The 72,089-nt window shown below is 45.0% G+C and overlaps 1 protein-coding gene across 1 annotated transcript; it reads right to left on the reverse strand.

The window, feature by feature from the left end:
- Positions 1-8,043: 8,043 nt before the first annotated feature.
- On the reverse strand, positions 8,044-22,613 carry LOC143817627 (uncharacterized). The gene is made up of 4 exons (XM_077299119.1): positions 21,947-22,613; positions 21,694-21,853; positions 20,770-21,582; positions 8,044-8,050 (listed from the first exon to the last, which is right to left on the reverse strand). Exons 1-4 carry the CDS (start codon positions 22,059-22,061, stop codon positions 8,044-8,046), a joined length of 1,095 nt encoding a protein of 364 aa, XP_077155234.1. The 5' UTR covers positions 22,062-22,613.
- Positions 22,614-72,089: the final 49,476 nt, after the last annotated feature.

A 72,089-nucleotide genomic window follows, 5' to 3' on the forward strand; every position in this document is an offset into this window, starting at 1 on the left:
CTAACTTTAGCCCCAACCGTAATCCTAATTTTATTCCCAACCCTAATCCTAACCCCAACCCTAGCCCCAACCCTAACCCTAATCCCAACCCTAACTTTAGCCTCAACCCTAACCCTAACTTTACCCCCAACCCTAACCCTAACTTTAGCCCCAACCCTAACCCTAATGGGAAAATGGAAATAAATACATTTTTAAAAATTTTATTATTTTTCCTTAACTAAGGGGGTGATAAAGGGGGGTTGATTTACTTTTATAGCTTTTTTTGGCGGATTTTTATGATTGGCAGCCGTCAAACACTAAAAGACTTTTTTTATTGCAATAAATAGTTTTTGCATCACCATATTTTGAGAGCTATAATTTATCCATATTTTGGCCCACAGAGTCATTTGAGGTCATGTTTTTTGCGGGACAAGTTGACATTTTTATTGGTACCATTTTTGGGCACATAACATTTTTTGATCGCTTTTTATTCCGATTTTTGTGAGGCAGAATGAACAAAAACCAGCAATTCCTGAATTTCTTTTGGGGGGGGGGCGTTTCGTTTATACCATTCCGCATGTGGTAAAATTGAAAAAGCAGCTTTATCCTTCGGGTTAGTACGATTACAGTGATACATCATTTTTTTAATGTTTTTGCGCTTTTACACAAAAAAAACTATTTTATATAAAAAATAATTGTTTTTGCATTGCTTTATTCTGAGAGCTATAGCTTTTTTTTGCGAGACAAGATGACGTTTTCAGCAGTACCATGGTTATTTATATCTGTCTTTTTTATCACATTTTATTGCACTTTTTGTTCGGCGGTATGATAATAAAGCGTTGTTTTTTGCCTAGTTTTTTTTTTTTTTTTTTTTTTGCGGTGTTCACTGAAGGGGTTAACTAGTGGGATAGTTTTATAGAGCAGGTCGTTATGGACGCGGCGATACCAAATATGTGTACTTTTATTGTTTTTTTTTATTTACATAAATAAATGGACTTATTGGAAAATATTTATTTATTTTTTTCTTTATTTGAGGATTTTTTTTTTTTTACACTTTATAACATTATCCCAGGGTGGGACATCACTATATTTCATCAGATTGCTGATCTGACACTTTGCATAGCACTGTGTCAGATCAGTGATCTGACAGGCAGTGCAGGAGGCTTTCCGGCGCCTGCTCTGAGCAGGTGCCAGCAAGCCACCTCAGTGAAGGACCCGGAAGGAGCCCCGTGGCCATTTTGGATCCAGGGACTCTTTCCAGAACACCGGAACAACGCGATCGCATTAAGATGTCTCTTCTTTCTTCAATTGTAATGTTGAGAGACATATTAAAGGGAAAAAGAAACTAGTATAAAGTTTATCAACACACAAGCCTTATTTCTTAATTTGCTCCTTACATTATGCATAATGTCCCTCATTGCAATGTAATAGTTCCTGTTCCGCACAGGTCTTATGATCGGACTGCTACATTTTTACCTAGTGAAAGAATTAGAATTATCATTCACATGGAAAATGTGGAGATCAAATACCCACTAAGGCCCAACCAGTTATTTGCCACTTTCATAAATGCTCACAGTAGGTTTTCTATTTCTATATCACACATGGATGAGACCTGAGCTTCCTTTTTTTCATTAGGTGGCAAATTTATTAATTACTCCCATTCTTTATTTCCAAAACTTGTTCTGGCTTTCATGTTCATATACTCATCAGTAGTAATGTATGATGAGATCTATGTTGAGAGGTCAATTTCTAGTCTGGAATTTGTAGAGGTAGGATAAGAGCTCATGGTACCCAAGACCCATGTTAGAGAAGATGCTTCCCACAGCTCTTCCCAGAAAAAGGTCAACTTGTGATCGTCTTATCATCAGGGGGCCATTGTAACAAAAAGTGACTATTCAAATAAGACAATCCAACACTCTAACCCCTTTGGACTCTAATATTTTGGAGTATTTCTTCGAATTTCTTTGAAAACAAAACACAATTTTCCCTTAAAACAGATAGTAAAGTGTTCTTAATATAAAGTCTAAAAGTGCATGGACATCAAATTATGCAACTGTAGATATAGTTGCACCAAGTGGTAGTCCATGCTCTTAGTATGGCGCTTCTGTAAAGTGATAGCTCTGTCCTGTTTAGTTCCACCATCAAGAACTTAAGTAGGACTCTTTTCACCATACAAACTGCAATTTGTGTTAAAATAGATTGTGAGATTGCTTTTTGGGAGGCATGGAATGAGGGAATGAGTGTGAAGGGGAAATTAAATACTAACACTTCTGTCGTGAGGGTCAAACCCTACACCATAAAACAGAGTCCACTTTCATCTTCTCCTTTCTCTTTACAGTATGTCACAAAACATTGATTCTATCTCTCTTTATTCCTAACCTATTGGTAATGTGGATAAAATTAAGTGTTACTGGACCTTATTGCAACTGCTATCTGAGAACAGATTTCACCTGTGAGCTTAGAAGGTACCTTGACTCTGGAGTATGATTTATACTGTATATTTTCTGCAATGCTAGATGCATTCTTCTGCATCAATTTATAGTATTGGATAGCAAGAATAAATCAGAAGTTCAGAGGCCTGTAAATCTGAAAAATGTGAAATATAAATTGCAGTGACAAGTTAATCTATAGTATCGGTCTTTCCTTCCTTGATTACTATAACCATCATTTCCCCAGCGTTCACATTTTAGCCTGTTCTAAAAACTGCTCCAATAGTTGTGAGTACAGTATATCCCTTCATTCTGTTACCTATTTATTCTGATATGTAAGTTGGCTGAAAGACAGTTGAAAACTAGACTTCGACTTGTCTTCCAAGATCCTTCGTTCTCATTTATCTGGTAACATCTTGTTCTTAGTCTCTTGATTCTTTACTGTAATGATATAATGATCACAATTAGATGTAATATATTTACTTTTTATACTGTATACTTCACCTCAACTTTGAAGCTATTTTGCCTTGTCACCCCATTTTCAAAACATACATTCCAGTTCCTGCACAGAACTTGAAAAGCACACAGAGTCCTCACAATTTCAAATTACAGAGCCATAGCCCTTCACGTGAAACTCTATGGTGTTTCTAAGTGGCACCACATTATTTGGTCATTGATTCTAGAAAAGTCTTCTCCCAAAAGAAGGCCTTCTTAGAAAATTGGACATATGGCTTAATGGAAGTCTATGGACACTGTACTATTAGTCCTTAATATGGTCATATACTGTACATGGACCTTACCACTGAAGCGCTTGTAGCTCTGTTGGTTTTCAGGTACATTATTAGCTTTTCTTTACCTGTAAATAATAGCTAGACCTTGCATATGTCTTTGTCAAGTCCCCAGTGTTAGTAAAAAATCAGTGAGAAATCAGTATAGAAGCAGCACCTCATACATTTCTGGTGCATGTTTCTAGTGGGCTAGGTCCATTTCACCCATGTTATTATACAGAACCCCAATAAGAAGTGATGACCCAATATCAGCCAAAAGCTTTGCATTGCTGACAGGTATAACAGGTGATACATCTGCTTCACATAGCTTTTGATGGAGATGAAGATGAAATGCTTTCTTCTTGACTTTTTCTTGTTGGACAGTGCTATTGTTTAGAACACCCAGTAGTGAATACTTCCAATTGAAGGATTGTGGCTAATGTCACAAACAGATGTCAAAGAGTACAAGATTGTATTGTAGTAATGTGGAAAAGGTGCACTTTTGTTTTTTACATTTTTGTTTGCTTGTATTATTTCAGTTGGAATCAGGATAGTATGAAAGGTGCCTGTCTGATATACTGTATATGTCCTTTTTTCCATGATAGCTAAAAGATCATGTTACCTATTTATTGAGGTCAAATATCTAAATTAAATTTCTGGTGAATTCTCTGATGTGGGAAGAGAATAGCGGACTGAATTTTCAGAATGTTTGGCATAGATATTACTACCAAAAATCAAGCTCCGTTGGCCAAATGCTATATATTTTTACAAACCCTTTACAAAGTTTAATCATTCTAAAGCTTAGTTCTTGGCGGTCATGATTTACGGCTGATAAACCATACAGAAATGGATAATAAGTCGTCGAAAATTTGATATCCAATATTGGATAAAGAAAACTGAAGAAGCAAATTACAATGAAGCAAATGTATTTGATGGAAATTTTACATTGATTTAGCTTACCAGACTTGTTCACACAAGTAAGAAGATTGGGTGGATTGCATAAGCTTTTGGGCATAATACACAGCATTAACGGTGTTTGACAGACTGAATGAAATTCAACAGGGCTTGTCAAACTCAATGAGCTTGTGACACTTTGGCTAGGGCTCAGCTTGTACGTCATAGTCTCCAAAGACTGGACTAATATTGTCCTTCTCAAATCAACTGACCTGCCTTTGAAGTGAGGTTCTGTGCCACCTCACTAAACCAGATGAGTCTTGCCAGGTCATGGTTTTTCTCCTCTGTCTGTCCCGTCCAAGACGTGTGCAACTGTTCTCTCAATTGCTGTAATTACTCAAGTTACTCAAAGATTTCCAACACATTTGTTAAACCTAATTTATTCTCTGCGCTTACTGGATGTTAAATTAATTGGGGCAGATAAATTTGTCTCATAGATGTTTTGCTTAAATGTAATTTTTGTAAAATGTCATTATTAAAATGTACACTTTTCCAATGGTGCCTCTACTGCATCAATTATGTCGTTAATTGAAATTCCCAATATAGCTAACAGACTATTCCGGATAGAATATGTCTTCAGCATACAGTTTTTCCCATGTATTGGCATATTATATGGTTAACAATATGCGATTGCCCTAGATCAGACATGTACAACATACAGCCCTCTGGTGACATGTGGCCCACCGAAGAATGTTGTGCGCTTGCAAAGAACCAGGAGACTCCGGTTCCCAGCTCCCTATATTCTACTGTATTCGTGTCCGCTTTCCGATTAAACACTTTGGTGACGGAACTGGGGCAGAGCAGGATAGTGCTCATCAGCCCCTGCCCCGACCTTCAGCAGTGTGATGAGGTCACCACACCACACTGTGACCTCATCACACTTTTACTGTCGCCAGTGCCGCAGCGCAGAGGAGGCCCGAATGTGCCAGAAAAAGCGCTATGGGAGGATTATGGAGAGGAGCTGTGTCAGGGGGAATATTACGGAGAGGAGCTGTGTGGGGGTAATATTATGAAGAGGAGCTGTAAGGGGGATAATGAAGAAAAGCTGTGTTTGTGGGAAAATTAATAATAGGAGCTGTGTGTGGGGGAATCTACAGAGAGGAGCTGTGTGGGAGGGAATATTAGAGAGGAGTTGTGTGGGGAAAATATTACGAAGAGGAGCTGTGTGGGAGGGAATTAGTAAGAGGAACTGTGGTTGGGAGAAATTACGGTGTGGCGCCCCTGGGGTCCAGTCGCCAGAGGTACTGCACCTCATGCAGAGGTGTGGTATCCCACTCTCAGGTAAGGAGGGAGCACTACCCAGGACTCTAACACTCACATCCAACACACATCAGTTCAGTTGGGGCACCTGGGCATACCCTTAGGGAGGAAGGCCTCATCCCAGGCTGGATAGGAATGGGTGGTGGGTGTGGTAGGTAGAGCAGGGGAGTCAGAGAGAAGGAGGGAGGAGAAGGAGTGGAGCAAACATGGAGAAGAAGCTCCTTATCAGTGGGAGCTAGAGAGAGAGAAAAGACTAAAAGAGAGGGAGAGATTGCAGAGAAGGAGTCCTAGGGGCACGGGAAATGCAGAAGCCACCCATGGGGCCCGCATGCAGATGTGGAGGGACCAGGTCGTAGACAGGGTACTGGCCCCAACTTAGTGGAATACTTAAACTTCAGCTAAGAAACCGGAGGCTGTGGCTTTTGACCAGGTTCATGGCTGCTGGCTTGGGACACTGTAGGTAAGTCTCTGGGCAGGAGAAGTGGAAGCCAGTATAGTGAGACAGACAGAGAAAGGTATACGAACGGAGTCCTGGAAAGGTGCATCCCAAACTACCTGGGAGTTTGCTGGACCACTGACCCAGAGAACACAGCATCCAGCTGGCGTTTGTGGACTGGAGAACTGTGAGTAAAGTGGAAACTGCACCTTACTGTGTCCTTGCGTTATTTCGGCAACACTTGCCCAGCCTACCACAACCACCATCATCTCATCATTTATTCATACAGTTGCCCTGGGGTCTAGCTCTACCTGTGGAGAGCTGCATCAACTCTGCTGCATCACCATCGGCCCCATCAGACTCTGAAGCAGCGTCGGCTAACACCTTTATTGCCAAGTACCACAGGTGGCATCATGAACATTTTACCCCATAAACTTTATTTATCCCTTTAATTACAATTTCACTTCTATTGGACACCCAGGGCCACAGACCGGATCACCCCTGCCGTGACACATACCCTTTAAGAACTGTGCTGATCCGGTACCGAGTACCCCACAGCCCTTGGGGGCGCTTCAACTTGGCATCATGAACAGGATGGACCGACCCAGAAAACTGGGTCCTGTGCACCATAGACTGTGTTGAACTATTGAATTGCTGCCATTTCTATCCCACATGGTGTGCTGAGGGGCGTGTCACCATGGGCAGTACCAGAGCAAGGACACAAAAATCATGGCCGCCCACTCTAAGTATTTCTGTGCCCTAAGAACATGTCAGTCGGCCAGTGAGATCTACCTTCTGATTTGTGATGGCGAGAAAAGGAAGAAAAAGAAACTCCACCCATGAAGGTGAAATCGTGAACGGGACCTGGGTGCAAGAAAAGACTCAGATGGCAAGTTGGCGAGTGGTAGAGACCCAGAGCATGGGGTGGAAGCAAAGTGCCCCCCCAACCAACAGGATGGAAACCAAAGCCAGCTGTCAGCAGAGGTCCCGGAGTTCCTGGGAGCTGAAGTAGAGGCGCTCAGCAATCAACTCCTGCAGATGCAACTGTCCACAGTGTCCCGGTGGAAAGCGGCCCTGAAGGTGAAGCTGGTGGGGCAGCGTTCAATCCAGTAATCCCTGATCTCAGTGGAGGAGACGACCGATACCGGAACAACACCAAACGCAGGTACTGTCACCGACCCTGCCCCGGTAGCCGAGGAGCTTTTAATGGGCCCGTTAACCACACTGCCAGTCTGCGAACCTGGCCAGGTTCATACCCCTCTGGACTGGGACCATTCCTCAGGCATAGAGAGTCATCTGAGGGCTTCGCTCCAGCCCATGAATCTGCCCTGGGAGGTATACATGGAGAAAGTGGTATACCGCCTGGCAAACCCGGGGACAGATTTAATCAGGTTCCCTGGGGAAGAAAGGAAGGATAGAGAAAAAGGTGGAAGTCCGTAGCTGGGAGGGGTATAACCAGCAGATAGCCCTTAAGTGGGAGGTGAAGGACAAGGAACGCAATGCCCAGCGTATGGCAATGGATGAGAGGGATTTGCAGACCAAGGCCCAGGCCCGCAGGGCAAGACACGCAAACCAGGGCCCGCTGAGGCAGGGCACCATAGTTGCCTTTAGACTAAAAAGAGGCTGGGGATTTATAAAGGAGTCTGACTTACTGGCATAGGTGTTTGTTAACCGGCGGGATGTGGAATCTCTCCTCCTAGAGGGACACCTGGATTGGGATCTGTATCCAGGGGATTGTGTGACTTACACCCGGCATTTTGGTGAGAAAGGCTGGTATGCCCTGAATGTACAGAAATGCAGAAGCACCGCTCCTGACTCGGAGGCTACAAGACCTGAGACACAAGCAGTGCCAACTACACCTGGAGCCAAAACGGTTTCAGCTGCCACTCCAACTGCAGCACTAACCCCTACAGCCTATGCCAACCTGACATTTTGTACACTAACTCCGGAGACTGCGGTAGCAACAAAACCGATTGGAGTATGTTCCCAGGCCACTCAGACACCGGTGGCAGGACATGATCTGACTGTGCATGACTTCATAGGCCATGATGACCTCTTTGTGTTACCTGGAGTAACATTGGCACACGAACTTCCCCCGGCCAGGGAGTGGCCAGCACCAGGTACTGCCCTGGACACAGCAGAAGTGAGCAAGAGATAGCATGTAACTGTAAATAGTTGATAAAGTGTAAATTTGATCGCTACATTAACCTGGTAAGGTTTAGTTCCTGTTAAAACAGAGACAATAGGGTCATGGACCACGAGTGACCAGAACTTTAGTTCTACACAGTTAGCACATCTTAATGTGCTCCTTGTTGGTTTTACATCACCACTTTAAGAGTGAGAGTAGGACACTCTACCCCTTTAATAGAAGACCAAAGAACAAAAACTGTCTGGTGTGGCCGAAGAAGTGGTTCAACGTGGAGACCAGCTATGCCTTGAAGCCACAGCAAAGGCCTACATTGGAGGTTTGAGGCGGGTTCCCCATATTGCACTAAAGAGAGGGATGCCCCAGTTTGGGATCCCATTGAAACCTACTGAACTTGATAGAGAAAGTTTTATAGAACTGGATATAAAGATGTTTATTTGCACTTAAGAGGAAAATGTTTTACTAATGTTTTGCTGCCTTTAATTAAGACTGACCAGGTGAGCTCAAGGAAGAAGAGTTCATTGCAAACGGTGTTAATGTTTATTGCAAGTATGCTAAAGTTTTACTGCAGAATGACAATGTTTTATGCTCTGCTTGATAGTATTGTTATTTAAATTGCAACGTTAAAATTTGGAGTACCGCCCATAAAGGGAAGAAATATTTTTTTAACCTGTTTTACCTGTTGACATGCATGTCCAAAAATTAATTGCCAGTTTCCTTGTAACACCTGTTTGCATTTGCTATGTTCCAGCCCGCGGAAGTGCTGTGTTTGGCGGGGAAGGGGGGGGTATGTGGCATCCATTACGGAGAGCGTCAGTGTGGAGACAATATTATGGAGAAAGGCAGTGTGACAGGGATATTTTGTGCAGGAAGCACAGAAAGGGGCAATTATTTATTCAGGGGTGCAGCATGGGAGATATCTTTATTTATGGGGCAGTATAAATACACTTTTATTTTTAAGGGCACCGTGCCAGGATGTGCTGCTGAAGATGGAGAAGAGGGATGTTTGCACAGATGAGCTTTGGACATGAAATCTCATCATGGCATCTGTACTACGTGGAAACAAAAGGGATGGGGTCGATCAGAGAAGATGTCATCTATAAGGTACTTCAATGTGAATGTTTATTTGTGATCGTTCCTGCATCTCATCAGTACTGTGGTTCCTGTATGGTCCAGAGTCTGATGATGGCTGGTATCAACTCCCCGTATCACCTTGCCATTGTTAAGGACATACTGGGAGTTGCAAGTTTACTTGATACAAGTGTATATGGGGCTTACCTGAAACTGCAATTGATCACCATGGAGACAACAAAAACTCTCACTGTCGCCCTAATCCACTCCCGTCTGGACTACTGCAACTCTCTATTAATTGGCCTCCCCCTCACGTGACTTTCACCTCTCCAGTCTATCCTTAATGCAGCAGCCAGGGTCGTCCATCTGGCCAATCCTTACTCGGACTTGTCCGCTCTTCGCCAGTCGTTACACTGGCTGTCCATTCATTACAGGATACAATTCAAAGTACTTGTTCTCACCCACAAAGCTCTCCACAGTGCGGCACCCCCTTACATCTCCTCCCTCATTTCTGTCTATCGGCCTAGCCGACCGCTGCGCTCTGCAAACGACTTTCGATTAACCTCTGCACTAATCCGTACCTCCCACTCCCTACTCCAAGACTTCTCCCGTGCTGCGCCAATCCTCTGGAATGCTCTACCCCAAGATATTAGGACCATCCACAACTTGCATAGTTTTAGGCGCTCGCTCAAAACTTATTTGTTCAGAGCGGCCTATCACGTTCCCTAATCAAAGTCATTTTATGTTTGTGTGTGTGTGTAGCCCATTCACTATCTCCATCTACCCCCCACCCCCTGAAGATGGCTGGACCATCATTGTAAATACATCATTGTAAATACACACCTGTACTTTGTATCTCCCCACCTCATTGTAGATTGTAAGCTCTCACGAGCAGGGTCATCTTATTTTGTCTTATTTTGCTTTATTACTGTATTGTTAACATTGTTACCTATGACTGTTGTGTTTGAAACTGTTAAACTGTAAAGCGCTGCGGAATATGTTGGCGCTATATAAATAAAGATTATTATTATTATGTTAAAGCTGAAAAATACTCAAAATTTAGTTTTGATATTATGAGGAAGATTTAATTGAGTTTCTAAGCGAAAAACTAAATTTACGTTTGGATGTGTTCACATTGATTTTTTGAAGCAGAAACTCAATATCCTTCTCAAATACACAAAACTTGTATGACAAAGTGGCCCTTGGACCATAAAATGTTGTGCACCCTTGCCCTATATGCAAAATTCTTAGGGAAGTAACATTTATTTAAAAAAAGAAAATAATACTTTCATTTTTTTCTTTTGACCTTTAGTGCACCTAAGAATTGCCACCACAAGCAACTATTACCTGGGGCAGGGCGCATACCCCAGACTTTTGGTGGGGTGCCTTGGGTCCCTGGGCCAAACAGTTGGATCCTGTGGTAGAGTTGGGAGGCAGCTGTAGGATGTAGGCCTGCAAGATGTCAGGGTCCTAGTTTAACAGGCCAAATTAATCCCCGTTCAAATTAAACAGTTTGGCCCAGGCCAGAGCAGCGTTGGACTGGAGCACCTTGGGCCCACCAGTGAAAATCATTCTTGGGGCCCACTATGTAGCTACATAGAAATAGATACAAGACCACCAATTGTGCGGTAAAAAGCGCTAATATCGGGGTATGATATAACGTAGTACACGTCTTAATTATGTAGCAAGGGTTGGGGTTGCCCCCTCATAGAATATAATGTCAACCCCTCATAGAATATAATGTAGCCCCTCATAAAATATAATGTAGTCCCCTCTCAAAGAATATAATGCAGCACCCCACAAAATATAATGCAACCCCCTCAGGTATAACGCAGTCCCCACCATAGAATATAATGTAGCACCCTCATAGGGTATAATGCAGCCACCCTCATATAGTATAATGCAGCCCATCATAGAATATAATGCAGCCCCCCAGAGTATACTGTAGCCCCCTCATAGGGCATAATGCTGCCCCCTCATATAGTATGATGTAGCCTCCCAGAATATAATGTAGTCCCCTGAGAGAATGCAGCCCCACTACATAATATAATGGAGCCCCCCATAAAGTATACTGTAGCCCCCCTCATATAGTAAGATGTAGCCCCCAGAATATAATGTACTCCCCTGAGAGAATAATGCAGCCCCAACACAGAATATAATGCAGCCCCCCATAGAGTATACTGTAGTCCCCTCATATAGTATGATGTAGCCCCCATAATATAATGTAGTCCCCTGAGAATAATGCAGTCCCCCCACAGAATATAATGTAGCCCCCTCATAAAGTATAATGCAGTCCCTCTCCACCCCCATCATTGTCCTCATCACCACCTCCATCATTGCTTTCTCCCCCACCACCCCTATCATTCTCCCCCACAACCCACATCACTGCCCATTCCACCACCCCCATCATTGCCTCCTCTCCCACCATCATTGTCCATTTCATCACCTCCATCATTGCCTTCCCCACCACCATCATTGCCCATTTCATCACCTCCATCATTGCCTCTGCCCACCACCATCATTGCCCATCACCTCCATCATTGCCTCCCCCACCACCATCATTGCCCATTTCGATACCTCCATCATTGCCTCCCACCATCACCATCATTGCCCATCACCTCCATCATTGCCTCCCCACCATCATTGCCCATCACCTCCATCATTGCCTCCCCCACCATCATTGCCCATCACTTCCATCATTGCCTCCCCTCACCTCCATCATTGCTTCCCCACCACAATCATTGCCCATCACCTCCATCATTGTCTCCCCACCATCATTGCCCATCACCTCCATCATTGGCTCCTCCCACCAATATCATTGTTCTTCACCACAATACACACACACACAGCACAGCTCACTGCAGCAGCAGCTCATCTCACACACACACGCACGCAGGTACACAGACACACAGCACAGCTCCCCTCCCCGCAGCAGCACATCCTGCAGCCTCTTCCTCGGTGGCAGCTTTCTGTCTGATACAGCGCACTGGATGACGTCATCCAGCTGGGCGGTCTCAGACAGGAAGCAGGACGCTGGGAGGTGAGCTGCACTGTGTGCGTGTGCCTGCGTGTGTGTATGTGGTGCTTTACATGTTTGCAGTGATAGCTGCAGCCAGCAGCTAATGCTGCCCGCTATTAAAGAGAAATTATATTCACGCCTTTCCACGCCCATAGGGGCGTGGGGAAGCATGAATATTCATTTTGCTTCAGCAGCGGGGACAGGATCCTGCCTCCAGCTGCTGCTACGCTGGCACAGGGCGGGCCCCCTTGACTCAGGGGCCCTATAGCCACTGGCTGGGGGCCCTGGAGCAGTGGGGCCCTAGGCAGCTGCTGGCCAGTATGCCAGCAGGTGCCAGTCCCTGGGCCCACCAGAGAATCTTCCGGTTCTCCGGTGGGCCAGTCCGAGCCTGGGCCAGAGTATATTCCGTGGGATAAACTGTCCTAGACTAAACTGTACCCGGGGTGTAAAATAGCCTAGGCCAAACTATACACCTCCAGACTACAAATATTCCCCTCTACTTATAGATTGTAAGCTTGTGAGCAAGGCCCTCATTCCTCTTTGCATCTGTTGATTTAGGTGATTATTGTTATGCTGATTACAGCATAACAGTCTTTTGTCTATACAAGCCCCCTCTGAAATGTAAAGTGCTGCGGAATATGTTGGCGTTAAAGATATAAAATTATTATTATTATTTTATGAGACCTTGTAAATGAGAGATTTTAGATGCCATTTTTAAATCACTTAAAACTGACTTAGGCTAGTTTCACACTAGCGTTAACTGCATTACGTCGCAAATCCGTTTTTTTGCCGAAAAAACGGATGCGTCAAAAAAGTGAAAAACGGTGACAAACGTATGCCACGCATCCAGCATTTCGACGGATCCGTCGCAAATCCGCTAAACGTTTCCGTCGAAAATACTGGATGCGTTGCATACGTTGCATACGTTTTACCATCCGTTGTATCCGTTTTTCCGACGCATCCGTTTTTAAAATGGGAGGCTCCCAAATTTGATTGGCTACTGGAAAATTTGAAAAACTACAGGTCCTTCTCAAAAAATTAGCATATAGTGTTAAATTTCATTATTTACCATAATGTAATGATTACAATTAAACTTTCATATACTATAGATTCATTATCCACCAACTGAAATTTGTCAGGTCTTTTATTGTTTTAATACTGATGATTTTGGCATACAACTCCTGATAACCCAAAAAACCTGTCTCAATAAATTAGCATATCAAGAAAAGGTTCTCTAAATGACCTATTACCCTAATCTTCTGAATCAACTAATTAACTCTAAACACATGCAAAAGATACCTGAGGCTTTTAAAAACTCCCTGCCTGGTTCATTACTCAAAACCCCCATCATGGGTAAGACTAGCGACCTGACAGATGTCAAGAAGGCCATCATTGACACCCTCAAGCAAGAGGGTAAGACCCAGAAAGAAATTTCTCAACAAATAGGCTGTTCCCAGAGTGCTGTATCAAGGCACCTCAATGGTAAGTCTGTTGGAAGGAAACAATGTGGCAGAAAACGCTGTACAACGAGAAGAGGTGACCGGAACCTGAGGAAGCAGTGGACTGAGTCTGGTGTGGAAACATCCAGAGCCACCGTGCACAGGCGTGTGCAGGAAATGGGCTACAGGTGCCGCATTCCCCAGGTAAAGCCACTTTTGAACCATAAACAGCGGCAGAAGCGCCTGACCTGGGCTACAGAGAAGCAGCACTGGACTGTTGCTAAGTGGTCCCAAGTACCGTATTTTCCGGCGTATAAGACGACTGGGCGTATAAGACGACCCCCCAACTTTACCAGTTAAAATATAAAATCTTCTTAAAAGTCGGGGGTCTTCTTATACACCCTATGTCGTCTTATAGGGCCGGTGAATATGTGCCTTTTGGGGGGGGGGGGGAGTGATCCTGATGACGAGGGGGCGTCTCACAGGAAAGTGAGTATCCCCCATTACCTTATCGTAGCGGTGCAGCGTGGGGGTCTCAGTGCTGGGAGTGGCGGCGGCGGCTGCTGTGCTCTGGTGCGGCGGCTGCTGTGCTCTGGTGCGGCGGCTCCTCTTCTGTGCGGGGCCTCTGTGCTGTGCGGTGGCGGTGGCGGTGGCGGCGGCATATCTTTATCCAGTTGGGGCTCCTCCGGCATCTCCTTAGCCCTGGAGGCCCCGCCGCAACTCCACGAGTGCAATGCAGCGGCCATTTTCCCGGAGGCAGCTCAATAGGTGCGATGCGGTGGCCTCCGGGAAAATGGCCGCTGCTCAGATTCAGATCTCGTCCCGAAATCTCGGGACACGAGATCTGAATCTGAGCAGCGGCCATTTTCCCGGAGGCCACCACATTGCACCGATGGAGTTGCGGCGGGGCCTCCAGGGCTAAGGAGATGCCGGAGGAGCCCCAACTGGATAAAGATACGCCGCTGCCGCCGCCACCTCACAGCACAGAGGCCCCACACAGAAGAGGAGCCGCCGCACCAGAACACAGCAGCCGCCGCCGCTCCCAGCACTGACACCCCCACGCTGCACCGCTAGGATAAGGTAATGGGGATTACTCACTTTCCTGTGAGACGCCCCCTCGTCATCAGGATCACTCCCCCTCCCCACCCACCATATACACCGGCGTACAAGTCGATTCCCGGCGTATAAGACGACCCCCGACTTTTAAGAAGATTTTCGGGGGTTAAAAAGTCGTCTTATACGCCGGAAAATACGGTACTTTTTTCTGATGAAAGCAAATTTTGCATGTCATTCGGAAATCAAGGTGCCAGAGTCTGGAGGAAGACTGGGGAGAAGGAAATGCCAAAATGCCTGAAGTCCAGTGTCAAGTACCCACAGTCAGTGATGGTGTGGGGTGCCATGTCAGCTGCTGGTGTTGGTCCACTGTGTTTCATCAAGGGCAGGGTCAATGCAGCTAGCTATCAGGAGATTTTGGAGCACTTCATGCTTCCATCGGCTGAAATGCTTTATGGAGATGAAGATTTCATTTTTCAGCACGACCTGGCACCTGCTCACAGTGCCAAAACCACTGGTAAATGGTTTACTGACCATGGTATTACTGTGCTCAATTGGCCTGCCAACTCTCCTGACCTGAACCCCATAGAGAATCTGTGGGATATTGTGAAGAGAAAGTTGAGAGACGCAAGACCCAACACTCTGGATGAGCTTAAGGCCGCTATTGAAGCATCCTGGGCCTCCATAACATCTCAGCAGTGTCACAGGCTGATTGCCTCCATGCCACGCCGCATTGAAGCAGTCATTTCTGCCAAAGGATTCCCGACCAAGTATTGAGTGCATAACTGAACATTATTATTTGATGTTTTTTTTGTTTGGTATTAAAAAACACTTTTATTTGATTGGTCGGGTGAAATATGCTAATTTATTGAGACAGGTTTTTTGGGTTATCAGGAGTTGTATGCCAAAATCATCAGTATTAAAACAATAAAAGACCTGACAAATTTCAGTTGGTGGATAATGAATCTATAGTATATGAAAGTTTAATTGTAATCATTACATTATGGTAAATGTCTCCCTGTGGGTGGAGATAAGAGGAGGGGGAAAAAATAATAAATTACTGATAGGGGTTTGTTATAAATCTCCAAAAATAATGGAAGCAATGGAGAATATCCTCGTAAAGCAAATAGATGAAGCTGCGACTCAAGGAGAAGTCATTATTATGGGGGACTTCAACTACCCTGAAATAGATTGGGGAACAGAAACCTGCAGTTCCAGCAAAGGTAATCGGTTTTTGACAACTATGAGAGACAATTACCTTTCACAGCTGGTTCAGGACCCAACAAGGAGGGGGGCACTGCTAGACCTAATATTAACCAACAGGCCAGACCGCATATCAAATATAAGGGTTGGGGGTCACTTGGGGACTAGTGATCATAAAATAATAAGTTTTCATGTAACCTTTAATAAGATGGGTAGTAGGGGGGTGACAAGGACACTAAACTTCAGGAGGGCAAATTTCCAACGGATGAGAGAGGATCTTGGTGCAATTAACTGGGACGATATCCTGAGACACAAAAATACACAAAGAAAATGGGAGACGTTTATTAGCATCCTGGATAGGACCTGTGCACAGTATATACCGTATGGGAATAAACATACTAGAAATAGGAGGAAACCAATATGGCTAAATAGAGCTGTTAGGGGCGCAATAAGGAACAAAAAGAAAGCATTTAGAGAATTAAAGGAAGTAGGTAGTGATGAGGCATTAAATAAATACAGAAAATTAAATAAATTCTGTAAAAAGCAAATCAAGGCAGCAAAGATTGAGACAGAGAGACTCATTGCCAGAGAGAGTAAAAATAATCCCAAAATATTCTTTAACTATATAAATAGTAAGAAACTAAAAAATGACAGTGTTGGCCCCCTTAAAAATAGTCTGGGTGAAATGGTGGATGAGGATGAGGAAAAAGCCAATCTGCTAAATGACTTTTTTTCATCAGTATTTACAAAAGAAAATCCCATGGCAGCCAATATGACTAGTGATAAAAATTCCCCATTAAATGTCAACTGCTTAACCCAGCAGGAAGTACAGCGGCGTCTAAAAATCACTAAAATTGACAAATCTCCGGGCCCGGATGGGATACACCCCCGAGTACTGCAGGAACTAAGTACAGTCATTGATAGACCATTATTTTTAATCTTTAAAGAGTCCATAATAACAGGGTCTGTACCACAGGAGTGGCTTATAGCAAATTTGATGCCAATATTCAAAAAAGGGGCAAAAACTGAACTCGGTAATTATAGGCCAGTAAGTTTAACCTCTACTGTGGGTAAAATCCTGGAGGGCATTCTAAGGGATGCTATACTGGAGTATCTGAAGAGGAATAACCTCATGACCCAGTATCAGCACGGGTTTACTAGGGACCGCTCATGTCAGACTAATTTGATCAGCTTCTATGAAGAGGTAAGTTCCGGACTGGACCAAGGGAACCCAGTGGACGTAGTGTATATGGACTTTTCCAAAGCTTTTGATACGGTGCCACACAAAAGGTTGATACATAAAATGAGAGTAATGGGGATAGGGGAAAATATGTGTAAGTGGGTTGAGAGCTGGCTCAGGGATAGGAAACAAAGGGTGGTTATTAATGGAGCACACTCGGACTGGGTCGCGGTTAGCAGTGGGGTACCACAGGGGTCAGTATTGGGCCCTCTTCTTTTTAACATATTTATTAATGACCTTGTAGGGGGCATTCAGAGTAGAATTTCAATATTTGCAGATGACACTAAACTCTGTAGGGTAATCAATACAGGGGAGGACAATTTTATATTACAGGATGATTTATGTAAACTAGAAGCTTGGGCTGATAAATGGCAAATGAGTTTTAATGGGGATAAATGTAAGGTCATGCACTTGGGTAGAAGTAATAAGATGTATAACTATGTGCTTAATTCTAAAACTCTGGGCAAAACCATCAATGAAAAAGACCTGGGTGTATGGGTGGATGACAAACTCATATTCAGTGGCCAGTGTCAGGCAGCTGCTACAAAGGCAAATAAAATAATGGGATGTATTAAAAGAGGCATAGATGCTCATGAGGAGAACATAATTTTACCTCTATACAAGTCACTAGTTCGACCACACTTAGAATACTGTGCACAGTTCTGGTCTCCGGTGTATAAGAAAGACATAGCTGAACTGGAGCGGGTGCAGAGAAGAGCGACCAAGGTTATTAGAGGACTGGGGGGTCTGCCATACCAAGATAGGTTATTACACTTGGGGCTATTTAGTTTGGAAAAACGAAGACTAAGGGGTGATCTTATTTTAATGTATAAATATATGAGGGGACAGTACAAAGACCTTTCTGATGATCTTTTTAATCATAGACCTGAGACAGGGACAAGGGGGCATCCTCTACGTCTGGAGGAAAGAAGGTTTAAGCATAATAACAGACGCGGATTCTTTACTGTAAGAGCAGTGAGACTATGGAACTCTCTGCCATATGATGTTGTAATGAGTGATTCATTAATTAAATTTAAGAGGGGACTGGATACCTTTCTGGAAAAGTATAATATTACAGGGTATATACACTAGATTCCTTGATAAGGCGTTGATCCAGGGAACTAGTCTGATTGCCGTATGTGGAGTCGGGAAGGAATTTTTTTCCCCATGGTGGAGTTACTCCTTGCCACATGGGTTTTTTTTGCCTTCCTCTGGATCAACATGTTAGGGCATGTTAGGTTAGGCTATGGGTTGAACAAGATGGACTTAAAGTCTTCCTTCAACCTCAATAACTATGTAACTATGTAAATAATGAAATTTAACACTATATGCTAATTTTTTGAGAAGGACCTGTATATAGTTACTGTTTTTACAGCCCATCTTTGTGGGTTTTAGTTTTGTGGCAGCGATGGAAGGTGTTCTTGGGAGGATTGCTAGTTTGGTTACCGACGTTATCTTTGAGACAAATCGCCTGGATATCATAGTGCGGGAGAAGGAGGCGGCAGCGGAAAGGCGTAGGATGCTTCTGCAGCAACGGAGACGGAGACGACTGTGGATTCATCCGATTAATGAGCTACGGATGACCCGGGGTGTCCAGTCCACTCTGTACCTGGAGTTGCGGCACAATCCACACAAATTCCACAACTACGTGCGGATGAGGATTGAACATTTTGATTTTTTGCTTGCAAAAATGGAGGATGTCATCCGAAGACAGGACACAAGGATGAGGCTTGCTATCACACCGGCGGAGCGGCTGATGGTGACCCTGCGGTAAGCCTCTTTTTTTATTTCATTGCTGACATTGAATGTTATATTACATGCTGCAGACAATACTGCGCTGGCATACTGCGCACTATTTTCTGCAGCATGTAATTTGGGTTTTCTTGGCGGACATTCCACTGCTTTATTTAAATGTCATTGCTGATATTGAATGTTAGATAACAGACTGCAGAAAATACTGCGCTGAAATATTGCGTTGCATTTTCTGCAGTTTTTTTTTTTAAAGTTTTTTGGGTTTGATGACATGCAACTGCTTTTTTTTCTTTCATTGGTCATTTTTAATGTTATATTACATGCTGCAGACAATACTGCGCTGGCATACTGCGCACTATTTTCTGCAGCATGTAATTTGGGTTTTCTTGGCGGACATTCCACTGTTTTTTTACACCGGTTTCATGCTGGTTTTATTGGGTGTCCCGTCCTTAAAAAAAAATTAACAGTGCCATATTAAAACTTGTTGGTCTGTGCAATATTTTCTAACATTTTTTTTTTTTTTTTTTTTTTTTTTAAGTTTCCTAGCTACGGGTGAATCTATGACTTCGCTCCATTATCAGTTCAGGCTGGGCATTTCAACTATCTCTGGAATAGTGAAGGACACATGTCGGGCTGTTTGGACCACTTTGCAACCAGAGTATATCCCCCAACCATCCATGGAAATCTGGTTGCGAAGTGCTGAAGAGTTTCAGCAAATTTGCAATTTCCCTAATTGTGTGGGTGCAGTTGACGGGAAACATATAAGGATTGCGAAACCGGCAGGAACAGGATCGGAGTATTATAATTATAAGAAGTATTTCTCCATCGTCCTTATGGCTATTGCAGATGCCAACTGCAGGTTCCTTGCCGTGGACATCGGAGCATATGGATGGTCCAACGATTCGCAAGTTCTTAAAAACTCTCCGATGGGTCGTTGCCTTTATGGAGAGAGCTACGATTTACCGCCAGCCAGACCACTGCCAGGAACAACTGAACCAGCCCTGGAATATGTTTTTGTAGGTGATGAAGCCTTTCAACTGTCGCCGCACCTACTGAAACCGTACAGTAGCCGGAACTTAAACCATACCAAGCGGGTCTTTAATTACCGGCTTACTAGAGCACGAAGAGTAGTGGAGTGTTCCTTTGGCATATTGACGGCGAAGTGGCGAGTTCTGCTGACGGCTATCAAACTGAAAACAACAACTATAGATGAGGTAGTTAAAGCCTGTGTGGTGCTCCACAACTTTGTCCTGTCAAAGGAGCCCGTTTCCTTGGATGATGAAGATTTGGAGACCACCTTGTGGGACTACCGCAGCAGCTCGGTTCGCTCTACAAGTTCAGTTACAAGGATGAGGGACCAGTTCGCCGATTATTTAGTCTCACCTGTCGGGCGGATCCCGTGGCAAGACATGATTGTGTAACCTGTTTCCCATTTTCCCATGTGTAACCTGTTTCCCATGTGTTTTGTTTATGTAAAAAATGTGTTTCTGCCCAAAAAAAAAAAAAAAAAAAAAAAAAGCCAAAAAACGTGGTTTTCTTGCTAGTAAAACCATTTTGTTATACCTTTAACATGTCTGGTGTTTGTTTTTATTAAACCTTTTTTATTATATTACCTTAAGAAATCCACACACACACAAAGAGTAGAATTATAATCAGAATTTTATTTTAACTCTCTTTTTTTTTTTTTTTTTTGCCAAAAAAATAGATATTTTTTATTTTCCTTTTTTTTTTTTGGAAAACTTTGCAAAATTTTATAAACATTTAAAAAACATATTTACAAGTCTTGAAATTGTTGGGTGGAGATATGAGAGGAGGAGGGGCAGGAAGGTTGGACCACGTCGATAGGTGGGGAAACCCTACTTGTTTGGGGTGCAGTGGAAGGGGGGGTAAAACCAAGAGGCTGACCAGAGGGGGGTGGTGTTGGGGTAGGGGGAAGAGAAAAGCTGGGTAAAGAAAACATTGGGGAAGTAATTTGGTCTGGGGGCCGGGATTGTTGTGGGGACTGGGTTGGGTATTGTGACTGGGTAGGGTAGTGGGACTGGGTTGGGTAATGGGGCTGGCGTGGGGTTTGTGGCTGGGTTTGTGGCTGGGTTTGGTAATGGTGCTGGTGTGGGGATTGGGGCTGGGTTTGGTAATGGTGCTGGTGTGGGTATTGGGGCTGGGTTTGGTAATGGGGGGTATGGTGTGGAAATGGGGCCTGGGGTGGAATTGGAGTGGAGGTGTGGGTAGGTGTGTGGGTAGATTCATTAACGGCCTGCAGTAGAGCATTATGGCAGGTATTCATTACCCGCATCTGTTGCTCAAAAGAAAGCTTCTCCATGCTCCTGAGCATGGATTGGAAAAAAATATTGGCCGGATCGGGACTTACAGCTGAATGCAGCCTATCCAAGCGACTGCTGGTTTCCTGGCTTGTTTCACTGATGCGTGACTGCACCATGTTGAAACCAGCAGTCACTTGCTCTCCCAAAATTTTGAAAGAGCCTTGGAAGGATGCATTCAGGTGTAAGAACTCAGTAGCATAGCTCCTTTCCTGACCCCTCTGTCGCTGCCGCCACGAACCTAATGGTGGTGTCGAGGTGGCAGGATCAGAGGGGTGGGGTAAAGGGAACGCTAACTGTTCAGCATCAGATGCGAGCAATGAAGCCTGCAATAATGCTCCACTGCTTGGGGCGGATGAAGTGGAGGGGACAGAGGGGTCAGAGGAGGGGACAGAGGGGTCAGAGGAGGGGACAGAGGTGTGGGGCCTACCGACGTGGCCCTCAGTGGCGGACTCAGGAGGGATCGCTCCAGAGGGCGCAGAGGAAGATGCAGGCGCCCGGTGGCTGGAGAAGGTGCTGTGAAAGAAAAAACAAAAGAAATTAATACATTGGAATGAAAAAGCCCTGACTGAAAGCAAACTAAGTAGACAGGTTAACATGGTTATTAGTGGGCTGTAGAATACTTACACTCTGCTCAGCATGGTTCGCCTCAGGAAGGAGAGGGCCTGGCCATATTTGTATTTGCTCCTCTTCCTTCCTGCAGAGCCACTCGGGGCCTTCATCTCATCGTTGAATTCCCTCTTAAAGCGATCCCTCAGTGACCGCCACCGCTTCCTAACCTTTCCAACTGTGAAGACAAGAATCAAAAGAAAAAAAAAAAAATTGGTAAATGCAATACATTACAGTCAGCTCAAAACATCACTGGAAAGTGAATACTTACCTAGTTTGCTCTGCTGCTGAGGATGAAGGCTCTCCCGCCTTGGAAACAGGTTGCGACACACTTCGTCCCAGAGCCGACGGGTGACACCGGTATCGGCATGCCTGCGGTCAGCCATGTTCCACAGCGGCTCCCGCTCGCGAACCTCCTCAACGAGGCTGTCGATGTCGATATCATCATCATCATCATCATCATCCTCTTCTGCGGGAGCACGCTGTGAAGCCTGTGCCAAAAAAAAGAAGAAAAACAAACAAATTAGTACACTGAAACACTAAAGTACCAATAGAAACCCCCTCCCAAAAAAAAAAAAAAAACTCACTGATGGCCGACCGCGGCGACGAGTCCGCCGACTCTGGGAGTGTGTGGGAGAACCTTCAGCGGCAGCAGCAGGAGCAGCAGCAGCAGCCTGAAATAAAGGAAACAAATTCTCAGTTATAGGTAAGCATATATTTTCTGTGTTTAGTTATGTATGAAAATCTGTTTTGTGTATGGTGCAGTGTGATGTGCGAAGCAACTGTTTCACCACTACTTACACTTGGTTCCTCCTCCACTTGCATCTCTCCACCCATCTCGCCCCCTTCTGACAGCTCCTCATCTGATTCAGCTTCCTGTTGAAACATAATTTATGCATGTAGTGATCCAAAAAAACGTAAATTTAAAAAAATATATATATATATTTTGTGTTAACTTACCGATACACGCTGTTGCTGTGGAGGAGGGCTGTCAGAAGAGGACATTGTTGTGGAAGTAAGCCGGTGGCTGTGGTCCTGGGCTGACAGGCGGCGGCTGTGGTCCTGGTTTTTCTGTAAGTTTAAAGACACTTGCAATCTGCTCTACACATTGAAGCAGCAGATTTGGGGTCTTCAAAACTTACATTTAACAGTTGGTGGCTGTGGTCCTGGTGGGCTGGTCCTGGGCTGACAGGCGGCGGCTGTGGTCCTGGGCTGACAGGCGGCGGCTGTGGTCCTGGTTTTTCTGTAAGTTTAAAGACACTTGCAATCTGCTCTACACATTGAAGCAGCAGATTTGGGGTCTTCAAAACTTACATTTAACAGTTGGTGGCTGTGGTCCTGGTGGGCTGGTCCTGGGCTGACAGGCGGCGGCTGTGGTCCTGGTTTTTCTGTAAGTTTAAAGACACTTGCAATCTGCTCTACACATTGAAGCAGCAGATTTGGGGTCTTCAAAACTTACATTTAACAGTTGGTGGCTGTGGTCCTGGTGGGCTCGTCCTGGGCTGACAGGCGGCGGCTGTGGTCCTGGGCTGACAGGCGGCGGCTGTGGTCCTGGTTTTTCTGTAAGTTTAAAGACACTTGCAATCTGCTCTACACATTGAAGCAGCAGATTTGGGGTCTTCAAAACTTACATTTAACAGTTGGTGGCTGTGGTCCTGGTGGGCTGGTCCTGGGCTGACAGGCGGCGGCTGTGGTCCTGGTTTTTCTGTAAGTTTAAAGACACTTGCAATCTGCTCTACACATTGAAGCAGCAGATTTGGGGTCTTCAAAACTTACATTTAACAGTTGGTGGCTGTGGTCCTGGTGGGCTGGTCCTGGGCTGACAGGCGGCGGCTGTGGTCCTGGTTTTTCTGTAAGTTTAAAGACACTTGCAATCTGCTCTACACATTGAAGCAGCAGATTTGGGGTCTTCAAAACTTACATTTAACAGTTGGTGGCTGTGGTCCTGGTGGGCTGGTCCTGGGCTGACAGGCGGCGGCTGTGGTCCTGGGCTGACAGGCGGCGGCTGTGGTCCTGGTCCCTGGTGTATCTATAATAAGTATAATGGATTTCTAGTTAGACCACCCCCTAAACTAGGTAATGTTTTTATAAACACCCTGCTAAAATGATGTGAGAAAAGTTCATTAAATGTGAACATCAAAACCCCAAAACAGGTGCACGGTATACCATTCATTTCCATGTTCCCAAAAAAAAATTTTCAAAAATCACCTCCCCCAAAAAACCTTTAAGTGTAACCTTTATTAAAAAAAAGTGCCCTCAACCAACTGTGTATTGCAAGTATAACCATTGGTACATACACCTGTTTTAAATTTACCTGTATGAAATGATACTACGGACATTTTTTTAACAAAAATTTTATTATTTTCTTTTTTTTTCACTCTTTTTTTTTTAAATCACAATTAGGAGCTGACATGCTCTTTATTTTAAATACAAGTACATCAACTGCAAATGGTTTTAACAGTAATTAAAATAAAATCAACACTTTTAAATCGAAAAAAAACCCCCACACTCACACATTCAGGGTATGTTTCCACGTTCAGGAAACGCTGCTTGTTTGACGCTGCGCAGCGCTGCAGCGTCAAACAAGCAGCGTCCAGATGTTCCTGCATAGTGGAGGGGATTTGATGAAATCCTGTCTCCACTATGCGTGGAAACCCGCATGCGGCGGCCCTGCGACTACGGACATGCTGCGCGTCTTTTCAGATCGCAGCATGCCCGTACACCTTGCGGGGACGCAGCGTCCCCGCAAGGCATATCACAGGGCCCTATGGGAGAGAGCGATCATCCCGGATGTGAAGAGTTAACACATCCGGCATGATCGCGTCCCATTAAGGGGGCGGGGCTTAGCGCCGAGTGGCTTCGCCGCTGCGGCGATACCGCCGCCCATCTGTAACGTGGAAACATACCCTTAAACCACAAGCTGCAGACCGCTAGACTTTTTAAAAAAATACATCAGATTTAAAAAAACAAAAAAAACAAAAACAAACACATTTAAACCACATGCTGCACAGACCACTATACAGTCAATACATCAGAAAAAGGCAATTAACTAATTAAAGCATGGACAAATGCACATGCAATCAACAAGATGCACACAAACATGCATGGTATGTGTCCACATTCCGGATCGCATCAGGATTTGGTCAGGATTTTCCATCAGTATTTGTACGCCAAAACCAGGAGTGTAACAATTAGGGAAAGTATAATAGGAAAACAGGCACACTTTTGCTTTTATCACCCACTCCTGATTTTGGCGTACAAATACTGATGGAAAATCCTGACCAAATCCTGATGCAATCCTGAACAGGGACATATACCCTCCCACATGAACAGGCATAAAATTGACAAAGGCATAATAAGGTGCAGGCACATGATACAAAAGCACACAGCCGTCCAAAAATACACACATACACATGCACGCACATAGCTTTATGCAAATACACATATGTACAACAAAGGCAGAAAGGTGAACCCAATCAGAAGACGCATACACACACACACATTACACACACATACAAAAGGCTGACAATCCTTTGGCTGAAGCAGCAGGTCTTCACAGTGGCTGGCATCATGGTGGATCTGGACTCTAGCATGGCACTGGCTGGTGCAGGACGATGGCAGGCCTCAGGTTCTCTTCAGGTTTTAAGCTCTTGCTGTAGTCAGTAGTACCTCATACACACAGAAATGCACAGGCACACAGATGCACACAAAAATTGCAATACTCACACTGGCTCTATGGTGGCTGGAGTCTTGTGGCAGGATGGCTGGAGTCTTGAGCCGGCAGGCTGGCTGCAGTCTTGTGACAGGCTGGCTTCTTGTGGCAGGCTGGCTGGACTCTTGTGGCAGGCTGGCTGGGGTCTTGTGGCAGGCTGGCTGGGGTCTTGTGGCAGGCTGGCTGGGGTCTTGTGGCAGGCTGGGGTCTTGCTGGCAGTCTCTTCTCCGCTCTGTCTTCTTGCTGGCATATGTGGGGTTGAAGGCCCAGGCCAGGTTTATATAGATTTGGGGGTGTCTGGCCAATTGGCAACAAAATTCTGCTTCTGAGCATGCTCAGTGTAAAAAAAACGTATTGCAGCGCTGTATTGCGTCGTAAGACGTGTCCCGACGCATCCGTCGCTCATAGGCTTCCATTGCAGCCAACGACGTATGCCGCAGGATGCGTCGCGACACGTTTTTTAGGCGGGGACAAAAAACGTTACAATCAGGCTACTTTCACACTAGCGTTAACTGCAATACGTCGCAAATGCGTCGTTTTGCCGAAAATACGCATCCAGCAAAAGTTCTTGCTGGATGCGTTTTTTCATCATAGACTAACATTAGCGACGCATTAGCGACACATTTGCGACGCATTGCCAAACGTCGCGTCCGTTTTGCGACGCTTGGGCGTGTGGTAGCGGACCGTCGGGAAAAAAAACCCTTACATGTAACGTTTTTTGCTCCCGACGGTCCGCTTTTTCCGACCGCGCATGCGCGGCCGGAACTCCGCCCACACCTCCCCGCACTTCCCCGCACCTCACAATGGGGCAGCGGATGCGTGGGAAAAATGCATCCGCTGCCCCCGTTGTGCGGCGGGGACAACGCAAGCGTCGGGGACCTCGGCCCGACGCACGGCGACGGGCCGAGCCCGACGCTAGTGTGAAAGTAGCCTCAACGTTTTTTTGAGACGACGTGTCGCCAAATTTCGACGCATACGTCGTAAAACGTACACGACGTATGCCAATCCGTCGCCAATACAAGTCTATGGGAAAAAAACGCATCCAGCAAAAAGTTTTGCTGGATGCGTTTTTTCTGAAAAAAGACGTTTTGAGACGTAATGCAGTTAACGCTAGTGTGAAAGTAGCCTTACATGTAGTGGGAAGGTATTTGTGCTGTTTTTCATGATGAAGATTGATGTTACAATACAATATGACTGGTAACAGACAACATCATTACATCTGAGATTACACTGTTGTCCATTAGGGTAAGTGTTTTTACTTTAGAATACAATTGTATCTTGATCTTATCACTTCACTGGTCTTCTTACCCTGTCTCTGCTTGAAAAGTGTGCAGATCTCTTTCTATCATACTCTAAAGGTACCTTCACACGAAGCGACGCTGCAGCGATAGCGACAACGATGCCGATCGCTGCAGCGTCGCTGTTTGATCGCTGGGGAGCTGTCACACAGACCGCTCTCCAGCGACCAACGATGCCGAGGTCCCCGGGTAACCAGGGTAAACATCGGGTTGCTAAGCGCAGGGCCGCGCTTAGTAACCCGATGTTTACCCTGGTTACCAGCGTAAAAGTAAAAAAAACCAAACAGTACATACTCACCTGCGCGTCCCCCAGCGTCTGCTTCCTGACACTGACTGAGCTCCGGCCCTAACAGTGCTTTCACTTTCACTTTAGGGCCGGCGCTCAGTAAGTGTCAGGAAGCAGACGCTGGGGGACGCGCAGGTGAGTATGTACTGTTTGTTTTTTTTACTTTTACGCTGGTAACCAGGGTAAACATCGGGTTACTAAGCGCGGCCCTGCGCTTGGTAACCCGATGTTTACCCTGGTTACCAGTGTAAAACATCGCTGGTATCGTTGCTTTTGCTTTCAAACACAACGATACACGGCGATCGGACGACCAAATAAAGTTCTGGACTTTATTCAGCGACCAGCGACATCACAGCAGGATCCTGATCACTGCTGCGTGTCAAACTAAACGATATCGCTAGCGAGGACGCTGCAACGTCACGGATCGCTAGCGATATCGTTACAAAGTCGTTTCGTGTGAAGGTACCTTAAGGGTATGTGTCCACGTTCAGGCTTGCTTCAAGCTTTGGTCAGGATTTTATGCAGGTAAAATCCTGACCAAAAATGCACCTGAGGTCACTGGCAGGTCACCTGCGGTGTTCCTGCGTGTTTTGCTCATTGTAACAACATGCTGCGTTCTGAAAAAACGCACCGCATGTGCGTTTTTGCGGGAAAAACGCATGTGTTTTTTAATGCACAGTGGAGACATGATTTCATTAAATCCCCTCCACTATGCTGTAACATCTGGACGCTGCGTTTTTGACGCTGCGGCTCAGCGCTGCGTCAAAAGCACAGCGTTTCCTGAACGTGGACACATACCCTAACACACAGATGATTTTAATTTGTAACTACTGAGAAGTGCGGCAGGATTCTTTACCTCATTATATCTTTTTTTTGTTGTTTTTCTGGTTCAAGTAATTAAAGTCTATGTGTTTAGAACTTTAAGATGTAAGTCAGTTATCTTCTCACATAACTTAGCTGACAAACCTGAACCCCCAATATGATGTTAAAAAGTAAGTAATTCTTGAGTATCACGCAAGTATCATGCAAAGCTGCTGGTATCAAGGGCATATAACCTGGCATGAGGGGATATGAAATGGTCTAGGACAATTTATACTCGGAGTGTAAAATGGTCTAGGCCATAATATATCCATGCTATAATCAAGCTTAGGCCGCTTTAACCTTGGATATAGTCTGAACTCGAGATATACTATGGGCTGTTACACCTGAGCAGTTTGTGCAGTGAAGTCTATGCATTGTGCACTTGTGCTGGCCCATTCTGTGTGCAGGGTTGAAAAGAATTTCATTTTTTTAGCCGGTGGCATTATTACTGGTGGGGAATTCGGAAAACTTTTAGTTTTTAAGGCATAACTAAGTATGCATTATTTGTTTTAAGAGAGCACTCAGGGGTGCATTATTACTTGTTTGTGGGGCTCCATAATTGTCTTGTTCTTATGCACAATTGTTAGTATAAAATTATCGTGATGAGATTTCTATGTAAAGAAATAGAAAAAAACAAAAGATGAAGTAGCAGAAGCAAAGACAAAATGCAGTTGGTAGGTACTAGCCTGCAGGTTATAGCCCAGTATCCTAACAATATAAATGCAAAAAAGCAGGCAGCACATTGTGTCAATATTGAAAAAGTGGGCAAACTTTAAATTTACCATGTGTACAAAAAAGCAACGTTTTGGCTCTATAGGCTTTATAAAAACTACACGGAGCCAAAACATTGCTTTTTCTGCACACATGGCAAATGAAAAGTTTGTTCCCTTTTTCTTCTTCTTTTTATTATTATTATTATTATTATTGTAAGGAGACAAAAGGGGGCATTATTGGTATGAAGAAGTACATAGGGATCATTATTACTGTGTGGGGCATAAAATGAGGATAGTATTTCTATACAGGATGCAGATGTGGCATTATTACTGGCCATTGATTATAGCACTGTACAGCTGTACATTTTGTTTAGAACTTGGAGAATCTGAAGAGGTGGCTGGAAAATCAGTGGTCCATGTCTCTATGTTACATTTTGCAGGAGCAGACTATGGATGGAAGAAGCAGTCATGATGGTCTGAAATAGGGAAAAGGACTATGATCAGCAAGAACGTCACTGGTGAGAACCTGTTCAATATACACATATTTGGTCTTCAAAGCACTGGTGTAGAACTATTTTTATTTTATCATCACTGTATGGTGGTTATATCAGTCCCAGTATAGTGGTTTGGTTAAGGATCAGCATGGGAGTATTATCACTACCGTGTATGCTGGTAAGATGCGGTTATGGTCTTTTTGGTCTGATAGTATTTGTCTACTATATTTACAATATTATTATTACAGTATTATTTAATCTTACACAGCGGCATTATTTTAAATAAAGGTCTCAACAGCCACTAGTGAACTGTGTGTATATATATATATATATATATATATATATATATATATATATAATGATTATTATTATTTATTGTTACAGCGCCATTTATTCCATGGCGCTTTACATGTGAGGAGGGGTATACATAATAAAAACAAGTACAATAATCTTAAACAATACAAGTCATAACTGGTGCAGGAGGAGAGAGGATCCTGCCTGCGAAGGCTCACAATCTACAAGGGATGGGTGAGAATACAGTAGGCGAGGATAGAGCTGGTCATGCAGCGGTTTGGTCGATCGGTGGTTACTGCAGGTTGTAGGCTTTTTCGGAAGAGGTGGGTCTTCAGGCTCTTTTTGAAGGTTTCGATGGTAGGCGAGAGTCTGATGTGTTGTGGTAGAGGGTTCCAGAGTAGGGGTGATACGCGAGAGAAATCTTGTATACGATTGAGGGAAGAGGAGATAAGAGGGGAGTAGAGAAGGAGATCTTGTGAGTATTGGAGGTTGCGTGTAGGTAAGTACCGGGAGACGAGGTCACAGATGTATGGAGGAGACAGGTTGTGGATGGCTTTGTACGTCATGGTTAGGGTTTTGTACTGGAGTCTCTGGGCAATGGGGAGCCAGTGAAGGGATTGACAGAGGGGAGAGGCCGGGGAATAGCGGGGGGACAGGTGGATTAGTCGGGCAGCAGAGTTTAGAATAGATTGGAGGGGTGCGAGAGTGTTAGAGGGGAGGCCACAGAGCAGGAGGTTGCAGTAGTCAAGACGAGAGATGATGAGGGCATGGACTAGGGTTTTTGCAGATTCTTGGTTGAGGAATGAACGGATTCGTGAAATATTTTTGAGTTGAAGTCGGCAGGAAGTGGAAAGGGCTTGGATATGTGGTTTGAAGGAGAGATCAGGGTCAAGGATTACCCCGAGGCAGTGAGGTTGTGGGACTGGGAGAGTGGGCAGCCATTTACTGTAATTGATAGGTTCGTTGGGGGGGTCGCGTGAGATGGGGGAAAGATGATGAATTCTGTTTTGTCCATGTTAAGTTTCAGAAATCTAGCGGAGAAGAAGGATGAAATAGTGGACAGACATTGAGGAATTCTGGTTAGTAGAGAGGTGATATCTGGTCCAGAGATGTAGATCTGTGTGTCATCAGCATAGAGGTGATACTGAAAGCCATGAGATTCTATGAGCTGTCCCAGGCCAAAGGTGTAAATGTAGAAGAGCAGGGGCCCTGGGACTGAACCTTGTGGGACTCTGACAGATAGGGGGCGAGGTGAGGAGGTGGTGTGTGAGTGGGAGACGCTGAATGTCCGGTCTGTTAGGTATGATGAGATCCAGGATAGGGCCAAGTCTGTGATGCCAAGGGATGAGAGGGTCTGAAATAATAGGGAATGGTCCACTGTGTCAAAGGCAGCCGACAGGTCGAGGAGGAGGAGGACAGAGTAGTGTCGCTTGCTCTTGGCGGTTAAGAGGTCATTGGTGACCTTAGTTAGGGCAGTTTCAGTGGAATGGTGTGACCGGAAGCCAGATTGTAAGCGGTCAAAGAGGGAGCAAGAAGAGAGATGGGAGGACAGTTCAAGGTAGACGTGTTGTTCCAGTAGTTTGGAGGCATAGGGGAGAAGTGATATAGGGCGATAGCTAGATACAGATGATGGGTCAAGAGAGGGCTTTTTGAGGATAGGTGTGATGGAGGCATGTTTAAAGCTTGAGGGAAAAACACCAGTTGATAGTGACAGGTTGAAGAGATGGGTTAGGGTTGGGATGAAGACTGTGGTGAGGTTTGGGATGAAGTGGGATGGGAGCGGGTCAAGTGCACAGGTGGTGAGATGCGATCTTGATAGTAGAGTGGAGAGTTGATCTTCTGTAATGGTGGAGAAGTTGGTTTTGAAGGTGGAGGGCTGGGAAGTCGGGAGGAAGGGCTCTAGGGGTTGTTGACCAAAACTGTCTCTGATGTTATCAATATATATATATATATATATATATATATATATATATATATATATACATATATATATATATATATATATATATATATATATATATATATATATATATATATAGCACAGACCAAAAGTTTGGACACACCTTTTCATTTAAAGATTTTTCTGTATTTTCATGACTATGAAAATTGTACATTCACACTGAAGGCATCAATACTATGAATTAACACATGTGGAATTATATACTTAACAAAAAAGTGTGAAACAACTGAAAATATGTCTTATTTTCCAGGTTCTTCAAAGTAGCCACCTTTTGCTTTGGTGACTACTTTGCACACTCTTGGCATTCTCTTGATGAGCTTCAAGAGGTAGTCACCGGGAATGGTCTTCCAACAATCTTGAAGGAGTTCCCAGAGATGCTTAGCACTTGTTGGCCCTTTTGCCTTCACTCTGCGGAACCAGGCATGTAGAGTCCATCCGTTCACCTTTTCTGCGTCGCACAAAGACAGGGTGGTTGGAACCAAAGATCTCAAATTTGGACTCATCAGACCAAAGCACAGATTTCCACTGGTCTAATGTCCATTCCTTGTGTTCTTTAGCCCAAACAAGTCTCTTCTGATTGTTGCCTGTCCTTAGCAGTGGTTTCCTAGCAGCTATTTTACCATGAAGGCCTACTGCTGCACAAAGTCTCCTCTTAACAGTTGTTGTAGAGACGTGTCTGCTGCTAGAACTTGTGTGGCATTGACCTGGTCTCTATTCTGAGCTGCTGTTAACCTGCGATTTCTGAGGCTGGTGACTCGGATAAACTTATCCTCAGACGCAGAGGTGACTCTTGGTCTTCCTTTCCTGGGGCGGTCCTCATGTGAGCCAGTTTCTTTGTAGCGCTTGATGGTTTTTGCCACTGCACTTGGGGACACTTTCAAAGTTTTCCCAATTTTTTGGACTGACTTACCTTCATTTCTTAAAGTAATGATGGCCACTCGTTTTTCTTAGCTGCTTTTTTCTTGCCATAATACAAATTCTAACAGTCTATTCAGTAGGACTATCAGCTGTGTATCCACCAGACTTCTGCTCAACACAACTGATGGTCCCAACCCCATTTATAAGGCAAGAAATCCCACTTATTAAACCTGACAGGGCACACCTGTGAAGTGAAAACCATTCCCGGTGACTACCTCTTGAAGCTCATCAAGAGAATGCCAAGATTGTGCAAAGCAGCCATCAAAGCAAAAGGTGGCTACTTTCAAGAACCTAGAATATAAGACATAATTTCAGTTGTTTCACACTCTTTTGTTAAGTATATAATTCCACATGTGTTAATTCATAGTTTTGATGCCTCCATTGTGAATGTACAATATTCATAGTCATGAAAATACAGAAAATTTTTTAAATGAGGTGTGTCCAAACTTTTGGTCTGTACTGTATATATATATATATATATATATATATATATATATATATATATATATATATATATATATATATATACTGCTCAAAAAAATAAAGGGAACACTAAAGTCCCACATCCTAGATATCACTGAATGGAATATTCCAGTTGTAAATCTTTATTCATTACCTAGTTGAATGTGTTGAGAACAATATAACCCAAAAATGATCAACGTAAGTCACAACTAATATCCCATGGAGGTCTGGAGTTGGAATGATGCTCAAGATCAAAGTGGAAAATGAAGTTACAGGCTGAACCAACTTCAGTGGAAATGTCTCAAGACAAGGAAATGATGCTCAGTAGTGTGTGGCCTCCACGTACCTGTATGACCTCACTACAATGCCTGGGCATGTTCCTGATGAGGGGGCAGATCTCCTCCCAGACCTGGACTAAAGCATCCGCCAACTCCTGGACACTCTGTTGTGCAACATGACGGTGGGTGGTGCAAGACATGATGTCCCAGATGTGTTCAATTGGATTCAGGTCTGGGGAATGGGCGGGCCAGTCCATAGCTTCAATGTCTTCATCTTGCAGGAACTGCTGACACACTCCAGCCACATGAGGTCTGGCATTGTCCTGCATTAGGAGGAACCCAGGGCCAATCGCACCAGCATATGGTCTCACAAGGGGTCTGAGGATCTCATCTTGGTACCTAATGGCAGTCAGGCTACCTTTGGAGAGCACATGGAGGGCTGTGCGGCCCTCCAAAGAAATGCCACCCCACACCATTACTGACCTACTGGCAAACCAGTCATGCTGAAAGATGTTGCAGGCAGCAAATCGCTCTCCATGGTGTCTCCAGACTCTGTCATGTCTGACATGTGCTCAGTGTGAAACTGCTTTCATCTGTGAAGAGCACTTTTGTGGCCTGCTGGAGGTCATTTTGCAGTGCTCCTCCAGTTCCTCCTTGCACAAAGGCTGAGATATCGGTCCTGCTCCTGGGTTGTTGCTCTCCTACGGCCCCCTTCACGTCTCCTGGTGTACTGGCCTGTCTCCTTGCAGCACCTCCAGCATCTGGACACTACGCTGACAGACACAGCAAACCTTCTTACCACAGCTCGCATTGATGTGCCATCCTGGATGAGCTGCACTACTTGAGCCACGAGTGTGAAAGCACAACCATCATTCAAAAGTGACCAAAATATCAGCCAGAAAGCATTGGTACTGAGATGTGGTCTGTGGTCCCCACCTGCAGAACCACTAATTTATTGAGTGTGTCTTGATAATTGGCAATAATTTCCATCTGTTGTCTATTCCATTTGCATAACAGCATGTGAAATTGATTATCAAACAGTGTTTCTTCCTAAGTGGACAGTTTGATTTCACAGAAGTTTGATTTACTGATTTACTTGGGGGTAAATTCTGTTTAGGTGTTTCCCTTTATTTTTTTGAGCAGTGTATATATATATATATATATATATATAGAGACCTGGCAAAAATTAAGAGACCACTACATCAAAACCCTGTCATGGGCAGCCCAGTCTCCAGACCTGAACCCCATTGAAAACCTCTGGAATCAAATCAAGAGGGTGATGGATAGTCACAAGCCATCAAACAAAGAAGAACTGCTTAAATTTTTGTGCCAGAAGCAGTGTGAAAGACTTGTGGAAAGTGTGCCAGACGCATGACAGCTGTGATTAAAAATCATGGTTATTCCTCAAAATATTGGTTTCTGAACTCTTCCTGAGTTAAAACAAGTGATATTCCAGTTGTTTTGTTTTTTTTATAAATTTGCAAAAATGTCTACATTTCTGTTTGCTTTCAGTCAAGATGGGATGCAGAGTGTACATTAATGAGAAAAAAATGAGCTTTTTTGAATTTACCAAATGGCTGCAATGAAACAAAGAGTGAAAAATTTAATGGGGTCCGAATACATTCCGCACCCACTGTAAGTAATAGAGACCCCCACCTGGGGAAGGGAAAGGCACTATTGGCCTGTGTGCTTTCAACAGCCATCAGTGACATATATATATATATATATATATATATATATATATATATATATATATATATATATATATATATATATATATATATATATATATATACAGTTGAAACCAGAAGTTTATATACACTATATAAAAAGACACATATGCACATATCCCATTTTAGGTCAATTAGGATTACCATAATTATTAATATTTGCCAAATGCCAGAATAATAAGAGAGAATGTTTTAAGGCATTTTTATTACTTACTGCAAAGTCAAAAATTTACATACACTAAGATTACTATGCCTTTAAACATTTCTGGACTGCCCATAAGATGATGTCATGTATTTGGATGCTTCTGATAGTTTTTTTGGCAATATCTGTGGAGCGGCCCCCAGACGCAGGGCAGCGGGGTACTCGGTACCGGGTCTCTCGGTTCTGGGGAAGTCACGGTGGCCCGACCCGGTCCGTGGCCCTGCTAAGGGGCGCCCAATTAAAGGTGTAGGTGGTGGAGGTGTAGGTTGTAGTAAATGACAAGGACACAGGGTTGCAGTCTCTTTACCTCTTTACTGAAGGCTTCGGCATCCGCAATCCAGAGCACTGCTAACAGGGCTGGCTGAGACCGGCCGGTCCAAAGGCACATCCAGAGTTCCCTTTGCAGGTGGAAATCAGTAGCCTACCTACTAGTGCCTGGGTGTTGTAGTACTTCCCTGCTGAGCACCACGGGATAGTCCTCACAACTGTCGTGTATGTTTCTGTTCTTTCTCTCCGTCCCCCAGATGATATGGATAGGACGCACCCGTATGACGGGGTAGGCCTGGAGTAATTTTATAGGGACCCTAGAGACGCCCCTCTCCCACAATTGCCTCCGTTGTCTTCATTAGGTGTAAAAGGTGAGACAGCCAACCTAAAGTTAACTGTCCTGCCGTAGTTCAAGTAATGCGTAGAGTCTATTACTTCCTCGGCGTTCCGGCCGCCGGCTACGCGCCTCAGAAGGATGTTGCCGATCTCGGGGAATGACTCCTTCTGGTTCTTTCGCCTTTGTGCTGTGATCTCGTTTCTCACTTCTCCACAATATACCTCGCTTCGTGTCCTTTCTTAAGATGCCGCCGCAATGAGGTGCAGGCACGGCTCCGTAACGATCTGTCCTTTCGCTAGGCCTCTGTCAGGATCCCACCCCTGACAGGGACCCCCCTGAATCTTCCCAAGCAATGCTCTCCTCTCACTAGATGTTACCTGGGCAAAACCCAGTCAGCTTCTCTCTAACTTACTATCCAACCCCCAGTTTTACCAGAGTGTGAGGAGTGGCCTAATACATAGAACCCTTTGCTCCCCCTGGTGGCCGGAGTGTGAAGTGTAATGTGTGACTGTGATACCTGGTCAGGTGAACTCCTTTAGTGCAATCAGATGTAACATCACTCCCCTTAGTGGCAGAGCGACATTACTGCAACGACCAGGACTCTGGGGCGCTGCATCTGCGTTAATTAGAGACACACCTGTGGATGTATTTTAATGCACACCTGAAACACACTGCTTCTTTGTATAGCATCATGAGAAAGTCTAAAGAAATCAGCCAAAATATCAGGAAGAGAATTGTAGACTTGCACAAGTCTGGCTCATCCTTGGGTACAATTTCAAGATACCTGAAGGTGTCTCATTCATCTGTACAAACAATTGTATAAAGTAAAAACAAAAGAGGAATGTCCAGCCATCATACCACTCAGGAAGGAGATGGATTCTGTGTCCCAGAGATGAACGTGCTTTGGTCCGACATGTGCATATTAACCCAAGGACAAAAGCAAAAGACCCTGTGAAGATGATGGCGGAAGCTTTTAAAATTGTGTCAATATCCACAGTGAAACAAATACTGTATCAACATGGGCTGAAAGGCCACTCTGCCAGAATGAAGCCATTACTTCAAAAGAATCATAAAAAAGCCAGATTAATGTTTGCAAATGCACACAGGAACAAAGACCTTAATTTTTGGTGACGTGTTCTGTGGTCTGATGAAACTACAATGGAACTTTTTGGGCATAATGACCATCATTACATTTGGAGGAAAAAGGGAGAAGCTTGGAAGCCTAAGAACAGCATCCCAACTGTGAAACACAGGGATGGCAGCATCATGTTGTGTGGTTGTTTTGCTGCAGGAAGTACTGGTGCACTTCACAAAATAGATCGCATCATGAGAAAAGAAGATAATGTGGCAATACTGAAACAACATCTCAAGACATCAGCCAGGAAGTTAAAGCTGGGGCAGAAATGGGTCTTCCAAATAGACAGACCCAACACATACTGCCAAAATGGTAACAAAGGGGCTAAAGAATAAGAAAGTTAATGTTTTGGTGTGGCCATCACAAATCCCTGATCTCAATCCTATTGAAAATTTATGGGCAAAGCTGAAAAGGCAGGTGTGAGCAAGGCGACCCACAAACCTGGAACAGTTACACTGGTTCTGTCACGAGGAATGGACCCAAATTCCGACCAACTATTGTGAGAAGCTTGTGGAAGGATATCCCAAATTTTTCACCCAGTCATTCAGTTTAAGGGCAATGGTACCAAATACTAATGAAATGAGTGTAAACATTTGACTTTGCAGTAAGTAATAAAAATGCCTTAAAACATTCTCTCTCTCTCTCTTATTATTCTGACATTTGACAAATATTGATAATTCTGTTATCCTAATTGACCAAAAGACAGAAAGGTTGTTTCTGATTTCATGTCAGATATTGAGAAAAACATGCATATTTGTATTTTTATATAGTGTATGTAAACTTATGGTTTCAACTGTATATACAAGTGCTTCTCATTAAATTAGGATATCATCAAAAAGTTAATTTATTTCAGTTCTTCAATACAAAAAGTGAAACTCATATTATATAGTCATTACAAACAGAGTGATCTATTTCAAGTGTTTATTTCTGTTAATGTTGATGATTATGGCTTACAGCCAATAAAAACCCAAAAGTCATTATCTCAGTAAATTAGAATAACAAAAAGCACCTGCAAAGGCTTCCCAAGCATTTAAAAATGTATCTTAGTCTGTTTCAGTAGGCTCCACTATCATGGGGAAGACTGTTGACTTGACAGATGTCCAGAAGGCAGTCATTAACAAACTCCACAAGGAGGGTAAGCCACAAAAGGCCATTGCTAAAGAAGCTGGCTGTTCACAGAGTGCAGTATCCAGGCATATTAATGGAAAGTTGAGTGGAAGGAAAATGTGTGGTAGAAAAAGGTGCACAAGCAACCGGGATAACTGCAGCCTTGAAAGGATTGTTAAGAAAAGGTCATTCAAAAATTTGGGGGAGATTCACAAGGAGTGGACTGCTGCTGGAGTCATTGCTTCAATAGCCACCACACACAGACGTATCCAGGACATGGGCTACAAGTGTCGCATTCCTTGTGTCAAGCCACTCATGACCAATAGACAATGCCAAAAGTATTTTACCTGGGCCAAGGAGAAAAAGAACTGGACTGTTGCTCAGTTGTCCAAGGTGTTTTCAAGGGAAAGTAAATTTTGCATTTCATTTGGAAATCAAAGTTCCAGAGTCTGGAGGAAGAGTGGAGAGGCCACAATCCAAGCTGCTTGAGGTCTTGTGTGAACTTTCTACAATCAGTGATGGTTTGGGGAGCCATGTCATCTGCTGGTGTAGGTCCACTGTGTTTTATCAAGACCAAAGTCACCGCAGCCGTCTACCAGGAAATTTTAGAGCACTTCATGCTTCCCCTCTGTCAACAAGCTTTTTGGAGATGGAAATTTCATTCTCCAGCAGGACTTGGCACCTGTCCACACTGCCAAAAGTACCAATACCTGGTTTAAAAACAACAGTATCACTGTGCTTCATTGGCCAGCAAACTCGCCTGACCTTAACCCCATAGAGAATCTATGGGGTATTGTCAAGAGGAGGTTGAGACACCAGACACAACAATGCAGATGAGCTGAAGGCTGCTATCAAAGCAACCTGGGCTTCCATAACACCTCAGCAGTGCCACAGGCTGATCGCCTCCATGCCACACCGCATTGATGTAGTAATTGATGCAAAAGGAGCCCCGACCAAGTATTGAGTGCATTTACTGAACATACATTTCAATAGGCCAACATTTCAAATTCTTTAATAATTTTTCAAGCTGGTGTTTAAAAGTATTCTAATTTACTGAGATGATGACTCTATATAATATATGAGTTTCACTTCTTGTATTGAAGAACTGAAAGAAATTAACCTTTTGATGATATTCTAATTTAGTGAGAAGCACTTGTGTGTATATATATATATACTGTATATATATATATATATATATATATATATATATATATATATATATATATATATAAACTATATGTATATATAATCTTACCCCCACAAGCGTAAACTTAACCTATTATATAATTCGGGAGTACAGAAAAGGTCTATTCAGATGTAAACCATTGAAAAAAAATATTGGAGGGAATTTAACAATAATGTGTCAAAATATCCAACCAGCATATCTGCGGAAGAAGACCACAGAATATATATCAAAGATCAAACTATAGTGTGGTGTGAGGGAATTTGTCAATCATGTGTCAAAAGTTCCAGTTTGCACAACTGAAAAAAGACAACATTATTTATCCATGCAAATCATTGAAAAGCTGGAGAGGATCATTATGATCTGGCTGTAGAGCACTGGATAAAATGAGGGAAAAAACACAACACCAATTTTACGCAGCAGCTGAAACATAACACTGTGCACTGTTATTCTGCTAAACCCCTAGCTTTATTACACAATTTTGCCTTTTCGACAAATGCAAAAAAATAATGTTGATAATGTCAGTCATCGTTTTATTTCATCTGCTGAAAACATTTGTGGTTTCATTCATTTTCTTCCATCAGGGTGCCATTATCCAGATAATTTGTAACATATTTTACTTCTCCTATACTGTAGATTTCATTTAGGAAAACAGTTACCAAAAACTTGCAAAAAGTAGTGGATCCAAATGTATTATATTTTAATTAACTTTCATTATGTGCATTCACAGTTGTAGAAAAGTCACCAAAATAATAATAAACAGCTATTCTATACTTGGAATTATTCTGGTCAGGAGTGATATATGATACCATGTTAATTGTCTATTTGACATACCCTATACAGTTGAGTATAAGCCAACCGAGTATAAGCCGAGGCACCTAATTTTACCACAAAAAACTGGGAAAACTTTTTGACTCAAGTATAAGCTGGGTTTGCATTGTCCCCTTATCCCTATCCTGGTATGCATGGCCCCGTCATCCCCATCCTGGTATGCACGGCCTCCTCATACCCATTCTGGCATGCATGGCCTCCTCATTGCTATCCTTGTATGCACAGCCTCCTCATCCCCATCCTTGTATGCATGGCCTCCTCATTGCTATCCTTGTATGCACAGCCTCCTCATCCCCGTCCTGGTATGCATGGCCTCCTCATTCCCATCCTTGTATGCATAGCTCCTCATTCCTATCCTAGTATGCATGGCCCCATCATCCCTATCCTGGTATACATGGCTCTTCATCCCTATCCTTGTATGCGTAACTCATCCCTATCCTGGTATGCATGGCCCCAGGGCCGGCGTCAGCATCCGGCGCACCCGGGCAAGTGCCGGGGCCCTGGCGAGACGGGGGGGCCCACTCACGCTGTCAGAGATCCATCTGGCCACTCAATTTGTGCTGGCACAAGCATCTTCTCACTGTCAGTGCAGGGCCAGGCACATAGGGGTTAAGAAGGCAGTCAGCGTGACATTGTTTGTGGGCGGAGAGAGCACGTTCTCCTGCTCTGCTCTCCCGCCCACCCCTCGCTGGCTGCACTCACTCACTGACTGCTGAACTTATCAGATTCAGGCAGCCGCAGATTTTGGAGGAGCTCCTAACCGCCCTGAGTGAGTGAGATGTATCGCTGTATTCTGACAGTCTGGGTGACCTGGGGCGGCCACAGCTGATATACTGTATATTATATACTTCAGCAGCTGCCCAGGCCCCCAGCACCTGTCCTGTATATGTATATACTGTATCTATACAGCCTGTATGACAGTATATATAATATATATACAGGACAGGAGATGGGGGGCCTGGGCTGCGCGGCTGTTGAAATATATATACACTGCACAGTACCATCACTGCCCTGTATATATACACTGCACAGTACTATCACTGCCCTGTATATATACACTGCACACTACCGCTCCTCCTGTCCTGTATATATACACTGCACAGTACCATCACTGCCCTGTATATATACACTGCACAGTACCCCTCCTCCTGTCCTGTATATATACACTGCACAGTACCCCTCCTCCTGTCCTGTATATATACACTGCACAGTACCACTCCTCCTGTCCTGTATATATACACTGAACAGTACCGCTCCTCCTGTCCTGTATATATACACTGCACAGTACCATCACTCCCCTGTATATATACACTGCACAGTACCGCTCCTCCTGTCCTGTATATATACACTGCACAGTACCACTCCTCCTGTCCTGTATATATACACTGCACAGTACCTCTCCCCTGTATATATACACTGCACAGTACCACTCCTCCTGTCCTGTATATATACACTGCACAGTACCACTCCTCCTGTATATATACACTGCACAGTACCACTCCTCCTGTCCTGTATATATACACTGCACAGTACCACTCCTCCTGTATATATACACTGCACAGTACCACTCCTCCTGTCCTGTATATATACACTGCACAGTACCCTTCCTCCTGTCCTGTATATATACACTGCACAGTACCACTCCTCCTGTCCTGTATATATACACTGCACAGTACCACTCCTCCTGTATATATACACTGCACAGTACCACTCCTCCTGTCCTGTATATATACACTGCACAGTACCACTCCTCCTGTATATATACACTGCACAGTACCACTCCTCCTGTCCTGTATATATACACTGCACAGTACCCTTCCTCCTGTCCTGTATATATACACTGCACAGTACCACTCCTCCTGTCCTGTATATATACACTGCACAGTACCACTCCTCCTGTCCTGTATATATATGCACTGCACAGTACCGCTCCTCCTGTCCTGTATATATACTCTGCACAGTACCGCTCCTCGTGTCCTGTATATATACACTGCACAGTACCATCACTCCCCTGTATATATACACACTGCACAGTACCGCTCCTCCTGTATATATACACTGCACAGTACCACTCCTCCTGTATATATACACTGCACAGTACCACTCCTCCTGTCCTGTATATATACACTGCACAGTACCTCTCCCCTGTATATATACACTGCACAGTACCACTCCTCCTGTCCTGTATATATACACTGCACAGTACCACTCCTCCTGTATATATACACTGCACAGTACCACTCCTCCTGTCCTGTATATATACACTGCACAGTACCACTCCTCCTGTATATATACACTGCACAGTACCACTCCTCCTGTCCTGTATATATACACTGCACAGTACCTCTCCCCTGTATATATACTCCGCACAGTACCTCTCCCCTGTATATATACACCGCACAGGACCATCACTCCTCTGTATATATACCGTGCACAGTACCATCACTCCCCTGTATATATACACTGCACAGTACCGCTCCTCCTGTCCTGTATATATACACTGCACAGTACCCCTCCTCCTGTCCTGTATATATACACTGCACAGTACCACTCCTCCTGTCCTGTATATATACACTGCACAGTACCACTCCTCCTGTCCTGTATATATACACTGCACAGTACCGCTCCTCCTGTCCTGTATATATACTCTGCACAGTACCGCTCCTCGTGTCCTGTATATATACACTGCACAGTACCATCACTCCCCTGTATATATACACTGCACAGTACCGCTCCTCCTGTATATATACACTGCACAGTACCACTCCTCCTGTATATATACACTGCACAGTACCACTCCTCCTGTATATATACACTGCACAGTACCACTCCTCCTGTCCTGTATATATACACTGCACAGTACCTCTCCCCTGTATATATACACTGCACAGTACCACTCCTCCTGTCCTGTATATATACACTGCACAGTACCACTCCTCCTGTATATATACACTGCACAGTACCACTCCTCCTGTCCTGTATATATACACTGCACAGTACCACTCCTCCTGTATATATACACTGCACAGTACCACTCCTCCTGTCCTGTATATATACACTGCACAGTACCTCTCCCCTGTATATATACACCGCACAGTACCTCTCCCCTGTATATATACACCGCACAGTACCGTCACTCCCCTGTATATATACCGTGCACAGTACCATCACTCCCCTGTATATATACACTGCACAGTACCGCTCCTCGTGTCCTGTATATATACACTGCAGAATTTTCAATAGCTATCACTCATGTAAGAAGTGAAATCTGGCATTGTACTATAGCTATATTTCTCTGCTGTATCTGGGCATCATGAATCGTGGTATGTGTTAAAGGGGGGGCCCACTGAGACTCTTTCGCCCGGGGCCCTCAAAAACCTGGAGCCGGCCCTGCATGGCCCACTCATCCCCATCCTTGTATGCATGGCCCCCTCATACCTATCCTGGTATGCATGGCCTCCTCATCCCCATCCTTGTATGGATGGCCTCCTCATCCCCATCCTTGTATGCATGGCTCCTCATTCATATCCTAGTATGCATGGCTCCCTCATCTCTATCCTGGTATACATGGCTCTTCATCCCTATAATTGTATGCATGACCCCCTCATCCCTATCCTGGTATGCACAGCCTCTTCATCCCCATGCATGTATGCATGGTCTCCTCATCTCTATCCTAGTATGCATGGCCCCCTCATCCCTATCCTGGTATGCACAGCCTCTTCATCCCCATCCTGGTATGCATGACCCCCTCATCCCTATCCTGGTATGCACGGCCTCCTCATCCCCATCCTTGTATTCATGGCCCCCTCATCCCTATCCTGGTATGCACAGCCTCCTCATCCCCATCCTTGTATGCATGGCTTCCTCATCCCTATCCTGGCATGCACGGCCTCCTCACCCTATCCTGGTTTGCATGGCCTCCTCATCCCCCATCCTGGTATGCACGGCCTCCTCATCTCTATCTTAGTATACATGGCCCCCTCATCCCTATCCTGGCATACATGGCTCTTCATCCCTATCCTTTTATGCATGGCTCCTCATCTCTATCCCGGTATCTGCACTCAGCGTGGAGGAAGCCCAGTCGCAGCTTCTCTCCAGCTATTCACTCTCTTGTGCTCCACTTCCCCTCTCAGTCTCTTTACAGACTGCTCTGCTTTCTCTTTGCTCTTCCCAGGAGCTGCAGCACCTCTCGTGGCTGCACGGTCCAAGTCTCCTTCCTCACTCCTCACTCTCCTCTCACTGACTGTCTGCTCTGGTCTCCCTAAACCAACTGCCTAACTCCTCCTCCAGACCAGAATATATCTCTATATCTAGGGAAGCTTCCCTGAAACTGGTTTCAGAGCTCCCCCTTCTGGCCTAGAGTCAGAACAGTGTTGTATGTGCAGAATACCTGATAAAGGGATCCTTCCTTGCTTCCAAGCGTGACATCACTCTCCCCCTAAGGAAAGCAATGCCACTGTAACAACCAGGAACCTGAGGTGTTACACATGACCCCCTCATCCCTATCTTTGTATGCATGGCCCCCATCAGAAAAACATTTAAAAAACACATCCTACTTAACGCCGCTGCGCTCCTTCGCAGTGTCTTGTTCTGGTGCATCAGCTTAAGTAGAGGACACACGTGGTCGCCCCGCCGCTGCAGGAAGCCGGCCGCTGCAGGAAGCCAGCGGCTGCGAATACTGTACCTGCTATTAAAGAGAAATTAATATTTGATGCCAGCACAGTGAATTTTTTTTTTTTGAGCAGCGGGCACAGGTTTTAGCCAAAGCAGCTGGCTCCTGCCTCCTGTGACCCGCTGCTCTGCCGCTACCGCTCCCCCTCCATCTTTTGGACCCTCACTCGAGTATAATCTGAAGGGGGCTTTTTCAGCAAACAAAAAAAAGTGCTGAAAAACTCGGCTTATACTCGGGTATATACGGTAATCAAAATTTAATGAGATATGATGGAAAAGGCTTGTATAAGATAAAAAAGTTATGACTTTGTTCAAGAAATAGGGACACACATATGAATGTGTTGTGCCTGGGAATAAGGTTTGAATGCAGACCTAAAGAGTAACCATCATTTACATTTTTATTTCATAAATCATTAATAAACACGAAAATAAGCAACTTTGTAATATATGTCAGATATATCTGCTTCTTTTTCCTCCTGGACTGATATGTCACCCTAAATTTATGGGTAAAATATGTAAACAGTTAAGACAGATATTTCTATTATTAAGATAGGAGATGACAGTTGGTGCTTTTAAAAGGCTATGAAAATGGGAGTAGGGAGGAGCTAGAGGCAAACAGACATTCTACTGCAAGTTCCAAAGAACTTTATGATAACTAACTGTCAGCTCCTATTTCAGTAATGGGAATATCTGTATTACCGTATATTGGAGAGATGGACCCCAACCTACTTGGTGTGGGTCCCTTTACCCAATTAAAACATAAGAGCCATAGGATGCCGCCACCTACTGGTGACCTTTCTGCTATTGACGTTTTTTCTAATCTTGTAACATCTGATCTCGTCAGTCTCTCCCAATCTCACATACCTTGTAAATACAACTGTTCTAAAAGAGAAATGGAAGCGATCATCCGTCTTGAACGTGATGATTCTATTGTCATCAAGCCCTCCGATAAGGGGGGCAATGTTGTCATCCTCGATGTGGTACACTATCAGGGTTTATGTGAATCAATACTTGCGGATAGAGACTCTTATGAAATTCTAACATGTGATCCACATAAAGAATATTGCGTCGAACTCCGTTCTATACTACAGGGTGGTCTCGATAGTGGCGTAATTAATCAAACTGAGTTTGACTTTATTTTTCCATGCCATCCCATCACAGCCACATTTTACTGCCTCCCCAAAGTACACAAGGGCCTTAACCCTTTAAAAGGTAGGCCGATAGTCTCTGGGGTAGGCAGTCTTTGCCAGAATGCAGGCATCTACCTTGACAAGGTATTGAGTCCTTTTGTCTCTTCATTACAATCATTTGTTAAGGACACACCAGATCTTCTACGACGCCTTGAGGGCCTGACCATTGACTCAGATGCGTTTCTCGCCAGTATCGATGTGGAGGCTCTTTATTCCTCCATTCCCCATGACAAGGGTTTGGAGGCTGTCAATTTCTTCCTTCGGATGAGAGGTCAGCAGTTCCAGGAACATAATTTTTTCATCCTGAAGCTCCTCCGTTTCTGTCTCACGCACAATGTCTTTACCTTCGGCCGCAGACTCTACCACCAGCTGAGGGGGACGGCCATGGGGAGTCCCTGCGCCCCCGCCTATGCCAACCTCTTCCTCGGCTGGTGGGAGGAGACTGTGGTCTGGAGGGATGATTCCGAGGACTGTGACTTTTCTATGTATCGTGTCTCAGAATTTTGGACACGATACATAGATGACGTTTTCTTGATTTGGAATGGCGCTATCAGTGAGTTTGTGAACTTTGTGGACAAGCTCAATCGCAACGATATTGGATTGTTCTTTACGTTTGTGATTGAGTCCTCCTCATTACCCTTTCTTGATATACTGATTGCTAAGGGATCCAATGGTGGCCTAGTCACATCGAATTACAAAAAACCTACAGCCACTAATGCCCTCCTGCATTGGAGTAGTCATCATCCAGAACATTTAAAAAGGGGGATTCCCAAAGGCCAATACCTCAGAATTCGGAGGAATTGTTCTGACGATGTGATCTTTGAATCTCATGCAAAGGAATTGAGAAACAATTTTTTGGCCAGGGGATATCCACCCAGGATTTTGACAAAGGCTTACAAAGAGGCTAAAAGCAGGGATAGAACAACTTTATTGAACCCCTCCGTTAAGACACATGATAATGATGAGGTTCGCTTTATAACCACATTCGATAATGGTGCTACCTCTGTAAGACGTATTATTGAGAAACACTGGTCAGTCTTGCAGATGGACTCAGACGTCTCAGGCTACCTTGGTGAGATCCCTTCAATCACTTATAGAAAGGCCCGTTCACTTAACGATAGACTGGTACATAGCCACTTTTCTAGTCCGGCCAGGGAAACGTGGCTCAGGAGTAACATCACTGGGTGCTACAAATGCGGACACTGCACTACATGTCAATACATCGATACAGGCAGTAGCTTTGTGAGTAATGTTACTGGAAAAAACTACAACATTAAACAATTTATGAATTGTAGCACCAGGGGGGTCATTTATAAAGTGTCGTGTTCCTGTGGTATTGAATACGTTGGAAAAACCATACGGGAATTTAAACGAAGAGTCGGAGAACACGTTGGTGATGTTGAACATGGCAGGGATACCTCCATTTCTCGGCATATTAACAATACACATAATGGCCAACCCAAACATCTTAAATTTATGGCCATTGAGAAAGTAACCAAACCTACACGGGGGGGCAATTGGGATCAATTGCTTCTCCAGCGGGAGGCTAAGTGGACCTTCTATCTTAACACCGTGAGTCCACATGGACTTAATGATCAAATCAACTACAGTTGCTTCATTTGAGTGACTTCCCTCTGCGTCCTTTATGTAGCCATCCTTTGTCAGTACACAGTTATTATTTATGCCTAAATCCCTTTTTTCGTATTTGTCACCCATTAATTATGGGATTCGCAATGACAATAAGCATATTACATATGCTAGTTTAGCAATTGTCTTTTTCATATGATTGGTTTATTCAGAGTGGCAGCAGCCTTCGCCGTGTATATTATCTTTATTTGAGTATATACGCTTACTTATGATATTCTGTAAATATTAGCGTTACTTTTGTTGCTAGAATTTGTCTATGACATTCACCATAAGGCTCGTTGTAGTCATTTTGTGTCTCACATAGTCCATGCTATGTATTCATATTATTGATTATATTTATTAGCGATCTCCTCCGGTCTATTGGCGCATTACATGTGCCTCTGCATCTAGCGTCTAGGTATCCTAGTTACGCGCACTTCCGGTTTGCGTTTCACAAACTTGGGAGCGGCATCTTATTTCTGTGTGTGGGGGGACAATTATCTTGTCCTGACGCCAACCGCTCCTGTTGTGGCTTCCGATTTGTGATACACTGCCACATCTCTGATTTATAACCTGAAATTTAGTTGTTAGGCAGCGGCATCTTTCGGCACCAGTGCGCATGTCCGGAAGTACCCCCGGCTCACTGACATGTGAGCTATATTTATATATCTTTTCTATTTTTGTGTGGGGATCACTATCCTCACCGTTTCGTGACGCTAACCGCTCTCACCGTAGGTACCGATCTGCGATACATTGCCACATTTCTGGTTCATCACCTTATGTTAGTTGCTAGGCAGCGGTACCTTCCGGCATTAGTGCGCATGTCCGGAAGTACTACTGCCGCTCGGCGTTTGGCGTTCAATGTATTGACACGTGAGTCCTATCCTGTTATCTCCTTTTAATATACTTACAGGATTATGCTTTGTTTACATTATACATGGCGCGGTGCTGCGTTTGTTGCCACATAGATCATGTGATTTTTAATTACTAATGATATGCGGGTGTGTTTTTTTCACACCCTGCATCCTACTTAACATCAGCTTCATGCCTATACCACTCTCTGCAGGACAGCATAGAGGGTGGCTGGACTTTATGTCCCTCCTTTATTCAGCACTTAGCACTTTAGCACCTTTCTCCTAACACAAGCAAGTCCCCTGATGAAATAGCTTGGAGGAAACGCGTCGGGACAACAACATAGGGAGAGTGCAGGGCATGTGTGTGCAGGGATAGTTGTGGACTGCCCTTGTAAGGGCAGGAGCTCGGGGGATAGCCTAACGGTAGCCCTATAGGGAATGACATAGGGACTGTCATCCCTACCTCCATCCGGACTTTTACCTGACCAGGAAATATCCGGTGCTCCGTGACCCACGAAATTGGTGAGACTGTTCCATTTTTACCTTTCTTTATTATGAACAGCCTTACATTTCTTGCTATGGTTGAAGGTAGCCAACCTATTGTTCTTATATGCGGCTGTGTGTGTACTTAATTTGACGCTGTCATACATGTGTACTTTGTTCACGGTGCCTGTGTAAACACTACACCACAGTTCCTGTGATTCCGTAAATAGTGACGTATGTGGAATCTTTTAATCCTGTAAAAGGGTTACTGGTCTCTGTTACCATTTGCCATTTGGCTGAGACATTACCTTTATTTGTGTCTTCACTTGGGTGACTAATTTTTTTATGTTTCTTTATATCTATTAAAAGTTACGTTTTATTACATCCACTTTATGCTTTACAACAATTATTACCGTATATTCCCAAGTATAAGCCGACCCGAGTGTAAGCTGACCCCACTAATTTTGCCACAAAAAACTGGGAAAACTTAATGACTTGAGTATAAGCCTAGGGTGGAACATGCAGCAGCTACTGGTAAATTTCAAAAGTAAAAATAGGTACAAATAAAAATAAAATTAATTGAGATATCAGTAGGTTAAGTGTTTTTGAATATCCATATTGAATCAGGAGCCCCATATAATGCTCCATACAGTTCATGATGGGCCCCATAAGATGCTCCACATTAAAATATGCCCCATATAATGCTGCACAAAGGTTAAAGATGCTCCATAGACACATTTGCTCCATACAGTACTGCATAAAGGTTAATAAGGGCCCCATATAGTGCTGCACAAACATTGATTATGGCCCCATAAGATGCTCCATAAAGATATTTGCCCCATATAATGCTGCACAAACGTTGATTATGGCCCCATAAGATGCTCCATATAGATATTTGTCCCATATAATGCTGCACAAACGTTTATTATGACCCCATAAGATGCTCCATAAAGATATTTGCCCCATATAGTGCTGCACAAACGTTGAATATGGCCCCATAAGATGCTCCATATAGATATTTGCCCCATATAGTGCGGCACAAACATTGAATATGGCCCCATAAGATGCTCCATATAGATATTTGGCCCATATGCTGTTGCTGCGATTAAAAAAAAAAAATGACATACTCACCTCTCGTCACTCAGGCCCCCGGCACTTGCAATACTCACCGGTCCTCGTTCCGGCGCCGCTGTGTCTTCCGCGTCCTCTGCACTGACGCACAGGCAGAGGGCGCGGAAGACCGAGCAGCGCGCAGAAGACCGAGCAGCGCCTGGAGTAAAGGTGAATATCGCGCAGTGCTTTCCCTCCCCATTATACTCACCTGCTCCTGGCGCGGTCCTTGCATCTCCGGTCTCCGGGCGCTGACCGCTTCTTCCAGCATTGAGCGGTCACTGTTACTGCTCATTACAGTAATGAATATGCGGCTCCACCCCTATGGGAGTGGAGTCGTGTCCATATTCATTACTGTAATGAGTGGTACCATGTGACCGCTCAATGCTGGAAGAAGCTGTCAGCGCCCAGAGGCCAGAGATGCAGGGACCTCACCCAGGAGCAGATGAGTATGTCACAGCCGCCGCTCCTCCTCCCCCCCAACCCCCCTGGGACAATGACTCAAGTATAAGCCGAGAGGGTCACTTTCAGCCTAAAAAAATGGGCTGAAAATCTCGGCTTATACTCGAGTATATACGGTATCTAAAAACAGATTTTACACTTGAACTGATGTACAATAACAAATTATATTGCGGTACCATGTAAAGCCAATAAAGGTATCATTCTGAGAATACTTTTGGCATCGTTGGGCATAAAAGTATTTACAACCCTTGAACTGAGAATTTTGGGAAAAAATGATAAATACAGAATGAGAAATAAACTTATTTCTCTAATAAGATATATTGGATTGAGAGAGTACGAAAGGAAGAACAGCGTTTAGTGAGCATGTGGATCGCCCCCACGCAAGGGCAATGGGGTACTCGGTACCGGGTCCTTCGTTTCGGGGGATGTCACGGTGGCCCGACCCGGTCCGTGGTCCTTTGAGGGGCGTCCAGTAAAAGGAAATGTCTTTAAAGGGATAATGTTCGTGACGCCACCTGTGGTATTCCGTCAGGGTGACCGACGCTGCTTAGGGGTCCGCCGGGGTGATGTTATGGTAGCTTGATGGTATACCTTCCCACAGGTGAAGTGTGTCCCCAGGGCTTCCCAGAGGTGTAGATGGTGAATGGTGTGAGGCGCAGTGAATAACGAGGACACAAGGTTGCAGTCTCTTTACCTTTACTGAAGGCTTCAGTGTCCTCAGTCCAGGGCACCGGATCACAGGGTAGGCAGAGTCCGGCCAGTCTGAAGGCAAATCCAGAGTCTCCTTATCCAGGTGGAATTCAATAGCCTTCCTATGCGCACAGTAACACAGTAGGTTCCCACTTGCATAAGCTCTAATGAGGTCCTCACTGTTATTACTCTTCTCTCTCTGTTCCCCGTGGTCGGATAGAACAAAACACGTATGACTGGTGGCCTGAGGCTTTTTATAGGGACCCTAGAGATGCCCCGGCCCCCACAAGTTGCCACCGTGTCTCCTGTGTATAAAGGTCCGGCAGCCAACTTGGAATTGACTGTCCTGCCAGTCTCTGAAGTAAAGCATAGAGATCCTTACTCCCTGGGTATTCTGGCCACCGGTATTCCTGCGCTTCAGAAGGAGGCAGCCTCTCACAGGACAGAACTCCTTCTGGTTTCCTCTCCTTTTGCTATGACTTCGTTTCTCACTCACTGCAATACACTTCCTTTCAATGTCTCTTTCTTAGGATGCTGCCGCACGTGGGGCAGGCGCAGCTCCATGGACCCTCGTCCTCCCCAGACCGCAGTCAAGATCTGGCTGGAACCCACTCCAGCCAGCTTCTGCCAAACTCCGTCGGGTTCTGACTATCTTCCTAACCAACCCACCAGTTTTACCTATATGTGAGGAGTGGCCTAGTAGATAGAACCTTTGCTCCCCCTGGTGGCTGGAGTGTGAAGTATGTTGTGTGTGGTTGTGATACCTGGACAGAAGATCTCCTTTATTGCCTTCAGACATAATATTGCTCCCCCTGGTGGAAGAACAACATTACTGCAACGACCAGGACTCTGGGGTGCTGCACTCCCCCCCGTTAAATCCAGCACTCCCGGGCTGGGAAAAGAAAACGACAATTACAGGTTAGCAAAAGACATGCAAAATTTTTGAATGCTATAAAACCAATTAATTTAACAGTGCTTCCCTTTATGGGAGGTAAGGACAACGTTGCAAACAATAACATATTTAGATTGTGCGTACGACTTTAAATTAAGCAAATAACAATTATTAATTAATTAACTATGAACGACCATCACCCATATGTGTATACTATCTACTAAGTGCAAGTACAAAACAGTATTTTCTCACTTCTTCTACACATGCAGGAATATCTGTCTACTCCTAGGGGCTCACTGCATTTTCCTTCAGTTTATTCCTATAAAACCTAACATTTACTTTAACTTCAATTTTATTCAAAGTATATCATTCAACATTTTCTATTCCTAGCTACATACTACCAGCTACGTAAACATTATTACTATCTATCTTCTTAAGGCAACATTATCACTCTTAAGGCCCCGTCTCACATAGCGATTTACCAACGATCACGACCAGCGATACGACCTGGCCGTGATCGTTGGTAAGTCGTTGTGTGGTCGCTGGGGAGCTGTCACACAGACAGCTCTCTCCAGCGACCAACGATCAGGGGAACGACTTTGGCATCGTTGAAACTGTCTTTAACGATGCCGAAGTCCCCCTGCAGCACCCGGGTAACCAGGGTAAACATCGGGTTACTAAGCGCAGGGCCGCGCTTAGTAACCCGATGTTTACCCTGGTTACCAAAAAAAACAAAGCAGATCACAGCGGTGACGTCACTGCTGTGCTGTGCTCTCACTTTACGGCGGCACTCAGTCAGAGCAGGAAGCAGACGGCAAGGGACCTGACGGACATCAGATGGTGAGTATGTACTGTTTTTTTTTTTTTACATTTACGCTGGTAACCAGGGTAAACATCGGGTTACTAAGCGCGGCCCTGCGCTTAGTAACCCGATGTTTACCCTGGTTACCAGTGAAGACATCGCTTCAGCGATGTCAGCGGGACCTCAACGACCAAAAAAAGGTCCAGGCCATTCCGACACGACCAGCGATCTCGCAGCAGGGGCCTGGTTGCTGGTACGTGTCACACATAGCGAGCTCGCTACTGAGGTCGCTGTTGCGTCACAAAACTTGTGACTCAGCAGCGATCTCGCTAGCGATCTCGCTATGTGAGACTGGGCCTTTAGGCAAAGTGCAACAAGTAAACATTCCCTTTAAGAATAACAAGTCTCTCAATGAGGTAGTGCAAACAATCAAGATGCAAGTCAATCATCAACTTGTAAAACAGCAAGAACTTTCACGAAGTCATCGGGAACAGTCTCTTCAGAAAGCTTCTTCTTGTAAAACCAGTAGAGAGCACCTTTAAGAAGGTGCAAACTATTTACAGGAACAGTTTTTGATCATGCACAGTCCATGATTCTGCAGTTATTTAAAAGCAATTATAACTTGTGCAAAACAGGTTTAAACTTGGAATCCTCCTGGAACTGATGAAACCCTTTAAGGCATAACCCAGGACGGGCTTTTAAGCAGCAAAACAAACAGGAAAAGTTTTTAAACTATATACAATCTTCAGATCCTTCGAGGTTTATTGGCGCCACTCTGGGGGTTGTACCAATGGAGGTAGTCCCGCTGGGTTTCGGCTACCACCAGGTACTACGTAGAGTGCGTCTGCAATACGGATAGGGGTCTGTGTACTCACAGTTCTCCTTGCCACTGAGGTCTGAGTGCACTTCGAGCACATGGTAACCGATGCAGGGTTCACCTGTTCGGGTGTAGAACGGTAGGACGGTGATACAGTGGCTTCCGGCTTATATTTGTAAACATGAAGGGCATACCACCCCTTGTCTCCCCAATGGCACGTATACCGAACACGGTCACCAGGGAACAGATCCCGGCCTGGGTGTCCCTCGATGAGGTGCGCATCCACATCCCGCCGACTTACAAATACCTCAAGAGCGAGGCCAGGCTCCTTTATAAAGCCCCAACCCCCTTGTAAGCGGAAGATCACGACTGTGCCATAATGCTGGGGGCCACAATCCTCCAGACTCATCTGTCTAGCCTGAGCTTTGGCCTTCAGGTCTCTCTCGCGGTTGGCCTGACGCCTGAGCTCTTTCTTCCTAGCCCACTCCTCCTGCTGCCGGAGTAGCTGCTGACGGTAATCCTGCTGGGAGACGACCTCTAAGCTCTCTCCTTCTGGCTGGGCCTCCCCAGGAAACCCGATCAAGTCGGTGGTAGTAAGGGTCCACTTGAATGTCACCCACTCTCCCTGGATATTCACCATCTGCTTGGTGGGCTGCAGCAGAACGTCAGAGGTTTTTAAGGTCTCCCAGGGCCTCTCGCATTTAATGCGGCTACACACCCGGCCGGGTGGTGGTGGTGGAGGGGAGTCTACGGCCACTAGCAGGGGTTCCTCGGCTACCAGGGCAGGGTCGGTGTCTTTACCTGCCTCCGTGGCGTCTCCGGTGCCGGTCTCTTTCTTGGCAAGCTGGGGTTCTGACGGCATCGCTGCTCCTCACTGGCGGTGGTCACACGTTGGCACAGGCTCCGGAGTTGCCGACACAACTCCTCCACTTCTGCTCCCAGGACTTCCTGGTTCCTGCAACCTGGTAGCGTTTCGCTCAGCTCCCATTGGCTGGGACTGTTGCGGGTTTTCTCACCCTCTTCCGGGCGACCTCCGCTCGCCATGCTGCCAAGCAGGTTCTGCCTAATGGTGTCCAGTCGTTCTTGCTCCTCCTCCTCCGGAGGGCGGTTCCTTCTTCCACCATCCCAGACCAGGAGGCGGACCTTTTTTCATTGACGGGCATATCTCCCGGACATAGTAGTATCTGTGAGGGGCTGGCTCCACTTTCGCGCCGTTCTTCCAGGCTACACCCACGATGACCCGCCCCACTCCTCCTGCACGCCACATGGTGCTGTAATGGCGGGAATTTTGGCGGCAATGGCGATACACAGTTCAGCAATGGAACACAGTTCAAATACAACTCTGGCACAGTTCTTAGGCGCACATGACCCGATTTTGCAGGCTTAAGTAGATCCTGTTCATGACGCCAAAGTTGGATTGCCCCCACGCAAGGGCAATGGGGTACTCGGCACCGGGTCCTTCGGTTCGGGGGATGTCACGGTGGCCCGACCCAGTCCGTGGCCCTTTGAGGGGCGTCCAGTAAAAGGAAATGTCTTTAAAGGGATAATGTTCATGACGCCACCTGTGGTATTCGGTCAGGGTGACCGACGCTGCTTAGGGGTCCGCTGGGGTGATGTTATGGCAGCTTGATGGTATACCTCCCCACAGGTGGAGTGTGTCCCCAGGGCTTCCCAGAGGTGTAGATGGTGGATGGTGTGAGGCGCAGTGAATAACGAGGACACAATGTTGCAGTCTCTTTACCTTTACTGAAGGCTTCAGTGTCCTCAGTCCAGGGCACCGGATCACAGGGCAGAGTCCGGCCAGTCTGAAGGCAAATCCAGAGTCTCCTTATCCAGGTGGAATTCAATAGCCTTCCTATGCGCACAGTAACACAGTAGGTTCCCACTTGCATAAGCTCTAATGAGGTCCTCACTGTTATTACTCCTCTCACTGTTCCCCGTGTTCGGATAGAACAAAACATGTATGACTGGTGGCCTGAGGCTTTTTATAGGGACCCTAGAGACGCCCCGGCCCCCACAAGTTGCCACCGTGTCTCCTGTGTATAAAGGTCGGGCAGCCAACTTGGAATTGACTGTCCTGCCAGTCTCTGAAGTAATATATTTGAAAAAACTGACCATCACATCCATACATAGACTAAGTGTGAACAGGTGCTGAACCTAGAGTAACCAACTCATATATAGTCAAGTAAAAAAGGCAGCACACTGCAGCGCTAAGACATGCAAACATGAAACATGAAAACTGAACTGCAATACTGCACTAGAAATATGAAAAATGAGAGCGTTTAGCGCATAAAAATGGCCAATTTTATGTGTACCTGATAGCCCCTTTACGGCATCTCTCGTATATCAGGTCCTACGCTTGCCTACCTCGCTGAGAATAAACGTCTCCATGTGAATGGGTACCTGTGAAAACCTCTTCCTAGACTCATATTCTCTCTCTCTGTGGAGGGGTACTGGACCCGCTGCGATTAAAACACCTGGGCTAGGAGGCGGAGTGCTCAGTCAGAAGGCTAAATAATATATTTGAAAAAACTGACCGTCACATCCATACATAGACTAAGTGTGAACAGGTGCTGAACCTAGAGTAACCAACTCATATATAGTCAAGTAAAAAAGGCAGCACACTGCAGCGCTAAGACATGCAAACATGAAACATGAAAACTGAACTGCAATACTGCACTAGAAATATGAAAAATGAGAGCGTTTAGCGCATAAAAATGGCCAATTTTATGTGTACCTGATAGCCCCTTTACGGCATCTCTCGTATATCAGGTCCTACGCTTGCCTACCTCGCTGAGAATAAACGTCTCCATGTGAATGGGTACCTGTGAAAACCTCTTCCTAGACTCATATTCTCTCTCTCTGTGGAGGGGTACTGGACCCGCTGCGATTAAAACACCTGGGCTAGGAGTTGGTTACTCTAGGTTCAGCACCTGTTCACACTTAGTCTATGTATGGATGTGACGGTCAGTTTTTTCAAATATATTATTTAGCCTTCTGACTGAGCACTCCGCCTCCTAGCCCAGGTGTTTTAATCGCAGCGGGTCCAGTACCCCTCCACAGAGAGAGAGAATATGAGTCTAGGAAGAGGTTTTCACAGGTACCCATTCACATGGAGACGTTTATTCTCAGCGAGGTAGGCAAGCGTAGGACCTGATATACGAGAGATGCCGTAAAGGGGCTATCAGGTACACATAAAATTGGCCATTTTTATGCGCTAAACGCTCTCATTTTTCATATTTCTAGTGCAGTATTGCAGTTCAGTTTTCATGTTTCATGTTTGCATGTCTTAGCGCTGCAGTGTGCTGCCTTTTTTACTTGACTATATATGAGTTGGTTACTCTAGGTTCAGCACCTGTTCACACTTAGTCTATGTATGGATGTGACGGTCAGTTTTTTCAAATATATTATTTAGCCTTCTGACTGAGCACTCCGCCTCCTAGCCCAGGTGTTTTAATCGCAGCGGGTCCAGTACCCCTCCACAGAGAGAGAGAATATGAGTCTAGGAAGAGGTTTTCACAGGTACCCATTCACATGGAGACGTTTATTCTCAGCGAGGTAGGCAAGCGTAGGACCTGATATACGAGAGATGCCGTAAAGGGGCTATCAGGTACACATAAAATTGGCCATTTTTATGCGCTAAACGCTCTCATTTTTCATATTTCTAGTGCAGTATTGCAGTTCAGTTTTCATGTTTCATGTTTGCATGTCTTAGCGCTGCAGTGTGCTGCCTTTTTTACTAGTCTCTGAAGTAAAGCATAGAGATCCTTACTCCCTCGGTGTTCTGGCCACCGGTATTCCTGTGCTTCAGAAGGAGGCAGCCTCTCACAAGACAGAACTCCTCCTGGTTTCCTCTCCTTTTGCTATGACTTCATTTCTCACTCACTGCAATACACTTCCTTTCAATGTCTCTTTCTTAGGATGCTGCAGCACGTGGGGCAGGTGCAGCTCCGTGGACCCTCGTCCTCCCCAGACCGCAGTCTGGATCTGGCTGGAACCCACTCCAGCCAGCTTCTGCCAAACTCTGTAGGGTTCTGACTAACTTTCTAACCAACCCACCAGTTTTACCTATATGTGTCTCCCCCTGGTGGCTGGAGTGTGAAGTGTGTTGTGTGTGGTTGTGATACCTGGACAGAAGATCTCCTTTATTGCCTTCAGACGTAATATTGCTCCCCTGGTGGAAGAACAACATTACTGCAATGACCAGGACTCTGGGGCGCTGCACTTGCAGGAAAGGGAAGCACAGGATAGTAGCACTAGGGGAGTATAGCAGCTTTTGGGCTACCTCCCTGGCAGAGCGCAGAATTCTGGTAGCTGGAAGACCAAGGTTGTGTAGGACTCTTGGAAGCACAGCAGAAAACAACAGGACAGCTGGACTATACATATACTTGTCCGCCCTAACACCCAGGAGACACAGTGGCGCATAGAGCCCGGGTCATGATAGAGACCCTGTAAAAAGGCTCGAGCCTCCCTTCATATGGGTTTGTGTCCCACCTTTATTGAGGACAGAGAGAACTGTAAGGACCTTGCCAGAAGCCATAGGCAGTAAGGGACTACAACACCACCACACTAATAGGAAGGCTTTTAACTCCGCATGGTAAAGGGGATTCTGAATTCGCTTCCAAGCCAGCCGGACCCTGCCTGTACCTGTGATCTGGTGCCCTGGACTGTGGCTGCCTGAAGTCTTCAGTAAACCAGGTAAAGAGACTGCAAACCTGTGTCCTCCATTTTTTACTGCACCACTCACCATCTTCATCTACATACCGGGAGCCCTGGGGACCCAGCTTCACCTGTGAGAGGTTATACCATCTCAGCTGCCTTAACATCACCCCAGTGGACCTCTTTAAGCAGTGTCGGTCCCCACTGACCGAAGACCACAGGTGACCACCCCTTTAATTGCATCCGGAACTGGTACTGAGTACCCCACGGCCCTGGCAGGCGACTCACATTCAGTTGCCAATAATGCAGATTTTAAAATTATTGGGAATACAATTTATGCTGTCCTCATACACGTTAGCAGGGTGTGCAATGAGACATGTAGCTAAACCCACTGTCTTCTTTAAGAAAAGAGGCTGTAAAGTTGTAACCTTCTTTTATTGATTGCAGATGTGACAGGAAAGGGTGAAACTATAGAATACAATAACAGGAGCATTTCAGAATATATAACTGCACAGAGCATGAAACACAAATAGTCTACAATGCACAGGTAACATGAGGTAATATACAAACTGATGATTACCTACTTAGTACAACAAACGTATTGGTAAACACAAGATTATAACACATAGATAGTGCTTACCAACTATGCTTAGAGCAGGCTGTTTAAGGAGAATGAAGAACACAAATGGTGTAGTTTCTTCTAAGACACATGGAGGAATAATGGCTGCTGTTCCCTTCACAGTGTCATAATAAGACCATAATGCAACAGGAACAATCCCACAATGCCCTAGGAACTTCCCACAAGACATTGCAAATTAAACTAGATCCTATGCATTAAACGGCCAGCAGGTGGTGCTGTTACCTTACAATATGAAATATATGAAGGATTAATACACACAAAAAATACAACGTCTGTAATAACGGAGACACAAAAAAAATGACTAGACTTTCTAGACAGCTATTATATGGCTGGACAGAACACAATTATTCACTAAGGTGAATTGAAAAAATAATAAATAATGATAATAAATAATAAAAAAACAAAGTTGTTTAAGTAAGGGTTTGTAATTTAATTCAATAGTATTTTATATAATTTAAAATAGATTTTACCTTTCTCGCTCTCCATTAATTAAATGATGCTGTGCAGACATCATTATCACTTTTCACATTTGGGTTCACAATCTAAATGTCTCATCAGTAAGTCTTTGGCGTGTGGAAGGAAACCAGAGGAAACCCACGCAAACATAAGAACATACAAAGCTACAGTGCTAACCACTGAGCAATCAAGTTGCCAGAGATTTTGCTTCAATATTGATTTTTATTGGCACCCTATCTAAATATCCTGGCTCCTTATACAGAGATTGTCCCATGATGATGCTTAATCTCTTATTATTAGGTTGTTATTTTAGAAAGAAGACAGGGGAATATTACCTGTCTGACTGTAGTGTGTCAACTGCAAAGTGTGATAAAGGAGGGATAATGCTTTTCAAAAGTTGGCCTAGATCCCTTTTGCAGGGAAATCTTAAAGGGTTATTCCCATCGTCATAAATCTTCACAAACTGTGAATATAAACAATTTTGCAATTTGCAATTTACTACTTATTAACAATGTGCAGCCTTTCTGAAGATATTTATAGTTTTCATTTCTTTTTACTTCTTGTTGCCTATGATATCGAGCTCCGCTGCTCTTTAGCTTGTAAGCACTGCACTGAGGCTGGTTGGGATTAGTAGGTAAGAATGCTCTTCAGAGATCCTGACCAGCTTCAAAACAGTGCTTTCAAGCTCAATATAAAATAGCCTATAAGTACAGTACTCGTTCTCATGTCCAGCAACTGAAGTTGGTCTTCAAAACAATGAGTTGTAAGTAAAAAAAAAGTGTTATGTTAATATGTCAACTCTTTCATAACTTTTGATGTACCTATATGTCAGAAAGGAGTTCCCGACCGATGACGTATAGGTACATTATGGCAAGCGAGCATGGCACAGGAGCTATGCCTATGTGATCGCCGTCAGGTGCTTGGCCCACATTGCTCCCGGCTGCTTATGCCCCTAAATGCCACAATTGATATTGATCGCAACATTTAGGAGGCTAGAAGAGAGACATTATTGCGAGGGCCCAATCATCGTCATGGCAACCCAAGGTTGTCATGATGATCTCCGGGTCTGCCAGATACGGCCAGCCTGTTAGACCATGCTGAAAGCATAGTTATGATGTACGTCTTTTTAATGGATTGATAAAGGTCCTGCGTGGCTGAAACGTCACATGTTTTTCCTGCATGATTTTTCTCTTATTTGTACACTGGAGTTAATACATTTTTTGGGAAAGAGGATCTTCGGTGCCTTTGATTTTTGGAACTGACGGTGGCTTTACAACATTGTGGAATGTTGTACCAAGTTAGCACAAACTGTGGCTCGGTGCACGGAATATATCTTGATAAATATAAAATCTGCCCTATAATATGGTGCTCCTTCCCTTCTGAGCTTTTCAGTGTGCCTGAAAAGTAGTTAAGATTGCATGTAGGGTATTGGCGCACTCAGGAGAAATTGCACAAAAGAATTTTATTATATATATATATATATATATATATATATATATATATATATATATATATATATATATATATATATATATATATATATATATATATACATATATGTCTAGACCAGAAAATTTTATATATACATTTATAGACCAGAAAATCAAAATTAATCATTAATTTGCATTTTATTGGATGGAATAAATATTTGATCACCTACCAACCATCAAGAATTCTGGCTCTTGTAGACCTGCACAAGGCTGGAATGGGAGACAGAAAAATAGTCAAGCAACTTGGTGAGAAGGCAACCACTGTTGGCACAATTTTTGGAAAATGGAAGAAGCACAAGATGACTGTCAATATTCCTCTGCCTGGGGCTCCATGCAGGATTTCGCCTCATAGGGTTAGGATTAGAGTTGAGCGACTTTTACTTTTTTCGGATCGAGTCGGTTTTCGCCGACTGAAACACGAAACCCAATGCAAGTCAATGGGGAATCAAAGTCGGCAGTGAGTGGAGGACAGGAAAACACCTACAGTGCCCATTTTAATGCCAAACACATCAATTCTTATTACTGAAGCTTGTCAATCTTAATTTACTTTATAATAATAGTTAGGCATTGAAAACTGGGGGTCATTAGGCTAAAGTTGTGGGGGGGTAGGGCTGGCTCAAGATTTTCGTGGGCACAGGAAACGCGGAATACGTCACGGCGGTGGAGCAGGGAGAGGTAAGTATTTCAACTTTGCAAGTGCTGTGATCCTGAGCAAGCAGGGGGGGCCCACTCGTTGGCACTGGCACTGGGCCCCTCATAGTACGGCGGTGTGTTTGATGGCGGGTGGCCGGGTGGAGGAAAACTGTAATGAGTGGCAGACACAGTTAGTAGGCCCAAATAATAAAGTAGGCTAAATGCAGTTCAAATGTGGTAACAGGACTAAACAGGCGGCATTGCTTTGTTCAGTGGAAGAAAACTGTAATGACTGGCAGACACAGTTAGTAGGCCCAAATAATAAAGTGGGCTAAATGTCTGCCAAAAAATTGTTCATAAATAAACAGGTGACATTGCTTTGCTCAGTGTCGGAAAATTGTAATGAGTAGCAGACTAAGTTAGTAGGCCCAAATAATAAAGTGGGCTAAATGTCTGCAAAAAATTGTTCATAAATAAACAGGTGGCATAGCTAGGTACAGGGGTGGGCTCCTCTGCTGAGTAGCAGACAGTGGTAGTAGGCGCAAAGTATTAACTGGTCTAAATGGAGGCCAGGGCCCCTGTATATTTTAACTATCATCTATCATTTCAACAAATTTGTATTGTCAGTGCCATTGAAGGATTTAACAGCACAGACTACAGAGTGGTGGAGCAGGGAGAGGTAAGTATTGCAAGTGGTAGAGCACTGTTCGAGCTGGGGGAACACTCTCTCGTGGGCGGCGGTACTGGCACAGGGCCCCTCATATTACGACGGTGTGTCTGACGTTGGTTGTGCACCACCACCGTCAGAGACACTTCATTGTACTATGAGGGACCCTGTGCCAGTGCCGTCGCCCAAGAGTGGGCTCACCCACCTGTCCAGGCAAACGGCACTCGCACGGGTGCTTGTGCCAGGTGGTGACCACGGCCCTGTGGGGGGAGTCAGCCCATTTAGGGAGGTATAAAAATGGCCTATGGTGGACATACAGCAGCGGCAAATGGAGGAATTGGAGAAGTCAGTAATAGGAGGCCAAAAGCAAGACATTTTTCAGGCAAGCTACGTGTCAGCAGGGGAAGGTGGGGCAAAATAATTTGTGCTATTGTGCTTTTGCCACTACCACCAGACGCACCACCACCACCACCATCAGGGTCGTATTTGCCACTAGGCACTTGAGGGCACGTGCCTAGGGTGGGGTGACGCAGGGGGGGGCGGCACCTGAGCAGGTATGTGGTTTTTTTTTTTAATAGAGTCCGGTCCGGCCGGGGTCACCCCCCCCTCCGCCCGCCCGCCCGCCGCTGCCTCCTTGCCCCCTCGAAGACATGATGATACAATCATACTCACCTCACCTGCTCCAGCGATGCCTGGTCCGCTCTCAGTGACTGCACGCCCTCGCCTCGTCCTGTGTGAGCGGTCACATGGTACCGCTGATTAAGGTTCATGAATATGCATGCATATTCATGAACTTAATGAGCGGTACCACCTGACCACGGCGCTTACACAGGACGAGGGTGCTGCGCCGCCGCTGGGAGTCGGGACAGAGCCGGCCGGGATTCCGTTCTTCTGCGCGGTGTGAGGTGAGTATGATGATGACAGCCGTCAGCCAGGGAGGACGGGGGGAGCCGGGGAGGATGAAGCAGGACCGTGGATGGGGGGCGGCGGGGCAGCCGATGAGCCACGCATTGAGGGGGGGCGGGGGGGATGGGAGATGACGAGTCTGAGCCGCCCGCACCCATGCATACAGAGGGAGGGGGAGATGAGCCACGCATAGGGGGGATGGGAGATGAGTCAGCCACCCATGCATACAGGGAGGGAGGGGGGGATGAGCCACGCATACAGCCAGGGAGGGGGAGATGAGCCACGCATACACCCTATGGGGGGGTTGGGAGATGAGCCAGCCACCCATGCATACAGGGAGGGAGGGGGGGATGAGCCACGCATACAGCCAGGGAGGGGGAGATGAGCCACGCATACAGCCTACAGGGGGGATGGGAGATGACGAGCCTTAGCCACCCATGCATACAGGGAGGGGGAGATGAGCCACGCATACAGGGGTGGATGGGAGATGAGCCAGAGCCACCCATGCATACAGAGAGGGAGGGGGAGATGAGCCACGCATACAGGGGGGATGGGAGATGAGCCTGAGCCACCCATGCATACAGGGAGGGGGAGATGAGCCACGCATACAGGGGGGGATGGGAGATGAGCCAGAGCCACCCATGCATACAGGGAGGGAGGGGGAGATGAGCCCCGCATACAGGGGGGGATGGGAGATGATGCTGAGCCACCCATGCATACAGGGAGGGGGAGATGAGCCATGCATACAGGGGGGGGATGGGAGATGAGCCAGAGCCACCCATGCATACAGGGAGGGAGGTGGAGATGAGCCACACATACAGGGGGGATGGGAGATGAGCCTGAGCCACCCATGCATACAGGGAGGGGGAGATGAGCCACGCATACAGGGGGGGATGGGAGATGAGCCAGAGCCACCCATGCATACAGGGAGGGAGGGGGAGATGAGCCCCGCATACAGGGGGGGATGGGAGATGATGCTGAGCCACCCATGCATACAGGGAGGGGGAGATGAGCCACGCATACAGGATGGGAGGGGGGTGGGCCATTATACAGTATGCATGTAGCATCATATGTGGCCCTTATAAAGTATGGAGCATCATGTGTGGCCATTATAAAGTATGAAGCATCATGTGGGGCCATTATACAGTATTGAACATCATGTGGGGTCATTATACAGTATGGAGCATCATGTGTGGTCATTATACAGTATGGTGCACTGTGTGGCCATTATACAGTATGGCGCATCATGTGTGGCCATTATACAGTATGGAGCATCATGTGTGGTCATTATACAGTATGGAGCATCATGTGTGGCCATTATACAGTATTGAGCATCATGTACGGTCATTATACAGTATGGAGCACTGTGTGGTTATTATACAGTATGGAGCATCATGTGTGGCCATTATAAAGTATGGAGCATCGTGTGTGGCCATTATACAGTATTGAGCATCATGTGTGGCAATTATACAGTATTGAGCATCATGTGGGGCCATTATACAGTATTGAACATCATGAGGGGTCATTATACAGTATGGAGCATTGTGTGGCCATATTTTCATTTTGGTTATAATTATTGTATATGAAACAGTGTGATCAGCAGTGCTAAATGGGTGTGGTTGGGATATAGATATAGATATCCCCTTGGATATAGGTGTGACTAGTTGTGAAACGGGTGTGGTCAGAGGCGTGGCCTAAAATTTGCCGCGGCGCACGTAGTGATCCGTTACGCGGCAGAGGCGAAAAAACTGCCCGATCTGCTGCAAAAGGCTATTTTCACCACAGCGATTCTTGCCAAAGTCACTGCCGATAGTGTCATACTCACCAATGGGGGAGGCAGCGCTAAAAGTGCCTAGGGCAGTAGAAACTCTAAATACGGCCCTGACCACCATCAGTACCAGCTGGCAACCACTGCCCATGGGCTCTTCCACCAGACTTCCTCATTTTTTGGAAAACCTAACCAAAATAACAACCGTTATATGGTACTGTAAAACAAGGTAGAAGGTGTATGTAAACTTGTTGAGAAAGTGGCTGGCTGATACAAAACAAACTAACAGGACTGAAGTATATCCACTTTCTGAGAATTTGAATTTCACTTCTTTTTTTTTTGGTGACTGAACCAAAACTCAGGCCCAGTGTATAAAACAGCACAATGTAAGTGTCAGAAAGTGGCTGGAAGATATATGAAAAAATACAAGGACTGTAGTACAATTTTAATCTCCCTACAATGATCTCAGGACAAGTATGGCAGCAATAAAAAGGACTGCTGCACACAAAAGTGTGGACAAATAAACAAGATAAGTGTGCAGAAAGGAGCAACAGGATTTTTGCTTTTAAAAAAGCAGTTGGTTTGCACCGCAGCATGCAAACAGCAATGCAGCTATCAGGGAGCCTTATAAAGCAGCCTAATAAGCTACAGAGCTGATGCACAAAAATCTAGCCTCCACTGTCCCTGCAAAAAAGGTGGTGTTGGACAGTGGAAATCGCTACGGCACAAGCAGTTTGGGGGTTAATCTTCCCTCCCTAACTATATCCCTTCTTCTGATGAAGCTGTAGCAACCTCTCCCTATGCTAAGATCGGCAGAAGTAAAATGGCGGTCGGCGTGCACGCCCCTTTATACCCCTGTGACGCCACAGAAAGCAAACCAATCACTGTCATGCCCTTCTCTAAGATGGTGGGGACCGAGACCTATGTCATCACGCTCCCCACACTCTGCGTCCTCCTTCATTGGCTGAAAAATGGAGCTGAAAGCGTCATATGAAACGCGACTTTTGCGCGTAGATCGGCGACCTCATGGCCGATCCCACACTAGGATCGGGTCGGGTTTCAGGAAACCCAACTTTGCCGAAAGTCGGCGTTTTTTAAATTTGTCCGATCCATTTCGCTCAACCCTAGTTAGGATGATTCTGAGAAAAGTCAGGAATCAGCCCAGAACTACACATGAGGACCTGGTCACTGATCTGAAGAGAGCTGGGACCACAGTCTTAAAAATTACTGTTAGTAACACACTACACTGTCATGGATTAAAATCCGGTAGGGCAACCAAGGTCCCCATGCTGATGCCAGTACATATCTAGGCCCAAATGAAGTTGATCAATGATCATCTGGGTGATCCAGAGGAGGCATGGGAGAAGGTCATGTGGTCAGATGAGAACAAAATAGAACTTTTTGGTATCAACTCCACTCGCCATGTTTTAAGGAAGAAGAGGGTAGCTTCCCTATATATATTCTGGCTGCAGGATGAGTTACAGAGATTGCAGGAGACAGTGAGGGGAGAAGGAGCACAGGAGGAGAGAGAAACTGGAGTGGAGCTGCGAGTGGGCTCCCTTCAGGATCAAGCGCAAGAAACCGGAGGCCGGAATTCCGAGGTTGTGGGGGTAACTATATGCCCCACAGCAGAAACCAGAGGGCAGGAGATTCCAAGTCTCCTGGCCGCCACTACACCCGAAGGCACAGCAGCAGATAGAGCCCAGAGTCACGAGAGAGGGACCCCTGTAAAAAGGCTCGAGTTGCCTGCCATGCGGGTAATGTGCACCTAAAAGGACAGAGAGAGAGAGAGAGAGGACCTTGTACGAAGCCTCAGGCAGCAAGGGACTGAGAACACAGTGAAGTAAGGAAGGCTTCCAACCCCACCTGGCTAGGGGGATTCCGAATCACTTCCAGACTGGCCGGATTCCAAAGATCACATGTAACCTGTTCCTGAACTGCATCAGTAAAAGAGACTGCAACCTTGTGTCCTCCAATTCTTTCCTGCACTTCACCATCTATCATCATTTCTAACTACACTGGGAGCTCTGGAGACTAAGCTCTACCTGTGGGAGCTGTACCATCTAAGCTGCAATACCATCATCTCCAGTGGACCCCTTTAAGCAGCGTCGGCCATCCCTGACTGAGCACGACAGGTGGCGTCACAAACATTCTTTAAACTTTATTCCCATTTTCATTAACCCCCTTTTACTGGATGCCCAGGGCCATGGACGGGGTCACTGCCACCATGACCACCCCTTTAAGAACAGAACCGGCCCAGTACCGTGTACCCCACGGGCCTAGCGGGCACTCCAATTACAATCCCAAGAACACCGTCCCAACCATGAAGCATGGTGGGGGAAACATCATAATTTGGGGATGCTTTTCTGCAAAGGCGACAAGATGACTGTACCATATTGAAGGGAGGATGGATGGAGTCATGCATCAAGAGATTTTGGCCAACATCCTCCTTCCCTCAGTAAGACGATTAAAGATGGGTCGTGGCTGGGTCTTCCAGCATGACAATGACCCAAAACTCAATGTTGCCCAGCGACAGCCCTGAAACCTGAAAGATCTGGAGAAGATCTGTATGGAGAAGTGGGCCAAAATCCCTGCTGCAGCGTGCGCAAACTTGGTCAAAAACTACAGGAAACTTCTGACCTCTGTAATTGCAAACAAGTTTTTGTACCAAATATTAAGTTCTTTTTTTCTATTGAATCAAATATTTATTTCATGAGATAAAATACAAATTAATTATGTAAAAATCATACAATGTGATTTTCTGGATTTTTTTTTAAGATTTCGTCTCTCACAGTTGAAGTGTACCTACGATAAAAATTACAGACCTCTCCATTCTTTGTAGTTTGGGAAAACTTGCAAAATCAGGAGTGTATTAAATGCTTATCTTTGCCACTGAATATACTGTATATAAATATATCATTTGGGAATTGGTTCTGCTGGTTCCAGCACAGTCATACTTGCAGCAAGTGACAATTAGAGTGTCACCTATGTTGGTGAATAGAACACTGCAAGACGTGGCTGACAGTCTAGTTGATACATGATAGCAAGTGTGCAAAGCGCATACTCGTGGTTACATGATTGCTGGAACCAGCAGGGCCCAACCGTGTATGTATTATATGAAATTATATGTCTGGTATCTGTATCATCTGGTGTATACTTTATTCATTGCCTATGGAGCTATGGAACTAATCTCTCTGGGGACCAGTGGTTGAATAATAATAATAAACTTTACATAGCACTAACATATTCAGCAGCGCTTTACAGTTTGTCATCGTTGTCCCCATGGGGCTCACAATCTAGAATCCCTTTCAGTATGTTTTTGGAGTGTGGGAGGAAACTGGAGTACCCAGAGGAAACCCACGCAAACATACAACATACAAACTCCTTGCAGATGTTGTCCTTGGTGGAATTTGAACCAATGACCCCAGCGCTGCAAGGCTGCAGTGCTAACCACTGAGCCACCGTGCTGCCCGGTGTCATACCAAGTGATTAACAAGCTATTAAAGAGAAAGATTGATTCTCCTATTCTTTACAATTACAGTATCATACATGAACCGTGAACATGAATATGCATATACATACACATATACAGTACATACACGCACATATACATAGACCTATAGCGTACATACATACACCCACATATACCGTACATACACCCATATACCGTAGATACACACCCATATACATACACATATAGCGTACATATACAAACACGTACTAATCTTTGATATCAGATGTTCAGCTGAGCCATGGAGGAAGTCAGCCACATAGTTCAAAGATCAGCTGGAGAGGGCTGCAGAAACCACTATGGGGGATAGGGACAGAGAAGACAGGACTGTTATCAGGTCCCTACTGCTGTCCTGCTCAGTGAGCTCTCCTCCATCGACTTCTTCTCTGTGAGAATATGCTGCTAATAATGGAAAAGAGCAGGGTGCAGAAAATCCACTGTAAGTCCTCCTCTTTCTCCACTATTGTTTCCAGTGTACTGCGCGGCTAAGCCCCCTGACTAGAGATTAATACTCACCATTAGAAGGCAGAGCTAGCAGTCAGTAAGCGCTTCACCATTCTTGTGGGGAATCCATTTATTGCCCAGCGGCCTCTTGCCCTGCACAACACACCCTCTTTTTCAATTCCTGCACTCTGCACAGCTCTCTCTTCCCAGCTCTGGGTATCGGAATGATTACACGTGGGTGTAAGTGGGGCTGCTTGACACGGGATACCTCTCACTTCCGCTCATAATCTTGACTGAGTGGCCCCATAGCGGCTGAGTGATCTGCCGCTTTGGGCAGTATGTCTCTGGTCTGAACGAAAACCCTGAATTAAAGGACTATGGGGTGTTATTTCCTAATTCTTTTACCCATATGGTCTTTGCATGTATTGTCTTTAACTTCATAACCTCTCTCTTACATTTGTTACTAGTGATGAGCGAGAGTGCTTATCATTGCTCGTTACTCGCTTGAGCATCAGTGTGCTCGAGATGCTCGTTACACGGCGAGAATTTTGAATACTTGTGCGCGAGCTCGAGTCCCCGCTCTAAACATGTCATGCCAGTCACTTTAATGTCGTAGCCATCTTGGTTGTGGCATTACTGTGATTGGCTGGCCGCATACCATCATTGGGTCTATATGAAACTTGTGATGCCATGCTTGGCACTGGGTACCAACGGACACAGGCAGAGCAGGGAGAGGTGCTGCGCGGCTGAGCTAGGGACAGAGTTTTAGCTTCGTAAATGCAGGGATTGGACACCATTAATATTTCTTTCAACTGCAACAACAGCCCTTGTTAGAGCTAATTATAATCAATATTCACACTGCTGTTAGCAGCACTTAGGGAGAGATTGTGCTGAAGGGATAGTGTAGGACATGATATGCAAATCATAGGAAAAAGCCCTTCTCAGGGCCAATAAAAATCTATTTGCTCTTAATCCTGCAAATTGTTCTGAGCAGAGAAATATTATATGCCATTCATACTGCCTCAATTGTGCATCAAAAGCATACAGCCAGACTTGGTTGGCTGCAATAGCATCGCTATATTGCTAATTCAGTGTAACAAGTCCATCTGAGGTGGGCAAATTTTCCTGCGATACTAATTCTACAAAGTTTTTTCAGCAGGGAAATATTATACGGCATTTATACTGTGCCAGTTGTGCATCAAAAGCATACAGCCAGACTTGGTTGGTTATCAATAGCATCGATATATTGCTTCTTCAGTGTAACAAATCCATCTGAGGTGGGCAAATTTCGTTGAGTTTTCTCAACAGGGATATATCATACCTAATTTAACATGGGAAAGACACATGGTAAGGAACAAGGAAGAGGACGTGTTGCTGATGGTGAAACTGTGTCTGCTGCGGGAGCACAACAAACACACACATCATGTCAACCTAGCTTCCTGTCCCACTTTGTAGTTGGGTGCGGAACACCACTCTTGCAGCCAGACCAGAGTGAAAAGGTTGTTGTATGGATTGCAAATAATTCTTCCTGTCACTTTGCCAACATCACCTTGTCTTACACACAGTCCAGTCTCAGTAGCCTTTATTCTGGACCACATAATCCTCACCCTGATCCTCCTTCCTCCCACCATGCCGAGTGCCCAGAGACAAGTGACTGCATACTTGGACCCTCAGAAGAGCTGTTCACATTCCCATTTATACAGTGGGTACGGAAAGTATTCAGACCCCTTTTAATTTTTCACTCTTTATTTCATTGCAGCCATTTGGTAAATTCAAAAAAGTTCATTTTTTTGACATTACTGTACACTCTGCAACCCATCTTGACTGAAAAAAATAGAAATGGAGAATTTTTTGATAATTTAATAAAAAAGAAAAACTGAAATATTGGATATTGGAAAATATCCAAAAGTGACGCCATTCTAAAGACTTCACCCCTCTAGGTGCTCAAAACCACATTCAAGAAGTTAATTAACCCTTTACGAGCTTCACAGGAACTGAAGCAATGTGGAAGGAAAAAATTAACATTTAACTATTTTTCACATTTTACTTCAGAACCAATTTTTTTTTATTTTCGCAAGTGTAAAAAGAGAAAATGAACCACAAAATTTGTCGTACAATTTCTCCTGAATACGCTGATACCCCATATGTGGGGGTAAACCACTGTTTGGGCGCATTGCAGAGCTCGGAAAGGAAGGAGCAGTATTTGACTTTTTCAACGCAGATTTGGCTGGAATTGAGATTGGACGCCATGTCGCGTTTGGAGAGCCCCTGATGCCTAAACAGTGGAAACCCCCCAATTCTAATTCCAACATTATCCCCAACACACCCCTAACCCTAATCCCAACACTAACCCAAACCACAAACCTAACACCAACACACCCCTAATCCGAACCCTAGACATAACCCTAACCACAACCCTAACACCAACACACCCCTAACCCTAATCCCAACCATAACCCTAACCACAACCCTAACCTCAACACACCCCTAACCCTAATCCCAACCTTAATCATAACCCTATCCACAAACATAACCCTAACACACCCCTAACCCTAATCCCAACCCTAACCCTAGCCCAAACCCTAACCCGAACTTTAGCCCCAACCCTAACCCTAATTTTAGCCCCAACCCTAACCATAATTTTAGCCCCAGCCATAACCCTAATTTTAGCCCCAACGATAACCCTAACTTTAGCCCCAACCCTAACCCTAACTTTAGCCTAACACTAACCCTAACTTTAGCCTAACACTAACCCTTCCTTTAGCACCAACCCTAACCATAACTTTAGCCTAACACTAACCCTAACTTTAGCCTAGCCCTAATTTTAGCCCCAACCCTAACCCTAACTTTAGCCTAACACTAACCCTAACTTTAGCCTAACCCTAAATTTAGCCTAACACTAACCCTAACTATAGCACTAACCCTAACCTGCCCTATCTGTTTTTTTACTTTATAGCAAGATCACTGACTGGCACAGCTGTTGCCAACAGCACTTGTCACTGTCTCTCCTCTAATCTCTCACTGACAGGAGATCAGAGGAGAAACAGCATCATTATGAGGCAGATCGCCCAGGAAACTTCGTTGCTAAAACAAATTTTCCCAGTGATTTGTCTCATTGGCTGGTGTGACGCTGACATCATCGGGACCTGAACCAATCAGGTCTCCATGAGGTCAGGGGTCACAGGAAGCATTGTGTACTGGAATCCCCTCGTTATAAGGTACGTGGGGTCCCGGTGAGCACAAAACCGCCAACCGTAGACAAACTTCGGGGGTCACGAAGCAGTTAAAGACTAGAGGTGTGAATGGTTTATTTTTATCAATTAACAAAATAAAAGTGAATGAAAAAAGAGAAATCTAAATCAAATCAAAATTTTCTGTGACTACCCTTTGCCTTCAAATGCAGTCAGACTCTTATCCAACATACAAAACTATCAAGGAGGCTCCAAATTTATTTGGCTGCAGGCCAAAGTCCCCGAATATACATCCAATGTCATTAACCTCTTCACGACTTTTGACATATCACTACGTTCTGGTCGGTAGGTACTTACCAACCTTGGATGTATGGATACGTCCAA

Source organism: Ranitomeya variabilis, chromosome 3, assembly GCF_051348905.1.
Source record: "Ranitomeya variabilis isolate aRanVar5 chromosome 3, aRanVar5.hap1, whole genome shotgun sequence".
Classification (NCBI taxonomy): domain Eukaryota; kingdom Metazoa; phylum Chordata; class Amphibia; order Anura; family Dendrobatidae; genus Ranitomeya; species Ranitomeya variabilis.

Excerpts from the sequence above, each read along its gene's own strand:
- LOC143817627 (XM_077299119.1), bottom strand. The coding sequence starts at position 22,061 with ATGGCTGACCGCAGGCATGCCGATACCGGTGTCACCCGTCGGCTCTGG. Across the intron at positions 21,854-21,946 it reads TCAGCAGCAGAGCAAACTAG|TTGGAAAGGTTAGGAAGCGG; the intron begins GTAAGTATTCAC and ends TTGTCTTCACAG. Across the intron at positions 21,583-21,693 it reads CGAACCATGCTGAGCAGAGT|CACCTTCTCCAGCCACCGGG; the intron begins GTAAGTATTCTA and ends TTTCTTTCACAG.